Consider the following 52540-nt stretch of genomic DNA (forward strand, 5'->3'; position numbering starts at 1 on the left):
GGGTCTTGGTTATCATCAGTAAAGTTGCTTGTAAACCGATAATCCTACAGTTGACCCTCGAACAACACGCGGGCTGGGTGTGCCGACCTAAAGTTAAAAATCCATGTATAACCTCTGACTCTTCCAAAACCTAACTAGAAATAGTCTACTATTGAGCAAACTGAGAAAATAAACAGTTGATTAACATATTTGGTGACCTCCCGTATCCTTACAATAAAGTAAGCTAGAGAAAAGAAAATGCTACACAGAAAATCATGAGGGAGGTGCCTGGGTGGTTCAGGGCATGATTTCGGGGTCCTGGGTGGGGCACCCTGCTCAGTGGGGAGTCTGCTTCTCCCTCTGCCTCTGCCCCTCTGCTCCCTGCTTGTTCTCTCTCTCTCCCAAATAAAATAAAATATTAAAAAAGGGAAAACTATAAAGAAGAGAAAATATATTCACAGTACTGTATTTTTTTTAAAAAATGCACATTTAATGGACCCATGCAGTTCAAATGCGGGTTGTTCAAGGATCAACTGTGTATATTTTGAAGGAAAAATGCCCTCATTTCTATTGGGCATACACACAGAACTGGATTTGCTTGGTTGCAGTATACAAATATGTTGAAATTTTATACAAATCTTGACACATCAGAGTTTAAGCCAAAATGAACGAGAGCATTCTTCGAGAATCAGCTGGCTATGTGAAGCTGACAGCAGAGACCACTGTCTGTGTTACCATCTGTTAAGTTGCATGCTGTACATCCTTTGTGTCGGTGAAGTGTGTAATGAACTTCTATAATCCCGTGCATTCTTCTTCTCTGGAGCAGATGTTCCACATTTACCTGCACACCCTTGTGGATACAGATCCGCTCATCTGCATTAGGGGATTTCATAGTGAATGTGTGTCTGTGTGAGTGCATGAGATCCTGGGTGTGCGCCTCTCTTTGGATGGCTCTATCTATCCATATACAACCATTTGTACATGTGTGTCTGTCACTGCGACTGTATCCATTAGTCTACCCTTGGCTACATACCTGTCTCTGTTGTCCTTGTGTTCTTGTGTCCAGGACTTCCTTTCTGTGGATGCATGCACAGTCCTTCTGCATGTGCGTGTCCCAGCGTGAACCTGCGTATCTGCAGGTATGCATTTATGCCAATGGGTCCATCTGCCTGCTACCCATAGGGAGCACTGTTCTGGAAGCACTGGTCGTGACACATGTGGGACTTGTACCTGGGTGTCCTTCTATGTCTGTGTCTGTCTTGTGGGTGCACGCGTCTTCAGTTAATAGAAATACACTAGTGCCCAACTCCCAGGTCTGTGTCCTGGTGGGTATCCATGTGTGCACCTGCATAGGACTTTGTATCTTGTGTGTGTGTCTCTGGGTGTGCATGTCTGCCAACACTTTTGTGCTAGTTCTCTGTGATGGTGTTGTAGGGTCTGTTCCCAGACTGTTTGTGCTCCATGGCGGGTCCGAGGGTACTCTGCCTGCATCTCCCTCTGGGTGCTCCTTACCAGCTGCTCAAATGGGACCCAGGTCCCTTGCTCTGCCACAGCCCAGTCACCTCTAAAGGGACTCTTTGGGTGCCACTAGGGCTTCACCAGCAATGGGGCACTCTGGAACAACGTCCCCACTGGCATCTCTGGGAGCTCGGCTTGTCCCAACTCAGAAGTTGCCTCCTCCAGGAGGCCTCCCCGACCAGCCTCTCGGGTGGGCTGGTCCCCAGGCCCTGGGCACAGCTCTCCCCACTCTAAACTTCCACTTTCTCTAATGCACAGAATCCGCATATGTGCAGAGTTTTGTGTGTGATGCTTCCTCTTCCTAAAGCTATGTGGGGCTAATTTCTGTCTGTAGGATGGGTGGATATTTGCCATAATTGGAAAGGAAAAGTAGAGCTCAGGGGGGTCCTGGAGGTCAGGTCATGGCATAAGTAGCTGGCCTGGCACTCGGTTAAACTCTGGGATTCCCCTGTCGGACATAAACAAGTTCACAGAGCACCAAACTCAGTGAAAGCCACTCAGTGACCATGACAGACTGAGACAAAGACAAAACCATCCCATCATCATGTCAGAGCATGAACAAAACCAAGAATTCTGTGTGAACAATGGAAATGACCAGGTATCAACCCTATCTTTGGTGACCTAAGTGACAGCTATGTCATCTCCCAGCTGCTGCTGGAGTGACACTTCCATCCCTGCTTTGTAGAATAAACATTTCAGGATATCCCATCATAGGAGCAACCCTGCCTCCTGGTAATGTCCAGTTCCGACCAAATCTCTTCCTTCCTCCCTTCCTTCCTTTCTCTCTCTCTCTCTCTCTCTCTCTCTTTTTTTTTTTTAAGCGAGAGAGAGAGCGAGCACACAGTGGGGAGCAGCAGGCAGAGGGAGAGGCAGACTCCCTGATGAATGGGGAGCTCAAGGTGGGACTCAGTTCCAGGACCCTGAGAACACGAGCAGAACCGAAGGCAGGCGCCCAATCGACTGAGCCATCCAGGTGCCCCCCAAATCTCTACACTCTTAAACCCTCCTACACGTCACTGAGCACAAGCACAGAGCCTGGAAGACACCCTAACACCCTGAGTGTTGCCCATCTCTGGGAGCGCAATATCCCCTGCAGTGCAGCAACACGTCACTCTGGTCCGCGATGGGCGTCAGGTGCACTTACAGTGCCAGAGGGCACTGGCGCCAACCACCCCGAAACCCAAACACGGCTCTGGATTCTAGCCTTGCTTGCCCAGCTGCTCACCAGCACCTCCTGCCAGATGGCTGGTAGAAACCTCAAAACTAGTGAGCGCAAACGCCAGTTCCTCATCCCGCCCTGCCCCGCTCCGTGGTGCCCACCTTAGCCACAGGGACAGGCCCCGCTCGCCGCCCCGGAACACTGACACTTAGCAGAAGCTCCCAACTCCAGCCCCGCCTGCGCGTCGCAAGCTTCCAGGGGCAGCTCTGCTTTCTGTGTTTCAGTTCAGCTTCCCATTTTATGCAAGAACAGCGGCGAGGGACAGGATGAGTCCTGCGGGGCAGACAGGCTGGAATCCCGATGCCTCCAAGCTCTCGGCTGCTAGGCCTCCCCGTCCCCCTCCTGGTCCTCGGGGCCCGACGTTCCACCCTTCCCTCCCACTCCCGGGGTTCCAGACACGCGGTGTCAAAGCGAGTGTCCCCTTTTCCACCTGTTTAATGCAACCCCGTGTGAGCTCAAGGCCAGGGCTCTGGGAGCTCCCGGGCAGCGAGGGACCTGCTCTCTGCACAGGGTGTCTCCAGCCCTCGCAGACCCAGGGGTTTTGCGGCCTGTGCGGCCACAGCCTCGGAGTCTGTGTGACGGGTGGAGGAGGAGCCTCAAGGGGCAGCTCTCTCTCCTACGTGACAGGAAGCGATACACCGGGTCGTTCATAACTGGAAGTGTTGTGACGGCAGAGAACGAGGAAGTGCAGTAGAGGCCATAGAGTGGGTCGGCCGCAGCCGGCAGCGACACCACGCCTGCGCTCGCTGATCCGGTGTTGAGCAGCGCTCAAAGTGAGCAATTCTATTTATATTAAAAACTGCAGATTTTTTAAATTAACGATTTTATTTACTTATCTGACAGAGACAGAGATCACAAGTAGGCAGAGAGAGAGACAGAGGGAAGCAGGCTCCCTGCGGAGCAGAGAGCCCCATGTGGGACCCCATCCCAAGACCCTGAGATCATGACCTGAGCTGAAGGCAGAACCTTTAACCACTGAGCCACCCAGGCGCCCATAAAATTGCAGATGCTTTTATCATGAGAGAATAATCACCTCATATAGTTCAGCATTTGTCCTCAAAGACAGTCCCAAAGGAAGGAGATATTCCCAAATGCCCCACCTGATGAGAGCACAAAGGAAGTCTGTTCATGGGCGACTGTGAAAATCACATGCACCTGCACGAATTCCGCTTCATCTGGTGAATTCCGGTCACCTTTCTTTGTAACAACGCTGGACACATTCTCATAAGATTAAACGAGTTTCCTTATCCGTGTTTGTTTTTTCAGTTTATCATGAATTTAAGTGGCATGTGTGTTTTACTGTTTGTTTTAGCCCTAATTTGACCCCCAGAAAACTACTGAGATAGACTTGGAGAAGACCCTAAAGGGATTTAAGAAAGTGAAAAACCCAGTCAGAGGAAAAGTTTGACTCACCTGGGAAGACTGCACAGCTATCACCATCCTGTTTCAGAGAAAATAAAGAAAACGCAGATCTGGATCAAGGAAAAGTGAGCAGAATGGATGTCTAAAATGACAGGAAGAAAAGGCTTGCTTTTTAAATCAAAGACTTCTCTCACCGCTCTTGCTCAGCGTAGCACTGGCATCCTAGCTGGAGCAACTAGGCAAGACAAATTAAAAGGTACCCAAATTGAAAAGAAAGAACTAAAACTGCTGTTTTACTTATATATTTTTACTTTACTATATATTTTAAATTTAATTTAATATATATAATTTGATATATATTTTACTTAATTATTTACTTATATATTCTTATAAACTGAAAATCCAAAGACTTAAGTAAAAACTGTTGGATCTCAGTGAATTCAGTAAAGTCGCAGGATATGAAACCTATACACACAAATCAGCTGCATTTGCACACACTAACAATGAAACATCTGGGGAAAGAAAAAACTATCTCATTCAAAATAGCATCAAAAATAGCAAAATACCTAGGAATGAATTTAACCAAGGAAGTGAAAGATCTGTATAATGAAAAATGTGAAATTCTGGTAGAAGAAGTAAGACACAAACAAATGGAAGGATACGTTATGTTCACAGGCTGAAAGTAATAATGTCAAAATACCCATGCCATGCACAGCTGTCCGCAGATTAAACACAATCCCTATCAAAATGCCAATGGCACTTTTCACAGGAATAGAAGAAACAGAACTGCAAGGCCCCTAACAGCCAAAACAACCAGGAGAAAGAACAGGTTGCATCACATTTCCTGATTTCGACTATACTACAAAGTTACAGTAACCAAAACAGTATAGTACTGGCTAAAAATAGACACAGACCAATGGAACAGAATAAAGAGAAAGAATTAAAACCTCGTATACACAGTCACCCAGTATTTGATGAGAACCAAGGACATCAAATGGGGGAAAGTCTCTCCAGTGAAAGGTGTTGGAAAACTGCATAACCCATGCAGAGAAACGAAATCGGATCACCTCCTTATAGCACTCACAAACATTAACTCAAAACGGATCGAGGACTTAAACACAGGCCTGATGCTATAAAACTCCTAGAAGAAAACAAGGGAAGAGGCACCTGGGTGGCTCAGTGGGTTAAGCCGCTGCCTTCGGCTCAGGTCATGATCTCAGGGTCCTGGGATCGAGTCCCGCATCGGGCTCTCTGCTCAGCAGGGAGCCTGCTTCCTCCTCTCTCTGCCTGCCTCTCTAACTACTTGTGATTTCTCTCTGTCAAATAAATAAATAAAATCTTTAAAAAAAAAAAAAAAAAAACAAGGGAAGCTCCAGGACAATGGCTTTTAGGACAGGACATCAAAGGTACAAACAAAAGAAAAAATCAACAAGTGGGACTACATCAAACTTAAGTGTCTGCATTGCAAAAAAATAATTAAGAAAAATGAGAAGACAACCTATGGAGTAGGAGAGAATATTTGCAAACCATGTTACCAGATAAGGGGCTAATACTCAAAATTTTATTAAGAACTCATACACATCAATAACAACAATAAAAATCTGGTTAAACCAGGGGCAGACGAACTACCCAGACATCTTAAAGACATCCAAATGGCCAATAGGTACACGAAGAGGTCCTCAGTACCACTAACCATCAGGGCAATGCAAACCAAAACCACAGTGAGAGCTCACCTCACACTTGTAGGAATGGCTAATATCAAGAAGATGAGAGAAATGTCACCAAAGATGTGGAGAAAAAGGAACATTTGTGCACAGTTGGTGGGACTGTTAACTGGTCCAGTCATTTTTGAGAACAGTATGGAGGTTCTTCGAAAACTTAAAATAGGGTCAACCCTCTCGGGTCCCCTCCCTCCTTGGGAGATTTGTACTATCACTTTGCTATTGCTCAATAAGCCTTGCTTTGCTGCCCACCAAAAAAAATTTTAAATAAAGAAAAGGGCGCCTGGTGGCTCAGTGAGGTAAGCATCTGCCTCCAGCTCAGGTCATGATCACAGGGTCCTAGATCGAGCCCCCAGTCAGGCTCCCTGCTCAGTGGGGAGCCTGCTTCTCCATCTCCCTGCTGCTCCCCCTGCTTGTGCTTGCTCTCTCTCTCTCACATAAATAAATATTCTTTAAAAAAATTGAAAACAGAACCATCATATGGTCCAATAATCCTGCTTCTGGGTATATAGATGGCTAAAGGAAATGAACACAGGATCTCAGAGGTATGCACACTCCAGGTTTATTTGAAGCAACGTACACAAGAGATACGATGTGGTAACAACAGAAGTGTCTATCAAGGGAGAAGACGCGGTCTATACACAATGGACTATTATTCAGTCACGAGAAAAAAGGAAATGCTGTAATTTGCGACAATATGGATAGTCCTTAAGGAAATTATGCTAAGTGAGGTAAGTCAAACGCAAAAAGACAAATACTATATATTTTTATATGTGGAATCTTAAGAGCAAAACAAAAAACCAAACTCAAATTCGAGAGTGGAATGATGGTTACCAAAGGCTTGGGTGGGGGGATGTTAAGGATTTCTACTTGCAACTGGTAGATAAATAAATCCTGAAGATATAATATACAGCACGGGGAAGAAACAAAACTGTATTACAAACATTGAACTGGACAAGAGACTAGATCTTAACTGTTCCTACCATGAGGAACACTGGATACCACGAGGATACAGGTGCTAGTGCTATAATGGCAATCATACTAGAGTGTAAATTCATCAGCTCAATGCTGTACACCTTAAACTCGCACGGGGTTATATGTCAATCATATCTCAATGAAGAAAAAATTAGTGAATGAATAACTGAAGCCTTAAATGGTCTTAAAATGGTGCAAAAAAATATACCCATTCATATCTATGAACTTAGCTCCTTAGATATGAAATGACTTTAGGTGACAATATTTTTAGTGTTCTAACTTCTTTTAAATTTTGAGTGCTTCATCAATCGACTTCACATTTATCACAAAGACTTACGACCCTGACTGGTTAAGTCAGTGTTTTTTTAACAAAGAAGGATTTGGGTAAATACCCGCAGAGGCTATCAAGTGCCCAGCTCTCCTGACATAGAAAGGAAGTGACTGTGTGCAGGCCGGTTGAAAGGGATGAGGCCCCCTTGCGCCTACCTGCCACCCCAAACAGAAATAACTGAAAACAAACTGTCGTGAGTTTGCCTGGGACACTGGAAATAAACCAAGAAAGTAGTCCTTCTTCTGTCACGTCTACTTCTTTCCTTCCTCCTCCTATGCCTTCTCTCTTTTTTAAATAATCTTCCATGATTGCTTCTCAGCACATACTGAGTGCTAGCTCAAGGTTTTGTTAACTGCACCATAACCACAAGTTTTCTCTTCTTTTTCCACTAGCTTTCTCCTTTCTCATTTGGAGAGTAAGGTCCTTGCAGAGTCAACTTCCAACAGGACCCTTTCGAAGACAGTAAGCGACGATCTGTTTCGGAAGATTTTCTCACAACGATGACACTTACAGGATTTCTCTTTGGTATAACTTCTCAGCTGCCAAGTGAGATGTTTCCTCAGGCAAACATTTTCCTCAGGAGTTACATTCTTCCCAGTATGAGTTCTCAGCTGTTGACTGAGCTAAGTCCACCTGCAAAAGGCCTTCCCACATCTCTTCCACTCACAGGGTTTCTCCCTAATAAGAATACTTCAGGGGCAGGTGAGGGATGAATGAAGGCGGAGAGTGTGTCCACAGTTGCTGTATCCATGAGGTTTTCTCCACTGTGACTCCTCGTGCCAAGCTAGGGAAGAGCGGTCACAAAAGGCTCTCTGATCTTTATACTCAAAGGATTCTCCCCCAGCACAGATGCTCTTAATGCCAGGAATAAAAATGGTGAATGAAGGCCTTCCCACCTCACTGCCCTCAAGCCTTCTCTCCTGGGGGAACCCTTACATGATGAGTGAGAAAACAGCTGACACAAAAGGCTTAGCCCACATATTCTGTACTTGAAGAGACTCTCTCGGACGGGGGAAGTTATTTTGGACAAAAGCAGAGCCATCCCCCACTTTCCTGCATTCCTTGCATTCACAACGCCTTTCCCAGTGTGAGTCCACTGTGCTGCAGGTCTGACCTGCAGCTGGAGGCCTTCCCACACTTGGAAGTACTCCCCTGGCTTCACTCAGTGCAAATCCTCCCATGCTGACCTAGGCCTGCCCTCTCAAGAAAGGCTTTCTCACATTTACCGTGGTCACAGGCTTCCCTTCAGCATGATCTGCTGATGTCGAACAACCACGCCAATATTTGTTAAACTTCCACTTGTACGAGTTCTGCCCATAGACCATGGAAGCTTTCTGTGGGGTGAGTGGTTCACAGAAAGCACCCTCCCCAAGAGACTCACTCCCATGAAAGTGTTGAAGGCAGATTAGCAGTTCCCACACCCATGTGCTCAGAGCTCACCTTCCTGGGAGGACTCTCCTTGTGGGAAAGTGTCCCAGGCTCAGGAGCCTTTCCTGAATCTCCAATGGCCCTTGTTGTTCCCAGGTTCACCACAGCCAAGAGTCCCTTGAGATGCTCTGAGTCAACCAACCCAGGAGCGAGGTTGCCTCCTAACAAGTGGAAGGCTTTATGGTCTCAGATTATGGTCTCTTACCTAAAGGAAATCTGATACACAAAAGGCCTCCCCACACTGAGGGCCTCTGTGTGGTTTCTCCCCACTGCTAGGGGCCTGCAGCTGGTAAGTCCAGAACTGACCACAAAGTTTTTCCAACCCTCCCTGCAAGTAAAGGCCTTCTCCAACACCTGGGATCTGTAGATCTTCACAAATCAGGCCTGGCTCCTTTCCTTTCTGAAGAAATTCTCTCCACTCTGCGGCCTCTGCATCTGGTCAAGGTTTATACTACCCCAGGAGTCTCTCCCACAGTGATGCACATGGCGGTGTTTGGGTACTGCTCAGATGGTGTTTCCTGTGGCTCAGCCGGGTGCAAAGATGTCTTTCAAGACCGGGTCACACATGTCACAGGGATGAGCCTTTTGGGTGGAAGGACCTGCCTTGGGAGTTCCCATCTGTGACACTCACAGAAACACCCTGCTCAGAAGGTGCAGCCTCATCCCTCACACCATGCCATCAACCTGAAGAAAGATAAAGGTGGGGAAGTGCATGTTTAATGGGTGGCAAGTGGCAGGCCATGACACATGTGTGTCTGATACAACCAGGAAGGAGTCCATGGGACAGCATAACATGGGAGCTAGCATCAGGATCAGGAAGGGAAGGCTGCAGGCCTCTACAGGTCAGGGAATGACAGAGACCTCACAGGAAGAGGGTACAAGGGCGGAGTACAGTACAAGGAGGGGCAGGGTCTCCAAATCACTCCTCTGGCCAATGATCTCCCAACAAGGCCTTGTGGTAGATAAGTGCTGTGCAAAAGGGTCTGTCCAGGGCCAGAAAAATCTGGCTGGAATGGAATACTTCGTTTTCAAGGAAAATTGAAGGATGTGAGTACAACTCATGACAGTGTTAAATGAAACCCAATGCTGCAGAGTACCAAGAGAAGATGGGGGGCAGAGGGAAGGGACTAACAGGTACCTGAGATCAGAGTACAAGGACAGTGGGCAGAGCATCCAGATGGGGAAGGAAAAGGAGGGAGGTCAGCCACAGGTACCAGCGTCTGAATACCAGGAGACACAGCACGGGCTGCTGGTATAACGTGAAACCAGCCCCAATGCGACCATTCCTTCAGCTTCCACTCACCAGGCCCAGGTTCCTCCAAGTCTTCTTTGCTGTAGCTATAGCTGTGTTTACCTTCTCAGGCACCCTGGGCTCCCCTCCGGCTCCAGCTGGGTAACTACGTGGGGCCTGGAAACGGCAAGTCCTAAAAGGAAAGAAGAGCCGCTGACTGGCTGGCAGCACCCCAGGGCAACGTTCTCCAAAAAGAAGATTAAATATTTAAAAAAGAATCTTGGAAAAGCGTCTTGTAGGAACAGCTCACTGTTCTTCACGAGGTATGACCATGTCAGTGCCTGCAATTCCTGGCACAGTCAGGCCCCAGAAAAAGTCAATTAGAAGAAGGGGTAAAAATGTAGGCAGAGAGGAGGTGTTTGGACACCCAGTCGAGGTGTGGCCAGGCCATCTGGGATCCGCTGGGCAGATCGCAAGACGCCTGACCCCCAAACTCTTCATTTGAAAGCTTTGGGACAGGAGAGATTGGGGCTGCAGCAGAACAGGAGCCAGTGCCCACTGCCCAGCCCCTGGACCCACACCACCTACCCCAGGGAGCCAAGGAAAATGGTCAGTCGTGCCATGACAGTACTGTAAGACTGAGAGCTACCCTTTGAGGAAGAAAGGGAAGAACAAAATTCAGCCCAGGAAACTGGCAATCATACTATCCCCGCCTGTCCATGTTCTTGAATGTGGACTGAACTGAAAACTCCTTTTTAATGAAAAGAATACGGCCCAAATGACAGGATGTCACTTCTGAGAACAGATTATGAAAACACCAGCCTCTACGTTGGGTGCTGTCTCTTCCTCGTGCTCGTGGAAATCAGCTGCTTTGTTGTGATCTGCTTATGGAGAAGACACATGGCAAGAGCCTGAGGGAAGGCTCTGGCCAAAAGCCAGCAAGCAAATGACTATTTAGTCCAATAGCCTTCTGCACAGGTGCATGACCTTGAAAAGAGATTGACCTCCAGCTGAGCCTTCCCATGAGAGAGCAAACGTGGACAGCTTGTCTCAAGGTTATGAAAGACCTTGAGCTAAAGGTACCTGAATAAGATATGCCTGATTCTTGACCCACAGAAACCGTGAGACAGTAAGTGTTTGTCTTCACTCCACTAAGCTTTGGGATAATTTGTCACGTAGCAACAGGTAACTAAAGCAGGGCCTTACCCAGTGAGGACACAAGTGCGAAGTTCTCCAGCATCACATCACGATACAGGAGTCTCTGGGCTTCCTCAAGGAGCTCCCACTCCTCCCGGGAGAAGTACACGAACACATCCTCGAAGGTCACACAGCCCTGTCACAAGGGGGGACAGTTGAGCTCACAGGTAGCAGGGGCCCCCAGTTGATCCACTCACACAACCACCCCTGGTGCCTCTCCTCTTGGCCTCCCACCTCACACGAGATAGCAGGCTTTGGCGCCACCAGTGCCTGCTCTGCCCTCCTGTCTCTTTGATCACTGTGAGCAGCCCAGAGCCAGGCAGGTGGTCAGACAGATACCATGTAACCTGTGGATCTGCAGGAAGGGCACCAACTCTCTGGCCGTCCTCCACACCTTGCCTCCCAGACACAACCACACTGGGCTTCGCCTTCTCCCGGAAGCTCTCAGCACTAGGGCCTTAATGCTCTCAGTTCGCATCCTCCCGAGCCTCCACTCTGTGGCCAGGGGAAGCTGCTGAGGGAAATCTGTGTCAAACCACCTTGGTCCTCAGCTCTAGACTTTCAGAAGAAAGGCCCAGCGTGCGGGGCTGCCCTTCCCCTGCCCTCTGTTCCCGTCGGACCCACTGCAGACCTTGCTCTCTCCCAGCTCAATCTCGCTCCCAGTACTGGCCCATGCCCGCGCCCGTGCCTCGGTCCCCCTTCCGAGTGTTACTCCACCGGCCGCCGGCAATGGGTACATCCCCAAGTTATCTCACCTGCGCCAGAAGCGACCTCCCCCAGGGCCTCCACGGCCGAGAAAAGGCGAGATTAAATCGAACCCCGCCCTCCCACCGGCCATGAGGAGGAGCGGCGCTCGTGAGGGTGAGAGACTAAGGGGCGCGTGGGGGGAGGCCCGTGACGACGCTCCACTCACCTGCGCGGGATTCATCCGTGCTGCCGCCCCTGCCACGCCAGGGGTCCGGGTAGGCTGAGCAGGGCCCGAGAGGCGGGAGACCAGGTGGGTCCCAAGGGCTCAGCTTGGGCGGGGTGGCGTGTGGCGGCCCGAACCGCGCTCTCAGATGCTGTGAGAGGCTCACAGGGGCCGGGCCGCCGCCTCCCGGGGCCTGGGCGACGGAGAGCGGGGACTTCGGAGGAGGAGCGGCGCCTGCGTCGCCCGTCCTACAAGCCGGCCACAGTCTCGGGGAGAGGGGACGGACGCCGGGCGTCACGGCTGGCTCAGGGCGCGGAGGCGGTCCCCGCCACGTCACTCCCCCGCCCGGCGCGGTCCGGAGTGCTCTGGCGCGCGCTCCCGTCCACGCGGTCGTGGCGCCACCAGCCGCGGCTCAGTCAGGGATGCGCCCCTGCGGCGCGGCAGGAAGTTCCGCCCCTCGCGCAGGAAGCGTCCCCGGGCGGTCTGCGGTGGGGCGCTCGGGGCGGAAGCTCAGAGCCCAGGCTTCTGGGCACTGTGGATTAGGGGCGGGTGCAGTCCTCGGGACTACGACAGGCCAACCGGGAGAACAGAGCCCAGGCTCCCCGGTGCAGAGAAGCGTCCGCAGTCCCGTGGGCGAGGGGCGAAGCCCCCCCCCCCCCGCCCCGAAGCCAGGCGGCGCGGGAGCGGAGGACGTCTGCAGCCAGCCAGCCCCGGTGCGCGGGAGACTGCGGGGCGGGCACAGCCGGTCGCAGGGCCCCGCTGCCAGTCCCAGGTTGGGAACCCGGGCTCTGCGTGACTCGGACGGGAACGAAGTCCCTCGCGGGATTTAACGTGCCCCTCACGCGGTTAGTTCCCGTTAGGTCACTCGCTGTTAGCTGTATCTAGCCCGGCTGCGGGAGGCCAAGTCGCGCTGGCTCTTTGCGGGATCCTGGGCGTTGTTTATCTAACAAAATACGACAACTTCTTGACCGGAAAGGAGCCTCACAGGTATTGGTTAAAATTTTCACATATAAGCACGGATTTGAACTAGTTGATTTATTTAGTGGTTTCTTTTTTTTTTTTTTTTTTTAAAGATTTTATTTATTTATTTGACAGAGAGAGATCACAAGTAGGCAGAGAGGCAGTCAGAGAGAGGAGGAAGCAGGCTCCCTGCTGAGCAGAGAGCCCGATGTGGGACTCGATCCCAGGACCCTGAGATCATGACCTGAGCCGAAGGCAGCGGCTTAACCCACTGAGCCACCCAGGCGCCCCTATTTAGTGGTTTCTTAAACAGCGTGGCAGGAGAGCGTCTTCAACTACAGAGAGACAAGCTGCCCAACACAGGCGTTATGACAGGCCCCAGGACTCAGATCTCGGCTTGTCAGGACCAGCGGCTGTCAGGGTCGAGCTGACGGTGGAGCTGAAGGGACCTCTTGTCTAGTTCACAGTAGCCCGGCCCTGCGTCTCCCATCTGACCTTCATCCTGCCCTTCTGATTGCTTAGGGCAAATATGTGATCATGAAGCTCGGAGGCTTTCGGTCATGATGCCCTGTCTTTATCAAAACACTGTCACCGGGCGCCTGGGTGGCTCAGGTCATGACCCCGGAGCCTGGGGATGGAGTCCCCCATTGGGCTCCCAGCTGCACAGGGAGTCTGCTTCTCCCTCTGACCTTCTTTCCTCTCATGCTGTTTCTCAAATTAGTAAATAAAAATCTTAAAAAACAAAAAACAAAAAAACACTGTCACCGTCAGCCCACCCCTCTGAACTTGCAAGCCCCCAAAGGAGTACAAAATCCTGGGTGGTGTGAAATCTAGAACCACTGAGGATATCCCCAGAATTGTGCACAAACGTGAGAACAGTTAAGACACAATTTCACCATCACTTCTGCCTATATCCAACTGGCCTCGGCTCATTCACATGGTCTCAAAATAAGTGTAAGAAGAGCTGAGACATGCTGTCCTCCCGGGAGTCCAAACAGGGAAAATGCGATTGGTAAGCATCCAGCCACCGTAGGTCACAATCCGTCAATTTGGTCATCAGATATGTATTCTATTATTTCTCCTATGGATTCTACACTGTCACTTTTTTTTTGTTCCAACAACTCAAACCCCATCTAATTCCTGAGCCCATCTCACAGTTACAATCTCTAGTGTGTCATTCAAATACTAGTCTTTAACAACAGGAAACTATCAACACAAAGTAAGTTGCTTCCACTCGTTTCCGGTTTACAGTGGGTCAAGAACACATTGAACAACACAGTGAAGGTGCCAAAAAACAATCGTCCACAAAGATTTCGATACTCCACAAAACAGTATTTTTGAAGAAAGAGCAGGAAATAAGACAATATGAGGCCAAAAATGAAAAATATAATAGAAACCTAAGCCATACAAAATGAATCCTGAAGTTTAAAGTCAAAGGAAAGTGATCCCTGGTAAAAGGTCTGCACTGACAGAAGGAATGAAGATCCAAGAGAGATGCATCTGTGGATTAATAAAATTATTTGCTATCTATAAAGCACATGAACGGTATCTCCTTGTTGAACTGAATGATAGAATTGCCATGCAATTCTCAATAATTCCCCTTATATTGTGCAAGAAAAGGGTAAAGGTATTAACACTATATTCTGTTGTGTTAGACGTGTCTTACAATTTTTACCTTAAACATTAATAAAATAGGGCCACATACATTCCCAACTAAAAGCAATGTTTAGAAAGCAAATAGTCTATACAAATTTTTAAAGGAAAGTGTAAGAAACAGAACTGAAGCAAAGATAAGAACAAAACAGGAAGATGCATTTGAACCCAAATATCCCAGCCAGCACAGGACATGAGGAATAAATGCTTGAATTAGTAGTCAGTTATTTTTGGTGGGTTGAAAAACATCCCACAATAATCAGTTTATAACCCATACTTCTAAGATATGATGTTACAGAAATTGATGAAATAAAAGTTAGAGAAATATATAACTTTTTAAAGATTTTATTTATATATTTGAGAGAGAGAGCCAGCAGGGATGGGGGTGGGGATGGAAGTGGGGTGAGGGGGTGGGGCAGAGGGAGAAGCAGAGAGTTCCAAGCGGACTCAGCCCTCAGCTCAATCTCCCCACCCTGAGATAATGAAGCCAAAATCAGGAGTTGGACATTTAACCGACTAAGTCACCCAGGCACCCCTATAGCTAATAATTATTAGACAATAAGACAAAGGTTTGTATTTGTATTGGAAAAATAGATATAAGGATGAAAACAGCTGGAAGACATACTTTAAAACTTGTATACAATTCTTTTTTTTTTTTTTTTTTTTTTTAAGATTTTGTTTATTTGAGAGAGAGAGAGCACAGCAGGGGGAGGGGGGTAGGAAAGGAAGACCGACAAAGGACTCCATGCTGAGCATGGAGCTGGACATGGGGCTCAGTCCCAGGACTGTGAGATCATGACCTGACCCGGAGTCGGATGCTTAACTGACTGAGCTACACAGGTGCCCCTAAAACTTGTATGTAATTCTTAGCATCAATTCAAACTATGTAAAAAAATTTTTTTTACTCTAAGAATAAAGGGGTAAATGTGGGACATTTTACTATGATTTTTGAAAAGCAGGCATAATACTGGTAAGTTTCCATTAGAGTCACACACCAAGATGGACAAATCTGACCTGAAGGATACATACAGAAATGTAGACACTGACTATAGGAGGTTTGCTTTTTAGCACAAATTCAATATGTATGAAGCTGACTATACACAGAACCATAAAAAAAAGGGGGCTCCTGGGTGGCTCAGTCAGTTGAGTGTCTGACTTGAGATTCTGTCTCCCTCTGCCCCTCCCCTCACTCATGCTCTCTTTCTTAAATAAATAAAATATATATTTTTAAATCCCTCTTTGGGGCACCTGGGTGGCTCAGTGGGTTAGGGCCTCTGCCTCTGGCTCAGGTCATGATCCAGGGGTCCTGGGATGGAGCCCCGCATTGGGCTCTCTGTTCAGTGGGGAGCCTGCTTACCCCCTTCTCTGCCTGCCTCTCTGCCTACTTGTGATCTCTGTCTGTCGAATAGATGAATGTGCCCAATCTCTATTATTCGAATCATACTTTTGTTTTAAAATTCTTATACAATATTCAACATGAAGCTTTGCTTTACAAGGTGCCAAAAATGATGATACCCCTACATATTCTCATGAGATGCCATTAATGAATTCCATTAAAAGGAATACCCTTTAATGTATATAAGGGTGATAATGAGACAGACATACATTCATCTCAAAAACCTTTAAAAATCACAATAATAACAACAGGCAATACAAAAAAGGCATCTGCAAAGCATTATACCATTCATATAAATTTAAAAATCCAACAAAAGTACAATAACCACTATTAGAAATACATATTTAAGGTGTCAAACTATGAAGAAAAGTAAGAAAATAAGTAAAGCAAAATTCTGGATGGTGTTCTTCGAAGTGAAGGATAGAATCTGCAATCTCACAGGCTCATCCATGGCATGCTAATGTCACTAGGCTCCATTTTTTACTGGGGTGGGGAATGCATTTCTACTTATGATATTTATCTTTTTCATACATGTTTAATTCAATGAGATTAAATGGACAAATCATAGAAGTATAGCTTGGACACTCTTTATGTGTTTCCCATGCAATCCCTAGCTATACATAGAGAATATTCCCAGTAACTTCTCAGACACGTATCTGCCTCCTCTCAGTTAATACTATGAGAACATGACCATTATTATGTTCTCAATCACCATGCATTAGGTTTTCTTGGTTATGAAACCATCTATAAAATTCTGCAGAATTTACTACTTTGTGTTCAATGTACATTGCCCCTCAGAGCATTGCAGGATGAAGGCAGAAGTCTGAAACCATTTTCTTCCACTGCATGAAAGGTAGAAATTAGGCACCTTTTTTTTTTTTTTTTTTTTTTTTAATTTTTTTTTTTTTTTTAAAGATTTTATTTATTTGTCAGAGAGAGCGAGCGAGAGCGAGCACAGGCAGACAGAGTGGAAGGCAGAGTCAGACGGAGAAGCAGGCTCCCTGCGGAGCAAGGAGCCCGATATGGGACTCGATCCCAGGACGCTGGGATCATGACCTGAGCCGAAGGCAGCTGCTTAACCAACTGAGCCACCCAGGCGTCCCGACCTTTTTTTTTTTTTTAAGATTTTATTTATTTATTTGACAGACGGAGATAACAAGCAGGCAGAGAGGAAGGCAGAGAGAGAGGTGGGGGAAGCAGACTCCCCGCTGAGTAGACAGACCAATGCAGGGCTCGATCCCAGGACCCTGAGACCACGACCTGAGTCAAAGGCAGAGGCTTTAACCCACTGAGCCACCCAGGCGCCCCAGAAATTAAGCACCTTATAGAAGACTGTCATCTGAATTATTTCCATTTCTTGGTTATCATGAAATTATTATAAACTTTTGTATATATTTATATTGGTGTAAAAAGCACTCATTCCTAATGCACATGCCCCCAAAGTGAGTAGGTTGGTTATAAAATGTTTAGAAGTAATATAAAATCTTTACCTCAGACCACATAAAAGTATTAACTCAAAAATGGTCTAGACCATAAAATATCTAGAAGAAAGCATAATTCAAATCTTTGCAACCTTGGGTTGGAGAGAAACTCCAATTAGAGAGTAGACAGAAAGAACACATAAAAGAAAATGAATTTTGGATTACATCAAGATTAAAAACATCTCTTCTTCGAAAGACACTATGAAAATAATGAAGATATAAGCCATTGATTGAGATAAACTATTTGCAAAACACACATCTGATAAGAGGACTAGCATCCAGAATTAACTAAACCAATTCTTACAAGTCATGTTAGGGGAAAATTTTTAAATGGGCAAAGGATTCGATCAAGTAACCAAAGATCTATGAATGACCAATGAACATATGAAAAGATGCTCAATATCATTAGTCATTCTGGCAATGCCACTTAAAACTACAATACAGGGGCGCCTGGGTGTCTCAGTGGGTTAAAGCCTCTGCTTTCAGCTCGTGTCATGGTCCCAGGGTCCTGGGATCGAGCCTTGCATCGGGCTCTCTGCTTTGCGGGAAGCCTGCTTCTCCCTCTCCTCTGCTTGCCTCTCTGCCTACTTGTGATCTCTGTATGTCAAATAAATAAATAAAATCTAAAAAAACCCCTACAATACAATAACTATATGCCTGCCCAAATCGCCACAATTAAAAAGACTGATGAGGACGCACAACAACTACAATTCTCACGCGCTGTTGGAGGAGTGCAGAGTGGCACGGCCACTTTGGAAAGCAATTGGGCAGTTTCCCAATTAATTCCCAATTCCCAAAGTAAATACACACTTGCTATAGGACAGGGCCATCTCCTCCCACATATTTACACAAGTTAAAAGGTCTCCTTCCAAATATCTGTTGAAATATCCGGATGGTTTTGTGCACAATACCCAAAAACTTGGAATTGCTGTCCAGGAACTGGTTAATGGATGGACAAATTGTAGCACACACAGAAAACAAAATACTACTTGGCTTTATATACAAGGAAGATATGAGGAACAGGACTGAATCTCAAGATCATTATGCAAGTGAAAATGCCTGAAAAAAAGAAAGACCACATATTAAGTGATTCCATGCATTTGACATTCTAAAAAAACTAAGTCAGTGGTTCCTAAGGCAGGTGTTTGGGAGAGGAATTTCCATGAGGGAACATTTTGGGGTGAGGCAAGTATTTTTACATCTTGATGGTGATAGTGGTCACAAAATTGTATACATATTTTTCAAAATTAATCAAGATATATTCTTAAAAGATTCCTGAATGGAAATTATGCTTCAACACTTTTTTTTTTGCTTCAATACATTTTTTAAAATAAAAAGTTTAAGATAAATTTTTAAATTTTTATTTATTTGATAAAGAGAGAGAGAGAGAGCATGAGAGGAGAGGTCAGTGGGAGACCTCTAAGCTAAGCAGGGAGTCTGATGTGGGACTGGATCCCGGACTCAAGGATTGTGACCTGAGACAAAGGCAGTTGCTTAACCAACTGAGCCACCCAGGCACCTGAGTTTAAGATAAATTTGATGCATTTCAGGTACTTCCCTAGGCTTGTCCAAATGAACAAAGAAGGAATGTAAAGAAAATATGCACAAAGAAATAAAAAATTTGAATTTGTTTTACACTGGGTGAAAATTTTGAGTGAAAGACTTAGAGAAGAGACTATCTAGCATATCAATCATTGTATAGGCTGAAAATATTAACATCACAGGGGAAAAGCTGTAGAGAGCCGCAGTGGGTGGGCAGTGCACAAATCTGGGGAAATGCACACTGGGGCTGCCATGATTTTGGAAGAGAAACACATAAAACTTCATTCGAAGTACCTTTAATCAGTGAGGGGCAGTGGAGTCTGGAAATGGTGATAACAAAGTCAGAAAATACTGTTCATCTGAGTAGTTGAAGTCTCCAGATGTTTTAGTTTACTTTATGAACATCTAGGACCTCCCCTGTGTAGAGAAGAGCTTCTGGAAGAAAATGGTTCAGAAACCATGATGATAAATAAGGGCAGGTATGTTCAAGCTGTAAATATAAAAATTGGAACCTTGAGAGAAAGTTAAGATGCTGAAAAATATGAACATACTTAGAAATGAAGGGTAGGTAGAGGTTTGTTGGATAGTAGAGATGGGGGTCCGGCTTTCTCCAAAATTCCCCCAGAGCCTGAATTGGCTCAGAAAATGTAGGGCTTATTAATACTCTTGGTTTAGGGCCATGTATGGCAAGTGCCATGAAATGGAGCTAAAGGGGGAGATTTTCAGAGGAGGATGAAGCAGTATCTGCAAGTGAGAGTGAGAAAATGAGAACGAGGGGCAGCTGGTGAATGAAAAGAAAATGTGAAAACAGAACTGCTTACTTCAGATATTTTATGGCAGGAAACTGTGAGCTGAATCCTGGGGTCTGGGGAGTGTAACCAAGAAAAGAACTTAGGATGCGCAGGAGAGACAGCAGGCGGACATCATGGGCAAGTCTGGCTCCATCCTGCTGGGGACCCTCTGATAAGACGTGTGGTAAAGTGGGGTAGTACAGAGCGTGGCATATCAACAGCGCTGGCTACAGAAACTGCCTTGCACGACCTCAATCCATTCGTCTACACTGTGATGGCATCTTCTGTATAGTGGCCAGCTAGTGTTGGCAGGTCAAGTAGTCACACTGTTGTAATGGTGTCTGCAGAGGCCCTCTTGGCAGGGAAGTTAATACCATACCCGGAGATAGCATCAGTTCCAGTAAGAATGAGTCATTTCCCCCTCCAGAAGAGAATGGATCTGGTATAAACAATCCGCCACCACGTGGCAGTTGGTCTCTTACAGAACGTATGGCATCATGATCATAGTGTTGGTCTTTGGAACCGGCCCGTTAGACATTCAGTAAGGGAAGTGGCTATTTCAGTTGGGGGAAGAGGCATGCCATGCTGTGGGGCTCACCTAACACCTCTGCTTCTGCTACTGAAGCCAACACTACCTATAGCTCTGGAGTGCAAGGACTGGGAAAGCCAAAGACTGAGCCTGGCTAGCCTCGACTACTCTGCTTCCCTCCCTTCTCCTCTGCAGTGGGTGCCTGGAGGCACTAATGGGGGACACATAAATCCACTCATTTTGCACTCCCTCTAGTAACGGCATGCTCCTGTTCCATACAAACTTAACACTGATCTGCCAGTCTTGATTCTTCGGTGCTTCTGAACAACCGGACTCGCCATTTGCTACACAAGTACACATACGTCCTGACATCAGGCCACCTCTCCTAATGCAAAAGTGATGCCCAATTGTACTTGTCCGGGATCTGGCCACAGAGAGGATTTCTCCACACCAGTGTCCTTCAGGGGCACTCTATGTGAGATGTGATGTATCATCAGCACATTTGCAGCCTACCCTGCAACGAGCAAGGCGCTCGACCTGTAGCAAGGCTGGGGTTTTTCCTATTCAACCACTGAACCAAAAGGACAAGAGTCTGATTCCACTTTCGATGTTTGTGGCCCACTTTCAATCCGACCTCCCCCTCTGCCCCACATTTGGACAACATGATATAAAACCCCACATGCTCCTTCCCTTTGTACAGGTGGGAGAGCTAAATGCACACCCTCACCTAGTATTAAGGCAGTAGGAGGTGACGGAAGGCGGTATTCCGCTTTCACCTGTGGTATAGTGTGGTGACGGCCCAGGGGAGGAGCTAATCTTCCAACCCCACCCAGAAGAATGAGGGCAGTCCGCACTCCACTCCCTGACCCCTCCGCAAGGCAGGTTGATAGAAATTACTCAATCAGAACAGATATAAAACAGACTGGGGGAAAAAATGTGAAAAGAACAGAGCCTCAGGACCCATGGGACAATTAAAAAAAAAAAAAGAAAGATTTAACATGTTATTCAAGTTCCAGAAAGGAAGGAGAACGGGTGCATCTAAAAATCATACTGGAAGAGAGGCGCCTGGGTGGCTCAGTTGTTAAGCATCTGCCTTTGGCTTAGGTCATTATCCCAGGGTCCTGAGATCCGCCCCGTGTTTCTCCCTCTCCCTGCTGCTCCCACTACTTGGGCTCACTCTCTCTGTCAAATAAATAAATAAAATCTTAAAAAATATATATTAAAATTTTTTTTAAAAAAATACTGGAAGAAATAAAGGTTGAAAATATCCCCAAATTGACCGGCTAAAGGGATATGCCTACAGTTTCAAAAACCTAAACAACATCCCAAGCGGGATAAACAAAAAAATTCTACACCAGGACACAGAATAATCAAATTTCTGAAAACTAAAGATAAACATTTAGGGGCATCTGGGTGGCTAAGTGGATTAAAGCCTGTGCCTTCGGCTCAGGTCATGATCCCAGGGTCCTGGGATTGAGCCCTGTGTCGGGCTCTCTGCTCTGCAGAAAGCCTGCTTCCTCCTCTCTCTCTCTGCCTGCCTCTCTGCCTACTTGTGATCTCTGTCTGTCAAATGGATGAATAAAATCTTAAAAAAAAAAGGGGCGCCTGGGTGGCTCAGCGGGTTAAAGCCTCTGCCTTCGGCCCAGGTCATGATCCCAGGACCCTGGGATCGAGCCCCGCATCGGGCTCTCTGCTCAGTGCAGAGCCTGCTTCTCTCTCTCTCTCTCTGCCTGCCTCTCTGCCTACTTGTGTTCTCTATCAAATAAATAAAATATTTAAAAAAAAAATCTTTAAAAAAAAGAAAAAAGACAAACATTTAAAAAGCAGCTAGAGGGAAAGGACATTATCTGTAGGGGAACAATGGTTTAAATGGCAGATTTCTCACCTGAAAACACAGAGGCCTGAAGGAAGTAACGTAACATTTTGCAAGTACTAGGAGAGAACTGCCAACCATGAACCCTATATCACATCAACATTTCCTTCAGGGGCACCTGGGTGGCTCAGTGGGTTAAGCCTCTGCCTTTGGCTCAGGTCATGATCTCAGGGTCCTGGGATAGAGCCCCGCATCGGGCTCTCTGCTCAGCGGGGAGCCTGCTTCCTTCTCTCTCTCTGCCTGCTTGTGATCTCTCTCTCTGTCAAATAAATAAATAAAATCTTTTTTTTTTTTTAAAGATAAGGAAATAAAGCCATTGTCAGATGAAAGAAAACAAAGAACATTTGTCACCAGATCTACCCTGAAAGAATGGCTACAGCAAGTTCTCCAACAGAAAGGAAATAAGAGCAAAAAGAGGCTTGAAATTTCAATGAAAAGGGTTAAGAAACAGAAGTAAATTGACTACCCTTCTTCTCATAGACTTCTAAAAATGTTTGACGACTGAAGAAGGTAATAACATCATTTGACATGGTCTTCAACATATGAAGAGTAAACACCCAAGACAACTGTACGAAAAGAATAGTGAGTGTAAAGGGAGCTAACAGAAGTAAGGTTTCTACAATGCACTTAAGTTGCTAAATTACTGTCGACAGGAGACTGTGATAAATTGCACATGTACATTTTAATACTTAGAGTAGCCACTTAAAAAGATAAAGAAAGGAAAAAATATACCCCCCAAACCCTATACATGAATCAAAACTGATTTCTAAAAAATGTCCAAGGTCCAAAAAGAAGGCAAGGAAACCCCCTTCTCCACCCTTACAAAAACCAAAACAGAAAAACAGGAACAAGAAAGAGGAAAAATTAGGGGTGCCTGTGTGGCTCAGTGGGTTAAGCCTCTGCCTTCAGCTCAGGTCATGATCTCAGGGTCCTGGGATTGAGCCCCGCATCAGGCTCTCTGCTTGGCAGGGAGCCTGCTCCCCCTACTTCGCCTGCCTCTCTGCCTACTTGTGATCTCTGTCAAATAAATAAATAGTCTTTAAGAAAAAAGAAAGAAGAAAAATGAAAAATCAAAGAAGAAAAATGACATTATTTACTCCAAATATGTCAATAACTACTTCAAATATAAATGGTCTAATACATCAATTAAAAGACACAGTGTCAAATGGTAGGGGGGAAAAGCTTCTATATGTTAACCACAAAAAAATTACCTCAAATATAACAATATAGGTAGGTTAAAATAAAAGGGATGGACGAAGGTGAACCATATAAATAGCAATAAAAATCCAGCAGTGTCTTTATCGATATCAGATAAAGTATACTTCAGAGCCATGAAAATTAACAAGGACAAAAAGGGATATTAGTTACATGATAAAGGGTCAATACACGAAAAAGATACAGCATCATAAGTGTATGTGCAGCAAACAGGAAAATATTCAAACACATAAAGCAAAAGGTAAGCAGAATAGAAAGAGACAATTCCACAATTCTAGTTGAGGATCTTGATACTCCTTGTTCAGTGATTGATAGAAACACTAGGAACAAAATCAGTAAAGATACAGAAAATCTGAATAACACCAATAACCAGCAGACTCTGCAATTTATAGAACACTCCATCCAGCAACAGGAGAATACATATTTTCTTCAAGTACCCATGAAACATTCAAGAACGTTGCTTATGGCTCACCTGTTTGTGGATCATAAAACAAACCTCAACAAATATAAACATTTTAAAATCACACAGAGCATGTACTCAGATCACATGTGAAACTAAAAATAACAGAAAAATAACAAAATATTCCAAAAACTTAGAAATCAAGGAGCACCTTTCTAAATAATCCATGGGTCAGAGAGGGAGTCTCAAATGGAATTAAGACATATTTAAACTGAATGAAAATGAATTCAAAACAAATGAAAAGTTTGTGGGATGGAACTTCAACACTGCAGAGAGGGAAAGTCATGAACCAAATGCTTCTTTCATTAGAAAAGAAAAAGAAAACACCCAGGTTAATTAGCTAATCTATGATCTCAAGAAACTACACACTGCTAAATAAAACCTGAGGGTAAAAGAAATAACAAAGACCAGAGAATAAATTGAGAATAGAAATAGAAAAAATCAATAATATAAAAAGCTAGTTCTTTGAAATAGTCAATAAAAGTGATAAAAATCTAAGATTAATAAAGATTAGAGGGGCGCCTGGGTGGCCCAGTGGGTTAAAGCATCTGCCTTCAGCTCAGGTTATGATCCCAGGGTCCTGGGATCAAGCCCCGCATCAGGCTCCCTGCTTCCTCCTCTCTCTCTGCCTGCCTCTCTGCCTACTCGTGATCTCTGTCTCTGTCGAATAAATAAACAAAATATTAAAAAAACCCAAAAAGCCAAAAAAACTCCTAACCATTATTTCTCTATAACAATAACGTTAATGTGCAAACTGACATTAAAACTCAGTATGATACATAAAGATGCCCCCAAAAAGTACTTAGATAAAAATCTAACAAAAAATGATCAGTGGAAAATTATAAAACACTAACGAAATACAAAAAGAGCTAAATAAATGAAGAGACTTATGATGTTAATGGACTGAAAGAGTCAACATAATAAAGATGCCAAATCTCACCAAAATGATCCATAGACTAATGTGATGTCTATCAAAATTCCATCAAGATGTTTTATAAATAAAGAAAATCATGATAAAGTGTATATAGAAAGCCAAAGGAAAAATTAATATGGAAAGCTAAATCAATTTTTAAAATATAGGGAAGTCATCACTTTACGATTTTAAGATTTACTGAAAGCTACAGTAAGATATTACAGTGCTGGCAGAGGTTTAGACATGCACATCAATGAGATAATGTAGAGAACTCAGAAACAGATCAACATAGACATGCCCAACTGACTTCTGACTAAGAAGTAAATGTTCAATGGAGACATAATATGGTAATCTACTTTTCAACTAATGGTGCTGGCCAACTGAACATCCTTAGGCACAAATACAAGAAAGAAACTCAACCTAAACCTCACATGGTAATACAAACATGAACTCAACATGCATCAGAGATTTAAATGTAAAAGGTAAAACTATAAAACTTCTGAGAGAAAAATTCAGGACAGAGAGCTTGCTTAAGACTTCTTACACATGACATAAAAAGGATTAAGAGGTTCCTTCATAATAATGCCATGAATCAATGTAACAAAAATGGCTTGGCCTATGATGACAATACAGAAGTACACCCGTGGTGACTGAAAAGGCCCTGAGGAGCGTTCAGTGTGAATGCATGGTTATTTTTACATCTATCTCCACAGCATATTTCTTTTTTTTTTTTTTTAAGATTTTATTTATTTGTTAGAAAGAGGGAGAGAGAACACAAGTAGGCAGAGCAGCAGGCAGAGGGAGAGGAGAAGCAGGCTCCCTGCTGAGCAAGGAGCCTGATGCCAGGCTCAATCCCACGACGCTGAGGTCATGACCTGAGCTGAAGGCAGCCATATAACCAACTGAGCCACTCAGGCGCCCCATCCACAGCATATTTCTTTTTTTTTAAATTTTTTAAAGATTTTATTTATTTATTTGACAGAGAGATCACAAGTAGGCAGAGAGGCAGGCAGAGAGAGAGGAGGAAGCAGACTCCCTGCTGAGCAGAGAGCCCGATGCGGGACTCGATCCCAGGACCCTGAGATCATGACCTGAGCTGAAGGCAGCGGCTTAACCCACTGAGCCACCCAGGTGCCCCACAGCATATTTCTTAATGAGAGATAATAGTATCATATGTAGCTCAAAAAATAAATAAATAAACAACAAAAAAACAACAAAAAATACCAAAGGAATTCCAAAAGACCCTGACTTAGTATACCAGGATGAAGGCCATAGTAACAACAGTGAAACTCTACAGATAACTGCATGTGCACATACTAGTTTTATCAGTTAAAATTCTAGTCAATTTCCTCAATAGCAAATCTTCACACAATCTTTTTTAAGAGTAAAAATGAGATTCCTTCCCTGTGCTTTTCTGAGTTTGTTTGTTTGTATGTTTGGTTTTTTTTAAGCTAATTTAGCTACAAGTTTTATTTTGTTTTGGCTCTAATCCAATCCCTAGAAAACAACTGATGTGGACTTGGGAAGAATCTCTCTGAGGAGGATTGGAGAAGCTTAGGAACTGCAGAGGGAAGAATTCAGGTTCACCAGGGAAGGTCACATAGCTACACTGCCGTCTTCATCACCCAAACAAAAAACAATAAACAAGTAGATCAAGAGCAAGTACAAGTAGTGGGTTGTTAAATACACATGAAAAAATTTTTGTGTTTTTTCTTAAATCAAAGTCTTTTTTTTTTTTTTAAGATTTTATTTATTTATTTGACAGACAGAGATCACAAGTAGGCAGAGAGGCAGATATAGAGAGAGGAGGAAGCAGGCCCCCCATGGAGGAGAGAGCCTGATGTCGGCCTCGATCCCAGGACCCTGGGATCATGACCTGAGCCAAAGGCAAAGGCTTTAACCCACTGAACCACCAAGGCGCCCCTTAAATCAAAGTCTTAAGAGTGTTGTACAGTGGGCCCATTCATATGTACATTTTTATCTCCTACAATATAACATTTCATAACTCAAGCCTTTATATTTCTCATTAAGACTTATGCTACTCAAGGGTAGAGACAAAGTTGCAGAACAAAGGATTTCAATAAATGTTTTTAGCACATGTTAAATGTCCAACTGTCCTGACAATGGACAGCAGTGGAAACATACATAAAAAAGAGGGGACAAGGCTCTGTGAACTCTGAAACAACATCCTCCCCTTTCCCAAATGAGATAAGGAAAAACACTGCCACAGGCTTATAACAGAAGTCTGAAAGAAGCCAGACTTACATTTCTTTCTCTTTTATGTCTTTTCCTCCTTTGTTTAAATATCCCTGAGATAATTTTTCAGTGTAAACTGAGGAGAAAGATGTGGCTGATGGTTATGCTAAGTGCATGAGAATGACTGACCACACTCCTGGATGAATTCTCAGATGCAGGATAAGGCTCCAGATAGGGTAAGTTTCCTGTCTGACTCCTCAGATGACAAATGATGTCTGTTTCTCATCGGGAAGGAAACTGAGGGGATTCTCTTTGGTATGAACGATCAGATTCTGAGTAAGAAGCTTCCTCAGTGGTTAGATTCAAGAAGTCTTTCCCCAACAGGAACTCTTGGAGGTTGACTGAGGACTTCCCGCTTGTGAAGGGTCTTCCCACTTCGGTTACACGGACAGGGTTTCTCCCAGTATGAATCCTCTGATGCTGAGTGAGGGACGGAGCTGCAACTGAAGGCTTTTCCACACTCACTGCACTCATAGGGCTTCTCTCCGGTGTGGATAACGGAGTGTCGGATGAGACTGGTGCTCCAGCAGAAGGATTTCCCACACTCCAGGCATCCGTAGGGCTTCTCTCCACTGTGAATCCGCTGGTGCCTCATGAGCCCTGATCGGCGGTTGAAGGCCTTCCCGCACTCCATGCACTCATAGGGCTTCTCTCCAGCGTGGATGCTGATGTGTCGAATGAAGTCTTTCTTAATGCTGAAGGCTTTCCCACATTCTTTACACTCAAAAGGTTTTTCTCCAATGTGAGCCCTTTTGTGCAAGATAAAAGTGTAGCAGTACGTAAAGGCCTTTCCATACTCGTTGCACTCATAGGTCTTCTCCCCAGTGTGGATGATAGCATGTCGAATGAGGTTTGCTTTCTGGCAAAAGGCTTTACCACACTCCACACATTCATAGGCTTCTCTCCGCTGTGAATCCGCTGGTGTCTTGTGAGGTATGACCGGCGGTTGAAGGCCTTCCCACACTCCGTGCACTCGTAGTGTTTCTCCTCCGTGTGGATGCTGAAGTGTCGGATGAGGTCTGATCGATTGCTAAAGGCTTTCCCACATTCCTTGCACTCGTAGGGTTTTTCTCCAGTGTGGGCCCTTTTGTGCAAGATGAAAGTAGAGCAGTGGGTGAAGGCCTTTCCACACTCACCGCACACATAGGGCTTCTCCCCAGTGTGACTCCGCTGGTGCTGCTTGAGGTGTGACCGGTGGCAGAAGGCCTTCTCACACTCGAGGCACTTGTATGGCTTCTCTTCTGTGTGGATGACATAGTGCTGAATGAGGTCCGTGCTGTCACAAAAGGCTTTCCCGCAGTCATTGCATTCAAAGGGTCTCACTCCGGTGTGAATCTGCTGGTGCCACGTGAGGTGAGACAGGCGGTTGAAGGCCCTCCCGCACTCCATGCACTCAAAGGGCTTCTCTCCTGTGTGGATGATGTGGTGCCGGAGGAAACCTGTCTTATCTCGGAAGGCTTTCCCACATTCTTTGCACACAAAGGGCTTTTCTCCAGTGTGGCTCCTGTTATGCAAGACTAGATTGGAGCGGTGGGTGAAGGCCTTCCCACATTCACTGCACTTATAAGGCTTCTCTCCAGTGTGAATCCGCTGGTGCCTCGTGGGGTGTGACCTGCGGTTGAAGGCCTTCCCGCACTCTGCGCACTCGTAGGGCCGCTCCCCTGTGTGGATCATGCGGTGCTGCAGGAGGTGTGTGCTCTTGCTGAAAGTTTTCCCACACTTGGTGCATTCATAGGGCTTTGCTCCAGTGGAAATCTGCTCATGTCGCACAAGAAAGCAATTCTTGGTAAACACTTTCCGTCGTTCCTCACACTGATAGGGACATTTCTCTTCGTGAATCAAGGGATCTTTCAGTAGTCCCTGTGAGTCATAACCGCGGAGAATATGTCCTGCAGGGATCAGCTGCTATACAGTCCTTGAGTGTAGACCATCATCTGTCCCTAAACCATCATGTTTAGGCTCCATGTTCCCAGGGAGCTTCTCCGTTTGGGGGTCTATCCCTGGTTTCAACTGGCCTTCCAGCATTTCCGATGGCCAATCCTAACTCTTGCCTTGCCCCAACTGGGAGCCCCCCAGAGCCTGCTAAGCCTTTTGTTCCTGTGGCGAGACTTCCTCAGACAAGGCAAGGTGAGAAAGGGAAAGCTCTGGGGTCTCAGGTTTTGTGGTGTCACCTGAAAGGAATACAATATACAGACGGGCTTATTAGAGATGGCAACACAGAAAAACAAAATTGCCATGTCAGTGGGAATAAAGATGAAAACAATGGCTCTGTGCCTGCCATGTTTTCAAATCTCTAAAATCCAGTTTGCAATTTCTTTTCAGACCTTGAGTTCTTAAAACCTTTGAGCAGAAACCCAGAGGGGGAGAAGAGTTGGGGGACAGAGTGTCTGGCAACTAGGGACAAGAACACAGAGTAATGACACAGTGTGTGCTGGGTTTGCGCAAAGCAAGAATGCTCCAGATGCTCCAAGAGGCCAGCAGAAGGGAACCCAACGCAGCCTCCACGGCAGCTGGGAAGAGGCCGGTGAGGGTTTCCAGACAGGGAATGTGAGAAATTGCCATTTAGAGAAAACAGGAAAGCCATATCAGCCTTAGCTGATGGAATGAACTAAGGCCGAGTCTTCCAAGAATCAGGGAACCTGCAGGACACCAGAGGATGGGGCTGGTAAGAGTGCAGCCCCTGACACGGGACTGGTATCCTCACAAGCAGAAACACAAGGGCTTTTGCGTCTTCTCAGCACCACGTGAGAATGGAAGAGGAGACTCTTCTCTGCAAACCAGGAAGAGGGCCCTCACCAGACACCAGATCTTAAACTTCTGGCCTCCAGAACCGTGGGAAATAAATGTTTCATCCTCCAGTCTGTGGTATTCTCGTTACAGCAATCCACGCTGACCAGACTGTTGGTATGAGCACTGTACTCATTCTTGTCTGTGATGTTAACTGTATTATTTTCAAAAAGAAATGAATGAGCAGACAACTTAATAATACATCAATTAATCACGGTCATTCATGAATCAGTGATTGTTGGGGTCACGCCCCCAAGATGGCGCCGGTCGCGCCCCTAAGATGGCGCCCGAGCAGTATGGACAGCCTAAAAAACATCCGCCCTGGCCACACGTGATCTCGTGCTGGTCACATGAGCACCGTATGCCACCACTGCCTACGAGCCCCAGATACCTCCTGTTCACGTGAACACCTCTGTGATTGGCTGTTATGCTCTATATAAGGCAAGGGAACTTCCCCGCAGGGGAAGGAGAAAGAAGAGGAGAGGAGAAAGATCGACCAGGGAATAAACAAGAGCTTGTGCATCGACCTGTGTGTGTGTTGGTGTTGCGTCATCTCTGCAGGCAGGGAGAGCGCGAGAAGTGAAGACAATGTGTCATTAGCCAAGGTTTGGCTTGGTACAAATCAAAATTTATACCTGAGGTCCACGAAGCAAGGATTAAAGGTCACAGCAGCGTTATGGTTAAGATCATGGTTTCCAACCACAGAAACCCTAGGCCCAAGTCCCACAAAAACTCAGTATGAGCTCCATAGCACCTGGCAAGGCACTCACATTTCATAAGCTCTCCCTTTGTCTCCTAAAAAGTAAAGCCAGAAATAAAGACTGTGCTGTAGGACTCTGTGAGGATGAAGTGAAATCCTGCATTTGCCATGTTCATATATGAACCACATTCAGTAGGATACCAGATACTGCGCAAAACATGGCTACAAGTCAGCTCTAAATTTTTATTATGGGTTAGTCAAATAATATGCATCTGGGACCTAATTAGCAAGCATATAAACTGGCAGTGTCAGTTTGACCCGGAAGAGTACTGAAGAGTAGAAACAGTGGTCCATGAGATGCCTGCCGAGCCAACATTAAAGTCACCAAAAGAAGAGAAGGGAGGTCCTGGGAGATTAGCGGGGGAGACCGCAGGAGGATCAGATGCTCACGACACAATCTAGAAGCCTGCTGAATTATGAATTCACAAGCACAGAGGTTCAGAGTGTTGGCTGAACGCTTGGTGCAAATCCTGCCTGTACTAAGTGAGCTGATATTGGACAAATTACTTAGCTGTTCCCATCTCAAATCCCTCGTCTGAAAAACTGAGCGTCTCTCAGTTTCTGCCTCACAGACTATCCTGAAGGTTAAATGAGAAAATGCCTATAAAGTGGTCAGCACACTGCCAGCCACTGGGGGATCGTTCAGGAAATTGCGGGCCATTACCCATCATCACTATGGCTGCTGCTGTATTTGAAAATTAGGAACAAAGCAGTGACCGTATAAGGAACATTTTTAGTGCTGTGGTACAGAGGAACCCCCTCACAGGGCCTCAAAGCACAAAGAAAACGATGTCACCACTTTCACAGGTGAATGGTGGGAATGTGAAAGGGTTCGGCCTCTCCAGAACTGCCTGGCATTTTCCAATAAAGCCAACCTGAACTAGAAACATACTGGTATCTGTTCCTAACAGAAATTAGTGCTTATCTACACCAAGACGCCTAACAAGAATATTCTCAGCAGCATTAAGCTGAAAACAAGAGGAATGCCCGCCAAGAGGGGAATGGATGAACGACTGGCAGTTTTTCACACAATGAGATGTCACACTAGACCAAGAGTGAAAAAACTCCGACTGTACGCAACCATATGAAAAGATTCTCATAGATGTAACGAAGGTCAAGAGGAGACAGACACAAAGACACCATGCAGTGGGGTTCCAAGTCAACACAAATTCATGCTAATGGTCTCAAAAGGGATTACCTAGCAGAAGGGGCTACTGAAGGCATGAGACCCTGACGAGGTGCTGGAAATGTTGTACAGTAGTTCCTTCATCTGTGGGGGATTTGTTTCAAGACCCCAGTGGGTCCCTGAATTTGTGGGTAGGACCAACCCTATATATACTATTTTTTTCATATATATATATATATATATATATATATATATATATATATAAAATGTATAAATACACATTTATAATAAAGTTTAATTTATAAATTTGGCACATAAGAGATTAACAAAAGTAACAAAAGTAAGTAATAATAAAATAGAACAATTAAAACAAATACTGTAATAAAAGTTACACAAACATGGTCTCTCACTCAAAATATTTTATTATACGACACTCTCCCTTCTTGTGATGCTGTGAGATGATAAAATGCCTATACGAAGAGATGAAGTGAGGTGAATAACATAGGCATGTGACACAGTATTAGGCTACTGGTGACCTTCTAATGACACATCAGAAGAACAATCCTCTGCTTCTGGACCGTAACTGACCGCAAGTAACTGAAACTGCAGAAAGCAAAGCCACAGACCACGGTAGACACTAAATATTAATACAGGTTGTGGTTATGAGTTTATACACACACGATGATTCATCAAGCAGACCTCTTAAGATTTTTGCACAAGAAGAGACCCTAAGTGTAGACATCTCTTGCAAGAATGAGGCAACTTGGGGCGCCTGGGTGGCTCAGTTGTTAAGCGTCTGCCTTTGGCTCAGGTCACAATCCTGGAGTCCCAGGATCGGGCTCTATGTCAGGATCCTTGTTCAGTGGGGAGTCTGCTTCTCCCTTTCCCCCTGCCCGTGCTCTTTCTCTCTCTCTCAAATAAATAAATAAAATCTTGGGACACCTGGGTGGCTCGGTCAGTTGAATGCCTGCCTTTGGCTCAGGTCATGATCCCAAGGTCCTGGGATCGAGTCCCACATTGGGTTCCTCGTTCAGAGAGGAGCCTGCTTCTCCCTCTGCCTGCCAATCTTCCTGCTTGTTCTCTCTCTCTCTGGAAAACAAATAAATAAAATCTAAAAGTAAATAAATAAATAAAATCTTAAAAAAAAAAAAAAAAAGAGACAACTTTTCCAAGAAGATGGGTTATGCAGGGAAACAGAGTTGATACCAGTGTGAAGACACTGGAGAGTTATAGGCCTTTTTCATTTACTTTCGTTTTCTGTGACACAACCAAGTGTATTTTTCTGCTGAGCAGAGAACAGGTAAAGTTACAGAAGAGACAGAAAAGCAGCGAAGAAGCCAATTCCCTGACGAGGTGTGCTCTGGCCTCTCATGCGGTCCTTTGCCATGGTCGGGGAAAAGGCCTCCTCCGGGGGGTGGGAAGGGAAGTCACACACAGGAGAGATTCAGATCAAAGTGTAACGGTTGGTGATCAAGCAACGTAAGAACAAAGACTATTTTCGACATGAAAATATGCGAAGACATCAGTGGCTGAGGGGTGTGGTGAAGGTCTGGAACAAGCCATCCATGGCTGGGGGAACCAGTGGGGAAGGCGGGGCGGATGAGAGGCACACAAGAGATGCGGGGAGACCAGCTCTCACCCAGGCAAAAGTTGAAAACCTGGACGCAGGAGTGTCGGAATGGGTCTCGAGGAGGAGGGGGGAGGGGAGCCATTCATGGGAAATGGACAGGATGTGTGACCATAGGGGCTGGTGGTGGTGAGGTGCTGAGGAGTTATCTGAAGTCGTAGTCGGCCTTCTGACATGCATGGGAGGTGGGAGGAGCAGTAGAATCAGAATCCTGAGGGGCGCCTGGGTGGCTCAGTGGGTTAAGCCGCTGCCTTCAGCTCAGGTCATGATCTTGGGGTCCTAGGATCGAGTCCCATATCGGGCTCTCTGCTCAGCAGGGAGCCTGCTTCCTCCTCTTTCTCTGCCTGCCTCTCTGCCTACTTGTGATCTCTCTCTGTCAAATAAATAAATAAAAATATTTAAAAAAAGAAAAAAAAAAGAATCCTGAGCTCCCTCTTAGGCATGTTGGGCACGAACTGTCTTTTCCAAACTCACAGATGTGAGACTGGTGACGAGCGTGAAGACTTGGAACACCTTCCAAGGGGCCAAACAGACACATACTCAGGATGAAAGCCCAAGGGACCACCAGAGGCGAGAGTGCTGGGCTCTGCAGAGGCGCCAGTCACCACACCAGATGTCCCCAGGGCCTTAGCAACCCAGGTCTGCAAAACGGAAGCTGAACGTTAGCTGGAAGGTTAAGCAGACAGAAGGGGTGCAAGGACTTGGAGCAAGGGAGTGTCTGAGTGTCTGACTGGCACCAGGAGGATGGGTGGATGGAGAAGGCGAGAAAGGGTGGAATACAGGGTAGAGCTTGCTTCCTGGTGATGCAGAAGGAAGTCTGAGGTACTATCATTACTAATGAGGGTTAATATTACGACGTGAATAACACCAACAGCTCACTTTTGCTGAGCCATTCGCTCACCGTGGGTCAGGGCCAGCGTGAGCCAGTTTCACACACAATCTGGTGCGTTCTCAGACAACCCACTGACTCAGGAAGAGACTGAGTGCAGCAGACTACACCCACTGAACCATTTGTTCTCTCCTTGGACACACAGCTCAAACTCATTTTCCAGCCCCAGGTGCTTAAGTGGGGCCAGATGTCTTGTTGGTGGAATGTGAGGAGAAACAGTGTGACTGGAGATGGGTATGACAGCTTCCTTTCTTCTCCCGTTTCCCCTCTGCCACCTGAAAGATGCCAGAACAACGTGCAAGTCTCATGATGGCAGGAGGTACCAGAATCCCTGAATAACTGCGTGGCACACAGCTCTACGCTGACTCCACGGTCGCTGGTAAGAAAAAGACTTTCATGTGCTGAGCCACCAAGATTCTGGACTATGCCTGTTAGAGCGGCTCTATTTACACTGGCTGAGCTTATGCATAAAGGCACAGTGAGACCATGCACCCACCTCAGGGCCACAGGGCTGCTGTGGGTCCCAAGCAGCAAGGGCTAAGAGCCCGAACTTATAACCTAGCAGGCCCCACACCTCCACAGGAGCACTGGGGATTGTGATAGGGCTGGAAAGGGTGGGCAGAAGGACCACAGGTTAAAAGGCTCATGGATCCTAAGCCTCTAGAGAGGCCACAACAATAAAACTTCCACAGATTCCAGAGGCAGTAATCACTGTGCTGTCTGCAAGCTGCTATGACCCTGACCGGGTCCGCTACTGGCACCCACCTGGGCAGGAGTTAGGGGAGAGGCCTCTCTTCGATGTCCGTAACTCTGGGCTGTCATCCAAGGTGTAGATCAGCTCTGGTTTGGGCAAAGGACAGCCTGTTCAAAGAGACAGAAAAAGGTTGTGGAAATTGTGGTGAGAGGAAAGAAACCCTCAATCTAGATGGGGACTTCAGAATTTAGAGAAGCCTCATAATGAAGCTGCTCGCATCCATCCAAACAAAATATGACCTGGAAACCAACGCATAAAACATCATTATGGTGCCCCAAAGACTGCAGACATCAGTGCTGGCTCCAGCGACAGCACCAAATCCCTTTAATCTCCAGCCTGTAGAATCCCAGCACTGTTTGGACCTATCTCCTGAAGGCGCTTCCTAATTAACACAGTCAGGGGACTCAGCCTCCCTGTGCCTCAGCCATACCTGGTGAACCTGAATGCCACCATGGACTAATTTACACAAAACCTCTGGGGTGAAGCCTAGCCATCAGATTGTAAACACTCCCCAAGTGATGGCACCCCACCTGGTAGGTTAAAAAACCCTGGTTTCCACCATTTCACAAATGGCATCCCTGATTATCGACAGTCTGAGGTAGGCAGAGGGGCTGGGTACTCTGAGTAAAGAGAAGGATTTATTCCAGACAGGAAGACTGGAAGACAAAAACAGGAACAAGGACAATAAATAGGAAACAGTGACAAACATGGTAAATATTAATCCCATTACATCAACATCACTTAGAACATCAATGTTTTTCTAAATTCTCCATTATAAGACACAGATTGTCAGAGTGGATCAAAAAACAAGACCCGGGAGTACCTGGGTGGCACAGTTAAGTGTCTGACTGTTGGTTTCAGCTCAGGTCATGATCTCAGGGTCATGAGATTAAGCCCTGTGTCAGGTTCCATGCACTCAGTGCAGACTCTGCTTGAAGTTCTCTCTCCGTCTCTCTCTGCCCTTCCCACTCGTTTTTTCCCTCTCTCTAAAATAAATGAATAAATCTTTCTCTCTTTTTTTTTTTTTTTAAGATTTTATATATTTGACAGAGAGAGAGAGACAACAGGGAGGGAACAGAAACATGGGGAGCGGGAGGGGGAGAAGGAGACTTCCCAAAGAGCAGGGAGCCCAAAGAGGGGCTTGATCTCAGGACCCTGGGATCATGACCTGAGCTGAAGGCAGACGCTTAACAACTGAGCCAGCCAGACACCCCAATAAATGAATAAATCTTAAAAACAAAGACAAAAACAAAACAAAACCCAACTATAGATTGTCTATAAGAAACCCACTATAGGGACGCCTGGGTGGCTCAGTTCGTTAAGCAGCTGCCTTCGGCTCAGGTCACCATCCCAGCGTCCTGGGATCGAGTCCCACATCGGGCTCCTTGCTCCTCAGGGAGCCTGCTTCTCCCTCTGACTCTGCCTGCCACTCTGTCTGCCTGTGCTCGCTCTTGCTGTCTCTCTCTGACAAATAAATAAATAAAATCTTAAAAAAAAAAACCCACTGTAAATATAAAGACACAAACATGTTGAAAATAAATGAATGTAGAAAAATACACTAATATGTTAATAAAATATGCTAATGCTAATCAAAAGAAAGCAAGCATATTTATGTTAATTTCAGACAGAAAAGACTTCAAAGCAAGGAAAGTTACCAGGGATAAAGAAGGCATTACATAATGACAAATAGTTAATTTGCAAAGAAGACAGAAAAGTCCTTAATCCGTATGTGTCTGGCAACACAGTGTCAAACTACACGAGGCAAAAATTGATAGAATGGCAAGAAGAAATAGATGAATCCACCATCAAAGTTGGAGATCACACTATTCCTCTAGGAGCAATGTACAGATCCGAAAGGCAGAAAGCTAGTAATGACATAGGTGAACTCAACAATACTATCAATTAACTGGCTATAACTGACATCTGCAGACTACATCCAAAAACAGATACACATTCTTCTCAAACTCACATGGAACATTCCCATGATAGATTATATTCTGGGCCATAAAAACACACTTTAATAAATTTTGAAAAGAACAGAAATCATTAAAAAAAGGGGGAAAAATATCAGGAGGCAAAAAACAAAGCTTAAATAGAAATGAGCGAACACATGATTTGAAATTAAACATTAATGATTGAGAGAAAGGAAAAAAAAGGAATAGAAACCATAAAATATCTGCCCTTAGACCATAGAGTAATTAACTAGAAATTAATAACAGAAATATAATTGGAAAATCACCAAATAGGTAAAGATTAAACAACACACTTTTAAATAACATAGGGGTCTAAGAAGCCATCTCAAGAAAGTAAAAAATATTTTGAACTAAATGGAAACAAAAATATGGGGCACCTGTCTAGCTCAGTTGGAAGAGCATGTGACTCTTAATCCTGGGGTCACGAGTTTGAGTCCCACACTGGGTGTACAGGTTACTAAAAATGAATAAATAAATAATCTTTAAACAAACTAAAAAACCAAAAATAAAACCTAGTGAAATTTGTGGGATGGAGCAAAGCAATGCTTCGCAGGAAATTTATAATAGGATACATATTTTTTTAAAAGAAAGATCTGAAGTTAGTTATATAAATTTCCACCTTAGGCAACTAGAAGAATAAATTAAATGCAAAATAAACACTACAAAAAAAAAAAAAAGAATTAGAGCAGGAATCAATGAAATTGAAAGCAGAAAATAGAAAAAAAAAATCAACAAAACCAAAATTTGGCTCTCTAAAAAGATCAATAAAATTGATAACCTTCTAGCCAGGCTAACAAAGAAAAAATAAGAAAAGATGCAAATTACTAGTATCAGAAATAGAACAGAGGGTATGCCTGGATGGCTCAAATGGTTAAGCATCTGCCTTTAGCTCAGGTCATGATCCCAGGGTCCTGGGACTGAGCCCCGCATGGAGCTCAATGCTCAGCTGGGAGCCTGCTTCTCCCTCTTCCACTCCCCCTGCATGTCCTCCTTCTCTCACTGTCTCTCTCTCTGCGTCAGATAAATAAAATCTTAAAAATATAAATTAAATTAAATTAAATATCATTTACATTAGTACTCCCTAAATGAAATACTTAGGTATAAATCTAACAAAATATATATAGAATCTATATGAGGAAAGCTACAAAACTCCACTTAACAAAATCAAAGAATAAATGGAATATTTCACGTTCATGGATAGGAAGACTCAATATTGCCAAGATCAATATTGCCAAGATCAGTTCCTCCAAATTTGATCTGTAGAGTTAATGCAATACCAGTCAAAACCCCAGCAAGTCATTTTGTGGATATTAACAAACTGATTCTCAAGTGTATATGGAGAAACAAAAGACCCTGGTCTCCTATGCACTAGAGTGAAAAGGAAACAGTAAACACTCCTGTGGGGCCAGCAACCTGAGTCCAAGAAGGCTAAAGCAGTGAGAGGGGGAGGGGGATGTGAGCAGGAGAAGTCAATCCTCAAGAAAAGGGGGTCGGAGGAGAGGCAGACTTAGTGATGCTAGACGCCATTTCATGAACCACCAAGAACAAAAAATTTGCACACGGTAATTTAGTCAAATAGAGACACATGCATAAATATAAAATATCATCTATTCCGGCCAACATTTCACAAAAGAAACCAAAAAACGCAGAGGAGAGCTTTTCACAATGAAGATGTGTCTTTTAAAGTGAAGAGATTAAGCTTTATGAGGGACTTGCTGCAGTGGCCCTATTTTCCTTATTTGCCAAGGATGGCATGTTGGGAGAATTAACGGAGTGAAAAGAAACAGTATCAGCATATAAAAAGGAGTAGAGACAGGAACAAGGGGCCTCACATGGCAAGGACTGGTGCAAAATAGCCGTGGCAGAAAAAAGTCACCGTAAAAAGACAAAGACACAAGCAGACCCACAGAGAGAAGCCAGGACAAAAGCCCCCAAAACAGGGATTAATTGTGTTTCTCTAAGTTCCTGTATCAGTCCCTCAAGGGGCCCAGATGGAATTCCTGCCTTTAGGCTTTGTGAGACAACCCCATTTCCTCCCAACACACCCTTCTCCTTTGGCTGTGACCAAAAGTAAACTATGTTTCTTGCTTAACTCTCCCTGAGACACAGGAGAGCAGGCAGGAAGAGAGGAGTCTAGAAAATGACTGAAATGGAGAGGACGGGAGGGCTCTAGAGACCTTTCCAAGCAGCCAGGCCTGGAGCCAGAGAGCAGAGTGAAGGAGGTGACAGGTCTCCCACATCACAGAATTAGGGAGGCCTTACCCAGAGAGAGCAGGAGCCCACACGTCTCCAGCATCACTTCCTGGTACAGGGTCCTCTTGGCTGGGTCCAGCTGCCCCCACTCCTCCCGGGTAAAAGTCACGGCCACATCATCGACGGTCACAGGCATCTGAAAAGTCAAACAGAGGCAGTGGTTGGTCTTGGGGCTGCTGGGGCTGTTGGGACTGCTGATGGGAATCACAGCCCATTTCTCTCGATGGAAAGGGAATAGAGTGACCAAACACCCCCTGAGGTCTGAGCTCTGTGCGGGACTCAAGGGAGCAGAGATGTTGTTTTGCCCTGATTACAGCAGTATGAGAGACAGCGCCTCCTGCGTGGGAGCCAGTGGAGAACGGCATGAGGTCAGGACCTTCCCACGTGGACTGTGAGGCACGGAATGGTAAGGGCTTTAAGACGCCACAGGAATGGGAGAGAGTAACAAAGATAATGAAAACAGCACCAATAACAATTACAGCAAGAGCAGCCCAGACTCACCGATCTTCACTGCGCGCCTGACTCATGCCGATGGGCTTCCTGTCCTGCTAATGTGAACGTCCCCAGCTCTGAAGCCATAATCCTGAGGTTTGAATCCCACGTCTTAGAATCAACACTTGCCTGCATGTGAACTTAGGAGGCTCACGTCATTTCTCTGAGCCTCAATTTCTGGATCAATACAGTAATTCTCACCCAGCAGTAAAAGTATGAGAATTAAAGAAAAAATCTTTGTAAAAGAAACACTGGGGTGACTAGCCACAGCCTGTGAAGTCAGTATCATTATCACGTTCCTGCCAGACAGGGCCCTGAGGTCCAGGGGGCTTCAGTAGTTCATCCACAGTTTACATGTGGTATGAGGAGAGGCAGGCTCTGAACTGAGGTCCCTCTGGTCCCTCCGGTCTAGCGTCTAATGGCATAATCCTGACACTCCTCCATTAGTAAAGGAGTCAATGAAGATGTGAGGAACTTCAAAAAAATTTCCCAGCCACATTCGTTTCAGCCATCATTGAACATAATTCTGCGGACACGGGCAGAGGAGCAGCTCATCGTCACCCACCTCACAGGACGATCACCTAAGGTGGTGGCACCTGCTTGGGAAGTGGCAGGGCCTGGATCGGGTCCCACTGCCTTCTGCTCCTCAGAGACTACCAAGGAGAATCCACAGTGAGTCACTGTTTCTTTTTCCTACATGAGTCTTCCCCTCACCCTCTAGCTTTGGCAACTATGAAGGAACTTAAACCCCCCACCCCAACCACCTGAGTCTCAACAGCACATATTGCTGAGGAGAAAATACTTCAGGCCCAGAAAATAGAAGTCACTGAGGACAAGGTGGGCTTTGGCCATGAGAAGAGCCTTCGATTTCTCACAGTGTCTGTCACGGGTGAGAGTATGATGGAACATCCAGCACATGACCCACAGTCTGGCCCTCCCAGGGTTATGGTTATGTCTCAGCAGACGGAGATAGAGGGGCCATGGAAATCACACCGGTACTCTGGCAACGCCTTAAACAACTAATCTACCCTTTTTGTCCACACATTTCCACTTGCTAAAATGCCATATCCCCAAGTCATGCCCAAGGCCTGTACGGAAGCCTGCTTGGCTTACAAAGTTGACTTCAGGTGTCACCTCCAGGTATCCCTGTCTGTTTTTTGTAGAGAAAAGAGTAAAAATGCAGGCTGGGGTGCTCAATACACTGGTTGTTTCTGCTACTTAAGAGCTGCAGTGAGTTGGGGCACTAAACCTCTGAGCCTCAAGGTGTTCTTGTGCAAAAGAGAGATAACAATACAACTCAACTCAGAGGAGCCGAGGATTAAATGAGGTGATAGGTTATGACTGTCAGCCCAAAGCAAGAACAAGTGGAGGTCAGCTATCACGCTTCTCCTGTTACTGGTCTCACTTTGCTCCTACCACATCCTAGACAAATTCAACCACCACACTTGTTTAATTTTGCCAGGCTCCCTACACAACAATGCCGGATGATGGCAAGCAGGGAAGGGCCCATTTCGGCTGAACTGCTATGAACATTCTCTCCAAGCAAATGACATCTGAGCAGAGACCAGAGGATGTGAGAGGGAGGCCCTGAAACGTCACAGGGGGAGTATCCCAGGCAAAGGCCAGTGCAGGGACAAAGGCTGGTGGTGAAGAACCTAGCATGGTCAGGCTGGGACAGCCCGAAAGGCCAGAGGAGGTCGGCGGGGGCACGGGTAGGCCCCTGCAGGTCATGGCAGCGGGCAGGATTAGTAAGCCAGGGAGCCAGCACTTCTCATCCTTCGTGCCCAGACTGAGCACCACCTGAGATCCGCCACAGACGCAGCACTACAGATCAAGGGACACGCCAGCCACTTGCTGTCAACAAACGACAAGGAGAAATGAAATCGAAGGGCATCCTTGGCCTGCAGGCGCCCAGGAGCCGCCGCAGCAGAGGGGCAGCAATGCTAAGAGCATCGTCCACTCACCCACATGGGGTCCGTCCACGCAGCCGCCATCATGGGGCCCTGTGCACAGAGCAGGGCCCGTGGGGCAGCGGCCGAGGGGTTGCCACCTTTTCGCTGCCCAGTGCGGGGTGACCTCGACTGACTGTCGCACTCCGAGCCTCAGTTTCCCCAGTGAGAAACGCGCCCCAGGCCCTCAGCGTCGCGCCGGGGCTGCAGAGAGAGAGCCCCGCGCCCCGCAGGCGCTCACGTGACACCCCGTTATGGAGGACGAGGGACGGGTGTCAGGCTCATACAAAGACACGAGGACGGACCTACGGTCCACACCACCGTCTCCGCTCTGGCCTCAGAAAGGTGCCCTGCCTTTCCAAGTCCCTGTTCAAAGCCCCACAGCCGGGGTAAGACCAGCCCGGCGCAGGCGGATGACGTCCTCCTCATGGGACCGGGAGCCCCGCCCCGCCGGAGCGGGCCGCAGGAAATGCCCCTGTCCTGGGCAGTCATTGGTCCAGTGCCCGCGCGACACGCGGAGCACAGCCTTCTGGGTAATGTGGTTTTTTCCTTTGCTGACAGTAGCGGTGGGGCAGTTTCCGAGCGTGTCTTCTCCGGAAGAGTCGCCTCAGACCCGCTTCAAAGAGTGGGATCTAGGGGCGGGGGCGAGGCCATCCCTGTCCCGCCCGGGGAAGGTGAGGCTCGGCGGCGGGGAACTCCCCTCGCGATCAGAACGCGTGGTCACCAGGCCTTTGGGTCGGCTGGTGACTTCCCCCGTGCGCCTTACCTCCGGAGATGCCTCTGGACGGAAGACGGATGTTCGAGAGGTGACGGCACCGGCGGGGCCAGGACGCCGGAAGCCCCCTCCCACGCGGCCCCCTCTGAGGGCCCTCCTGTGGGCCAGCGCCACGCGCTGCGGCGCCTTGACGCGCGGATCGGGCCCGGGAGCCGGAGGGGCGGCGTGCGAGCCCCGGAGCTGGGGAGGCCGCCCGTGACCCCAGGCTGGAGCCGGGCGCTGTGGAGTGTCTGTCCCACGCGGCACCTCGCCCTGCGTCTGAGCGCCGGCGGAGGGGTTGTGCGCGGACGCGGAGTGCGGGAGTGGTCGGCCGCCGCCGCCGCCTCGAGTCTCCGCCAGGGCGAGAATAGGTGGAGACGAGAACGGACCGGGGCGAAGCCAGAGCCAGTCCGTCGCTGAGGAGGTACAGACGAGAAACCGACAGTCACGTTAGTGGTTCGAACAACCCTTCAAGACCGTATCTCAGATGTTTTAGAGGTCACTGTCGGTTACTTCTTTGGGGTCCCCCCCCATACCTCGGGCAAAGGTGAGAGAATGAAATGCAGCTTCCAACCAATCGAGCGCACGCACACCTACAGAAGTGGAAACGGTGCGCGTTTGACCCTACTGTCCTGTCGCAGTTACTAAACACATCACGAAGGAGTAGGACTCGCTTTCTTTTCTCCCCGGGTGTATGAATGGGAATCACAACACGCATATTTCTTGTAAGTACTTGTATTTATTCACTAAAAAAAAAAAAAAAAAAAAAAAAAAGAATTAGTAGTGCTCTCGTGTAAATGAATACAGGGAGAGAAAAGAAATCTTCCTAAAGAATTCCAAATGATACGCAGACACTTTATTTCAGGTGATGGAGCTTGACTCCCTCGAGTTGGCTGGATTGGTGACTGAGTATGCAAAGAGAAAAATGGTAACTCGACAGCAGAGGAAACTGGCAGACACCACCCTTACTGCCTGATGGAGGCTAACATCATTAGTAATGTCATGTTCACACCAGGTATGAGCACACGGCAACAAAACTGTTCTGGGATGTCCTTTCCCAAAACCCCCAACTTCACTCATCAAAAAAAAAAAAAAAAAAAAAAAAGAGAGAGAGAGAGAGAGAGAAAAGAAAAAGATAAGATAAATGCAAATTGAGTAACATTGTATAAGATACCTGATGCATCCTCATCAAAAGTGTTTGGATCATGAAAAACAAGGATAACAGAACAACCGTTAGAGATGAGAGAAAACTAAACAGATAAAATGATTAAATGCAACTTGATGGCCTGGAATGGGATACTGCAACACAAGGACGATAGTGGGGATAAAATTTAGTAAAATCCAAATCGTTTGTAAGGTAAACAGTATTGTATCAATGTTAATTTCTTTGCTTTGATGAATGTACTACATATCTATGAAATAGTAACATGAGGTGAAAGTGTGTGGAAGTTACATGGGAACTCTATATTTGCCACGTTACACTAAATCTAAAATTGTTTAAAAATAAAAAAATGTAAAAAGAGCAAGGAGGGACGTCTAGCTTGACAAAATGAGTAGTTATGTGGACTCATTCCCTAGTGAAACTGGTGAAGAAGGTCATGAAACAAGCAAACAAAACGAACAAAATTTAATGTCTGTGGAAATGTTCCTAAGTATATACAACAAATGAACATTTATTCAAGATGATCTATAATTCTATAAAAACAGTGGAAGTCTTTGGTATTTGAACTGAAGGACTTTCATTTTCCTTCAACATTCCCATCAGCGAGAGAGAAAATCCACTGTGCGGTGGTGCAGATGAGAGCACAGGGGTCCATCACTCCCAACTCCCAGTGGGAGAGTTACCTTCCCAGGAGGGGCAGAAGGTCTGCGTTGTTCATCCTGCTCCCAGCTAATTGTTGCTAAGGTTAAATTCCTGGCCAGTGTGGTCCCAGAGTCCTCTTTCTCCACCCACTCAGCACCTCTGGGTTGGAGACCCACCTTGGGCATGATGCTGGTTCCATGAGAACAAGAGAGATTCTATAAGGAATGGAAGGAAGAGCTGACTGGAGCTGACATCTCTTAAGAGGGTGATTCCCCCCAAGTGACACAGGCTGAACATGAAGCAGATTGATTACAGAATAGTGGTAGGCTATCATTTTCACCCCAGCTGAGAGGAAGTATTTCCATATTAGGAGAGAGCAGCTGGAAAGACTTGAAGCTACTTTCTTTCTTCAGCTCCCCAAATGGGGGTGTCAGAAGTGGGCCATTGTCACCACTCCCAGGTCAAGAGCGCTGGCTCAGTTATTTTGCTTGGGGGAGGCAGAGAACCTGGGAAGACAAACTTGGGAGTACCTTGCCTAGGGAAGAGCAAATATCAAACATGGTAGGAACCCAAGGAGCTTGAATATTTTTGGTTCAGGCTGTGGAGCAATTTTCCCCAGAACTTTGCTGAAAGCAATGTAATTCTGGAACTCTCTCCTCAAAACCCAGGAATGGTATCTTTAGTTCTCTGTAGGCGGAAAAACTCACCAACTCCCAAATCCTCTCTGACCAGGAATGCATTCAATGGGTCATGACCCTGGAATTCTGTAATCAGTCCGCTTCGTGTTCAGCCTGTGTCACTTGGGGGGAATCACCCTCTTAAGAGATGTCAGCTCCAGTCAGCTCTTCCTTCCATTCCTTGTAGAATCTCTCTTGTTCTCATGGAACCAGAAGCACACACATATCCTAATCCCAAACAATGACTGTCACCCAGGGACTGTAGCTCCCCATGGAATCACATGCTAGTTTTGGGGGGGGCAGAGACAGGGCGTGAGTAGATCAACAACCAGTAGTCCTAGCAATGGGAGCATTTAGTAGCCTCCACGTTACATTCATGCTGCAAATGTCTCCTAGAACAGCTGAAGGAGGGCACTTTGCAAGGTGCTGTGAAGGATATAATATTGAGTCATTCATACCCAAACTGTAGACAAGTGGTCTGGGGTGATGGACTCCTCATGTCAACCATTCCCTCGTCATGGAGGTCTCCCTGTATCTCTCAGTTTTAAAGTAGCCCTCCACCCCAATATCACTCTTCTATTTCTCTCTTGTCACTCATAATGATTTAAAAATCTATTTACAGATATTTATTTGGTCAATTCAGTATTTACTGAGTGCCTGCTGACAAGAACTGCAATCAACAATGGGGACATATACATACCAAGAAAGTACATCCCTGCTCTAGAACACCTTTCATCCTAACCACCAATGACTGAAAAACAAAAACAATGAAAACCCTAAGCAATATAGGTTGAAAGGAGGGAGTGCTGTGGAGATGGGAAAATCAGAGTAAATGAGAAATAGTGGGAGAGCAGAATGGAAACAGTTCTGCAGTACTAAGTAACATGGCTGCGACAACTCTAATGAGTTAACAGCAGATCAACCAATTCCTGGGTACATTTTATTTATTTGTTTTCCCCTGGGTATATTTTAGAGCATACAGAAAACGTTCCAAGCTCCTGTTGATGGCCTACAAGGCAGACACAAGGGCTCCATTTCTCTGATTCACCTTGTCCCACGTGAACCCCTGCAGACGCAGCTCTGGCCATGCTACCCTTCGTGCCCTTCTTGAGGCACCCAGTGCTCTAGCACATGGCTCTGGCTGTTTTCTGGGTGAAACACTGTTCCCTTAGATAGCAGCTCAGTGACTCATTATCCGCGCATAGATGTTCAGGAGGGAGAGGATTACCATGAAGGGAGATGTTTATTCCTACAGACCTTTAGGCTCAGCATGCAGGGCACAGGAGGCAGGGCCATGTGAAGACCAGGATGGGTCAGGAGGCAAAAGTGGAGGACAAAAACATGGTCCAGAACTTTTGTATTTAACACAGGAAAGGCGAGGCAGGGCACGGGAGACAGCTTGGGATTGGCTATTTTGAATACTACTGGCAGGCTGTAGGACAGAGGGTGTGTCCCTGTTTGTCTGATACCAGGACCTGGATGATCAGCACAGAATATTGTCTCCTACAATGGAAGAGCCTGGAAGAAGGGGTTGGTTCCCATGAGGGTCTTTGGATTGTCTAATTGAGGTGTGAAAGGCAAGTCCCCATCAGTAGTTGGCTATCTCTGAGAACTGTTCCCAGGAAAAAGCAGCCTCCCTGTGGAGAAGCCCCAAAAACAGAGCACCAAGAATAGATAAGAAAATACAGTGAATACACTGTGACATGGGTAGTAGCTACAGCAAAGTTTTAAGTAAATTGGTGATGTCACTTGATTCAGGTTTCAAAAAGATAACTCTGGGTGCTCAATGGAATTTAGATTATGGAAGGGGCATGAGAGGGGGAAGATCTGTTAGAAAATTATGACTGCATTCCAGATGGGTGAGGACGCTGAGTGAAAAGAAGGTAGTGACAGGGGAGGTGGGTTATTACAAAGTGCGAACAGCTGACCAGAAGGGACAACTTAACCAAACTAGTGCAGAAGCACGGAGGACACGAATATAATGGTCTCACAGTAGGCATTGTTGTTCTTTAATCTACCCACACCCTGCGCAGCCTCCTTCACATGGTGAGCAGATTTCCGATGATACTACAGTGTGTCCTCATGGAAATGCTTTACTACACAGAGATGCTCAGGCAAATATCACTGTCTGCTGTCCCAGAGCCCAAGCCAAGGGCCAGCCCGCGGGACTGTGCAGGAAAGTATTCCCGAACATCCTCTCCTACTCAAATGCTATGGATCACAAAGGACTGGCCCCCGGCCAGCTCCGAGAAGACAACCTGAGTCCTTGAACATGGCCAGAGGAACTTCAGGCCTGTATCTGCAGGGTCCACGCTTCAGGCTGACCGGGTCACTTAAGCTAACACTGAGGCTCACAGGAAACAGATGGTTTTGTACACCCGAGCCTCTGAGCCACACTGTATCTTTGCCTCCTGCGGTCCCACCGAGTATCCATGGGCAGTCACCAAGGCACCACGTGCCTCAGGAAGAAACCCTGGGCACTGAAGTGTGGTGACTTTCCCTCGTTGGCGATACTAGAACATGTCGTCCCACATGTGTGCCGAAAGATTTAAGCAAGGGCCTGTGCGACTGCACTGGGAGGGAATGCCTGGAAGCTCGGGCTTAGTTTCTTTACTCTGTGTGCCTTTTCCCTTTGGGGACCTGGACCTGTGTCCTTGTGTTGTCATAGACAGTAACTGGGAGTACAGCAGCAGTTCTGAGTCGAGGGACGACTCCTGGCGAACCACCAAGCGAAGGTGGTTCAGGAGCAAAGAACCACATGCGCACACGGTCATGACCTACCTTACCATGCAGGTAAAGGTTGTCTGAGGAAGTGCCATCTAAGATGAGAGGGGAGGGCTGAGCGCGCGCTAACCGGGCGCAGCGTGGGGACAGAAGAGGCCATAGCAGGTGAGAAAGTGAGGGAAAGGGAAACAGGAAGTGAAGAGACCAGAGTTGTGCAAGACAGAAGGTAGTAAATTAGGCACATCCCACACCAGGTAGGGCCCCAGGGATGGGCCATGTTATGCATTTGGTTTTTATCCCAAAAGGGGAAGGGGAAGGGGTGGGCGTGAGCCCTTCATGACCAGGTGGGAGCCGCATCTCTGGCTCAGTGTGGAGAATCAACTGGAGAAGAGTGAAAGGTAAACAGAGGTGCGGGATGATGCCTGGCTGGACCCAGGAGGGGGCGGTAGATTGCAAAGCAGAAAGGTCCCACATGGGAAAACTTAACCATGACAATGGCTGCTAGATGCAGAGATTTGAGAGAAGCAGAATGAACAGGGACTTTTATTTTTTTATTTTTAAAAGGATTTTATTTATTTGTTTGACAGACAGAGATCACAAGTAGGCAGAGACAGGCAGAGAGAGAGGGGGTAGCCAACTCCCCACTGAGCAGAGAGCCCGACGCATGCCTCGATCCCAGGACCCTTGGATCATGACCTGAGTGGAAGGCAGAGGCTTTAACCCACTGAGCCACCCAGGCACCCTTGAGTGGGGACTTTTTTTTTTTTTTAAAGATTTTATTTATTTTTTTGACAGAAATCACAAGTAGGCAGAGAGGCAGGCAGAGAGAGGGGGAAGCAGGCTCCCCGCTGAGCAGAGAGCCCGATGCGGGGCTCAATCCCAGGACCCTGGGATCATGACCTGAGCCGAAGGCATTGGCTTTAACCCACTGAGCCACCCAGGTGCCCCGAATGGGGACTTTTAAAAAGCCATCCAGCAGCTAGGAACAAGGCCAGGAAGTAGATCCCAGCAGTCTGACTCGAGGGCCCATGCTCTTGACTCTCCATTGCTCCGAGGAGGGCAAAAACCAGTTGCCCATTTACAACCTAGCTCAGACCATTCACTCGTGAGACGTGTGAGCTCCTGTGAGCAAGCAGCTGACAGGCCGTTAACTCCAGACCCGAGGAAGACATCACTGAGCCTTCCAGAGGCAGCCCCGCATCTAGGACTGCGACAGGAAAGGCCATCTGTGGGCCGGGGGGCGTGGGATGAGCACGGAGGGAGCTGCGCCTACTCCCAGGAGCCAGACTCCCCCAGGCCTCCAGCATGTGGTCTCTGTGGCGGGCCCTCCCAGCTGGAGCCCAACACTCCCACTCCCTCCCAGTCACCCCCTCTGATGGATCCATCAACCTGACCATGCCCAACACATTATTTCATCTCAAGTTATCCACATTTAATGATGCAGAAATTATTATGGCCACATATTTAATTTTCTTCTTTTAGAGCCAAAGGCTACGTGTTTCAACAGCGGGAACAGAGTAAATGAGAAATCACAGACATAAGTGTGATGTAAAAACAGCATTGACCTGGCCATTTTGTCTTTGTGGAAATAAAGGCAAAAGAGGGACTATTTGCAGATCAAATCACCTAAAGCTCCATCTATATCAAGAAAGGCAAGAGCCTGGCTCTGCAGTCTCACACTTCGTCCCCATTAAGTTCAACTCTACGGTGGAAGAGTATCTGTGGCTGCACTGATTTAGTTACCATGGTCATATGTATGTAAGCTGTCGCCTCAAAGCTAGGACTTTGTCACTGCAGCAGGCTGTTGACTCAACCTTTTAGTACCATTCAAGTCACTGTGAAGAAGAGCTCATGTCGCAGGCCTGCGACTGCTACCCCTGGAGCTTCAAAATCTGCCTTTGGCTGGAGTTGGGATCTTATGTTTCAGGAGGTTTCCCATAGTTCCCAGAAATGACAAATGGCTCGGTTTGCCTATTGTTTGTGTCAACCACGTGGCTTATGCTGGTGGCCTGCTATCCTGGAGGTCTAAAGTTTTTATTATATTTTAGAGAAATAGTGCCCAATAAAAACCCTGGGTATGGAGTTTTTCTTTCCTTCCTTCCTTCCAAAGTTTATTTATTTGAGAGCGAGCACAAGCTGGGTAAGGGGCAGAGGAAGAAGCAGACTCAAGCAGGGTGAAGAGCAGAGAGAGGGAGAAGGAGACTCTGCTGAGCAGGCAGGCCAACATGAGGCTTGATCCCAGGACTCAGGGATCATGACCTGAGCCGAAGACAGAGGCTTAGCTGACTGAGCCAGCCTGGTGCCCCATGGCATGGAGTTTCGAATGTGCTTCTCTTGTATACATTGCACAGACGCTGTCCTGACTCCTTGATGGAACCTGAGCGCTCAGAACTCCTGAGGAACTCCGCACTTCTGCCTCCTTGCTTGGCTGACTTGGCTCTGACCCCATCCGCTGTAATAACTCAGTCACAGCTACTGAGTACGCAGCGTCCTCGGAGTCTTCCTACTGCATCATTCACCCTGCAGTAGTCTTGAGGACTTGCAACACACGCCACTCATTACTCAGTCAAATGCTCCACCGCCGAGCTATACCCCGTGCCTCCACCACCATTCACCATGGCTTTGCAAGTCTTAGAGATGTGGCCATAAACGCTGCTGTGGTTTCTCTCTGGGGTCAACACATGCCACATGCTGTGCCAACTACAGACAGAGCGTTGCGTGAACACTCTGTGAGGGGCCCGGACATAGTAATAAAAATACACTGCCATGTGTGACCATTTACTAAGACACACATACACCAAGTGTCTACGGAGGAAAATAAAAAGCTAAAGACAACAGAACGAGACACTGGCTGGATGCGGGGAAGACGGAAGAGAAATGGCGGCAAGGTATCCAACTTGGGCAACAGACAGAACACAACGGATTCACTGAGATATTTCTCAGGCACCTCAAACACGACGTGTAAAACCAAATGCCTCCCATAGTTCTCTTCAACCTCATACCATGTGAAACCCAGAGATTCTCTATAAATTTCTACAACATTATAATAGACTATGCAGCCATTGAAAAGTTAAGTTTGGTTTATCTCACTCAACCTAAAGAAACGGCCAAGGTGTACAGTCAAAGAGAAAAGGGGATTATAGCTCAATGACCATAATTTGATCCACTTTAATAAAAATGATGGTGACCAGGAAAACAAAGACTTATCACATGAGAAGGAACATAGGAAAGGACCTGGACATGAATCCTGCAGCTGCCCTAACTGGCCTCAAATCCCTAGTCTTATACTTGGTTAAATGTACAACTCTGGGTAAATCCCTTAGCCTTTCTGTTCCTCTGAACAGATCAGTTTTCTGATCTGTAAAACAGGGATAACATGACCTACCACATAGAGTTTATCGCAAAGAGGAAGAGCTGATGTGTGGAAAACATTCAAAACAATAACGGAAACATAGTAACGTACCATGTCTGCCTGCTTTTGTGCTGGCCCACCGCCTGCTGGCCCACTGCCTTGAAGGGATTCCCGTGACTACATGGCACACGCAGACAGGCTCCGTGTGTATGATTACTGCCCAGGTGTGCAAGGATGACCAGACAAACATTCAACCTGGAGACAAGGACTTGGGGAACTCTGCAGATCACTGAGCATCAAATACCTTGAGGGGGGATTCACTCACTCATGGAACCCCTCCCAAGTCAGAAAGGGCAACAGACGGACTGAGAAGTACCACTGTTTAATGGATGGAAGAAGACATAGTTTCTCTGAAGGAGCAGGGCAGGAACTCACAGAAACCAGGAAAGTGCTTTCAAGTCAAAGAGGTAGGCAGCAGGAAAAAGGTCCCATCACAGCCTGTGTGTGGGGGGAGGGTGCGGTGGAGAAGGGTGGGAGGACAAGAGGGAACTCTGGGAGACTTGCTTAAGTCAGGTGACGGTGCTGGAGACCACTGTTTAGTTGTCGGCAGGGTGAAGGGACATGAGGGGGTGGCGACAGACAGGGGATGGAACAATGACACAGGGTGTGTGTCCACGCGGTGTTGGCAGTGAGGCAGAAAGTGCCTGGGGGTGAGACTAGAGACCTAAACACAGGTACGGATGAGGCGGCTAGAAGGGGATTAAGAGAAGTTACAGACCAAGCAGTGGGGGGTATAACAGACATCTTAGACAAGTCAGGGATTGGAGATACATGTCCAATCACAAAGAGGAAGAGTGAGCCTTGAAGAGGAAGAGCCTCTTTTTCCTTTGAGGCTACACAACTGAAAAATTCAAAAACCAAAATGAAAACTCGCTGGGTGAGCTCAATAGATTAGCTACAAGAGAGAAAAGACTCAGTTAGCTCAGAGAGAGATCAATGGAACTAAATCCTTCTGAGCAACAAAGAGAAAACAGACTAGAGAATGGGGGGAGCACGAGTCCACAGACCTTCCGGCACAAGAACAGAAGATCTACCACTCACGTTACTGAAAGAGAGGAGAAACTGGGGCTGAAAAAGATAATTGAAGAATATCTAAAAATCTTCCAAAATGGCAACACATTCAAAAAGCTAAGCAAACACCGAACAGGATAAACCCCCCAAATGTCATGCCACGTTATATCATAATCAAACTTCTGAATTCTATATACAATAAAAACCACATTGAAAACAGCTTGACAGAAAGAGGCATTACAGATAGAAAAACAATGGGTCAAATGGCAGACTTCTCATCTGAAACCAAGGAGAACAGAAGGAAATGACATGCTTCCCAAGTACTAAAAGGAAAGAATTGCTGACCCCACATCCTGTATCCCACAAAAATATCCTACTAGAATGAAGGAGACTTACATCGTTAGATGAAGGAAAACAAAAACATTTGTTACTAGAAGACCTTCCCTATAAGAAAGACTACAGATGATCCCTGACTTAGAACGGTTTTAGGACTTTTTTGGCCTTATGATACTGTGCAAGTCATAGTCAGCAGTAACAGCCACAGCCAGCAGAAACCGTAGTTCCAAATCTGAATTTTGACTTATTTTTCCTCAGACCAGCAGTATGCA

The 52540-nt window shown here is 46.3% G+C and overlaps 2 protein-coding genes and 2 long non-coding RNA genes across 4 annotated transcripts; 2 read left to right on the top strand and 2 right to left on the bottom strand.

The window, feature by feature from the left end:
* Positions 1–6338: 6338 nt before the first annotated feature.
* Positions 6339–12301, bottom strand: LOC131818211 (uncharacterized). Its single transcript, XR_009348717.1, has 4 exons — positions 11875–12301; positions 10971–11097; positions 9837–9957; positions 6339–9217 (listed from the first exon to the last, which is right to left on the bottom strand). It is a non-coding gene; the product is annotated as an uncharacterized LOC131818211 (long non-coding RNA).
* A 51-nt stretch (positions 12302–12352) lies between these two features.
* On the top strand, positions 12353–14365 carry LOC131818222 (uncharacterized). The gene is made up of 2 exons (XR_009348733.1): positions 12353–12858; positions 13145–14365. It is a non-coding gene; the product is annotated as an uncharacterized LOC131818222 (long non-coding RNA).
* Positions 14366–24486: 10121 nt separating this feature from the next.
* Positions 24487–41963, bottom strand: LOC131818208 (zinc finger protein 543-like). Its single transcript, XM_059152472.1, is given in 6 exon segments — positions 24487–27372; positions 27374–27605; positions 27914–29111; positions 34895–34990; positions 39119–39245; positions 41566–41963. Coding segments are annotated over 6 exon segments (1896 nt in total). The 5' UTR covers positions 41599–41963; the 3' UTR covers positions 24487–27162.
* LOC131818194 (uncharacterized) lies at positions 41836–43826 on the top strand. Its single transcript, XM_059152452.1, has 2 exons — positions 41836–42728; positions 43170–43826. Exon 1 carries the CDS (start codon positions 41978–41980, stop codon positions 42722–42724), a length of 747 nt encoding a protein of 248 aa, XP_059008435.1. The 5' UTR covers positions 41836–41977; the 3' UTR covers positions 42725–42728; positions 43170–43826.
* The last annotated feature ends 8714 nt before the right edge of the window (positions 43827–52540 follow it).

The sequence above is a fragment of the Mustela lutreola genome, chromosome 16 (assembly GCF_030435805.1).
Source record: "Mustela lutreola isolate mMusLut2 chromosome 16, mMusLut2.pri, whole genome shotgun sequence".
Classification (NCBI taxonomy): Eukaryota; Metazoa; Chordata; class Mammalia; order Carnivora; family Mustelidae; genus Mustela; species Mustela lutreola.

Coding starts and splice junctions, on each gene's coding strand:
- LOC131818194 (XM_059152452.1), top strand. CDS start 41,978: ATGGGACCGGGAGCCCCGCCCCGCCGGAGCGGGCCGCAGGAAATGCCC.